Source organism: Bidens hawaiensis, unplaced genomic scaffold (assembly GCF_021521415.1).
Source record: "Bidens hawaiensis isolate Kalapana, Puna unplaced genomic scaffold, B.hawaiensis_p1.1 tig00011614_1, whole genome shotgun sequence".
NCBI lineage: Eukaryota > Viridiplantae > Streptophyta > Magnoliopsida > Asterales > Asteraceae > Bidens > Bidens hawaiensis.
The window spans coordinates 422,938-495,026 of NW_027491907.1; the positions used below are offsets into that span (position 1 = coordinate 422,938).

At 36.6% G+C, this 72,089-nt stretch overlaps 1 protein-coding gene across 1 annotated transcript; it reads left to right on the plus strand.

Annotated features, from left to right (window-relative positions):
- Window positions 1-22,936: 22,936 nt before the first annotated feature.
- Window positions 22,937-25,819, plus strand: LOC143538382 (uncharacterized). The gene has a single exon (XM_077031954.1). It carries the CDS (start codon window positions 22,937-22,939, stop codon window positions 25,817-25,819), a length of 2,883 nt encoding a protein of 960 aa, XP_076888069.1.
- Window positions 25,820-72,089: the final 46,270 nt, after the last annotated feature.

Here is a 72,089-nt window from a genome sequence, read left to right on the forward strand (position 1 = left end):
CACTCATTTAAAAAGTTCAACTTAAAGTTAAAATCAACTTTAATGTTTGACCAGACAATTTAAAAATGTTTGACCAACTTAAACGTTTGACCAACAATTAAATAAAAAATCAACTTAAATTTAAATTTGGAAATTTAAACTTTTTTAATCAAATAGTTTTAGAAAATAATAAACTGTAATGATGGTAAGTTTAGACGTTATGGAATATTGACCAACCATTTAAAAATTTCAACTTAAACTTAAATTTGGAATTTAAAATTCGAAATTGTAATCGTTTCAGAAATAAAAAAAAGTGAAAGAAAAAAACAAATATAATTAATGCAATTATGGCGTCAATCAATTAATGTTCCTAATTAATAATAAACTCAATTAATGCAAAATCAATTTTCTGTTTAATTAAATAAATATTTAACCATAAATAAATGGTAGAATTAACAAATATAATTTTAGTTTTTCCTTTTTCTTCCAGAATTCGTAATTATGGCGTCAATCAATTGGATTTTTGAAAACCGTAATTACAGGGCCAATTAATTGAATTTATACAAATATAAAATTTTCTTTAATACATCGGTTCTGATTAAAATATATTAAATGAACAAAACCAACAACTATATATGATTGATTATATAAAAATCAAATAAATTACTTGAATTGTGAAAAATACATAAATACATGAATAATAACAAAAATATACATCAATATTAAACAAAAAAAATAGGATATCTTATCAACAAATCTTCAACCCATGAAATTAGCTATATCAACTTGGGAACATAACATGAAATAAGAAAATTAAAAATTAATATTCGTTTTACAAATAATAAATTTTAATCGTGATAATGTTACATGTTATGAAAAATTTACCCAATAATTCATAAAATTCAACTTTAATTTAAATTTGAAAATTTATAAATTTTAAATTGCATCGTTTTAGAAATAATAAAATTTAGTGATGGTAATTTTAGAAATTATGAATGTTTGTTTAATCACCCATTTAAAAAGTTCAACTTAAAGTTAAAATTAACTTTAATGTTTGACCAGACAATTTAAAAATGTTTGACCAACTTAAACGTTTGACCAACAATTAAATAAAAAAATCAACTTAAATTTAAATTTGAAAATTTAAACTTTTTTAATCACATAGTTTTAGAAAATAATAAATTGTAATGATGGTAAGTTTAGACGTTACGGAATATTGACCAATCATTTACAAATTTCAACTTTAACTTAAATTTGGAATTTAAAATTCTAAATTGTAATCGTTTTAGAAATAAAAAAAATGAAAGAAAGAAACAAATATAATTAATGCAATTATGGCGTCAATCAATTAATGTTTCTAATTAATAATAAACTCAATTAATGCAAAATCAATTGTTTTGTTTAATTAAATAAATTTTTAACCATAAATAAATGGTAGAATTAACAAATATAATTTTAGCTTTTCCTTTTTCTTCCAGAATTCGTAATTATGGCGTAAATCAATTGGATTTTTGGAAACCGTAATTACAGGGCCAATTAATTGAATTTATAAAAACGTCGTAACCTTCCAAATTCTTACTCCAAATTGGCGTTCACGGTTTCAACTGAATCAGATCGTGGTTCAAAACGTAGAAACTTACCGGAATAATGTAAAAACGTAGAAATATTAGCTTCATCGCCGTTTTTGATTTAGAACCTAAACTGATTTTAAAAAAATCAGTTAACAATGAAAACAAAGATAAAAATGTTAGATCTACAATAACCGGAAGAAAATATGATGTTGCCGGAAAAATATATAACATTGCCAGAAAATCATATAACATTGTTGGCCATTAGAGTATAATATATAACCTTACCAGAAAACGATTAATCTCGATCTGCATTTTCGGAATATAGAAGATGGTGGATGGTGGAGTTAGTAAGCCGAGAGAGGTAGGGAGAGAGAGATAGAGTTTAAATACAAACAAAAATGGAAAACAAAAATCTTACCGGAAAACCTTACCGGAAAACCGTAATAACTTCAAAATATCAATTCAATCTTGGATTTTGATATACAACCTAAAGAGATTATTACAAAATCATATAAAAATTAAAATAAATATAAAATCATATCGGAAAACCTTACCAGAAAAAGATATTACATTGCCGGAAAATCAAATAACATTGTTGGCTATTAGAGTATAATATATAACCTTACCGGAAAACGATTAATCCCGATCTACATTACCGGAATATAGAAGATGGGGGATGGTGGGGTTAGTAAGTCGAGAGAGAGAGAGAGAGAGAGATTAAAATGATTTTGGTGGAAAATATTAAGCTTTAAATAGGTTTTTTGGTGTTTGGTCAACATGACACAATATTAAAGCTTCTGAAAATGGTAATTTGATGGCTGGATGCACATGTGGACAGCCTAGTTGAAGGCCATGTGTCCACATTGTATTGATTTAATAGTATTTAAAGATACGAAGGAAACATAATACTTATTAGAACTTAAAAACATATTTATGCAAACCACCTATACAAAAATATGTTATGGGCCCACAGTTAGAAGAAGTTGAACCTAAATAAATAAAACATACAACTTTCTTTATTACTTTTTTCCCAAACTTCATCTTCTTCCTGTATCACTACAATTTCTTTCTATTTCACCTTCAAAATTATGAAACCTGCAACTCTCATATAATTATTTTCTCATAAAATACACAAACTATAGACTTCTAATGATAAAAACAGGGGGGGGGGGGGGGGGACCATGACCTCTCCCCTCCCTTAATAAGGTCCGCCCATGTGTGAGTTCATGCATGTCAAAAAAATGAACTTTAAACGAGCTTTTACCAAAATTTAAGCATGCATAAGTTAACTATCATATAAAATCGACATGCAAGTAATATTCTGTCAAATTTCAAGTAGTAACACCATAAATATATGCTTCATACCATCAATTCGTCTTGATCTACACATGCATGAAAGTATATACTCATAAACAAGTCCTAAACGAACGAAGACGCCATTGAAATCTGAAATACATTGCCGGTGTCGGGGATGCTGGAAATGGTGTTGCATGCGTATATCTAAACAAAACATTATTGAAGAAGTTAGATAATAGCATGGATAAGTAATTGGATCGAATTCACATCTAGGTAAAACAATCATACAAAATTTGATGGGCGTGATAAGATCAGAAATGGTGATGAAGTTAATTGTGTTGGTGCTTATGCTTAGTGGTGACATTTATCTTTGTTTAGTCTGATCGATTGGTGTTGTGTTATTGTTTTACTTGCACAGCGAAAAATTCCAAGTTTAATGCCGTCCTTTTGATTTAGCTATTACTTGTATAGTACATGCTTGCTTCCAAAACCTACATGAATTCACTCGCACGGTTGCATAAGTGAGTAAAGTTCTTTTTTGATGAACTAACACTATTGTCAAATTATTTTCAACACAACAATAAGTCCTAAACGATAGAGTAATGCATAAAATAATATAACATACATGAGGAATGAAACCAAGATTAAAAGAAAGAAACTTGAGACTTGATTCGGTTTGACTTTAATATTTGTTGTTTTGTTGGTAGTTGTCGCCTCTTTGATTTTGGTTTGGTTGAACATATTGGTTCTATGGTAGATGAAACCCAGTTTATTCAAACAACTAAACAGACTAGCAAACGCAAAAACTGCTACATACAATTAACTGAAACATTACTGAAAACTTTTTTTTTTTTGAGTTTTCTGAATTTTCAACGTTTCTTTCTTTCTTTTTCATCGTGTTTCTCGTTCCTTCTTAGCATAGTTGTTCATTAATTCCCTGAGCTGAAGGAAGTTTCATTTAACACCTTATGGGGCCATTTTTATCATCTCCACAACCAGGCTGCATTTAATCCTAAATGGGTTTGTAACGTGAATGGGGAAATGAAAGCCCTAATGCATAATGGCACATGAGTTCTTACTGATTTACCTCTTGGTAGAAAACCTACTAGAAGAAAATGAATTTACAAAATTGAACACAAGTTTGATGAAAAATTTTTATAAATAGGAAATACTAATGGCGTGTTATGGTTTATAGGAGAGAGAATTTTTTTTTGGGTTTCTAGGTGTTCCGCCATTTCAATTGACGGAACCGACCATGGTAGCATAACCTGTCAGAAGTTGTCTGGTGACATGGACGTTAATTTGGTGTTCCGCCATTTCAAATGGCGGAAGCCAAATAAAAATCCCATGTTCCGCCATTTCAAATGACGGAACACAATTTTCACCACTTCTAGGTTACCCCTATTTATTTTTATCACTTCCGCCATTTGAAATGACGGATGTGAACAGTACCGACAATTATGACACATGAAATAACTTTCTGCAACCTTTTTGACCACATATTCACTTCCACCATTTCAAATTGCGGAAGTGAACAGTGTTATTATGACATCTTTTTGTCTGCATGTTTTTTGACCACACATTTTACTTACCCTCACTATTCACTTTTGTCATTTCAAATGGCATAAGTGAACAATAGAATATAATAAAAAATATCATAGGTTTAAAAAAAGTATATTTTAAATAGCTAATTTATTTTTTTCACTTTCTCTACATATATAATATTATTTTGAAAATGACAAATAGGTGTTTTATTTTTAACGGGTTTTATCTCATCGCACTCTCGTGTCTTCGGGCGAGTCTTTACGGTCGAACAATACCTATAATTTGTTTAGTAACCATACCTATAATTGAAATACTTTATAATAAAAATACCATATAATATAGAATTTTTATGACACTTTTGACAAGACTGTCCTGGTTTTTTAAGACACTATTTACTCATGCTATTTCAAAATTATGTATTATATGGTATTTTTATTATAAAGTATTTCAATTATAGGTATGGTTACTAAACAAATTTTAGGTATGGTTCGACCGTAAAGACTCGCCCGAAGACACGAGAGTGCGATGAGATAAAACCCGTTAACAATAAAACACCTGTTTGTCATTTTCAAAAAAATATTATATGTGTAGAGAAAATGAAAAAAATAAATTAGCTATTTAAAATATACTTTTTTTAAACCTATGATATTTTTCTATTATATTCTACACAATTATGCCATTTGAAATGGCAAGAGTGAATAGTTAGGGTAAGTAAAATGTGCGGTCAAAAAACATGCAGACAAAAAGGTGTCATAATAACGCTGTTCACTTCCGCCATTTGAAATGGCGGAAGTGAATATGTGGTCAAAAAGGTGGAGAAAGTTATGTCATGTGTCATAATTGTCGATACTGTTTACATCCGCCATTTCAAATGGCGGAAGTGAATAGTGTTGGTCAACACCCCTCGTCAGATGTGTCAGGATTTACACTATTCACTCACGTCATTTCAAATGGCGGAAGTGATAAAAATAAATAAGGGTAGCCTAGAAGGGGTGAAAATTGTGTTCCACCATTTGAAATGGCGGAACATGTGGTTTTTATTTGGCTTCCGCCATTTGAAATGGCGGAACACCAAATTAATGTCCATGTCACCAGACAACTTCTGAGGTTATGATACCATGGTCGGTTCCGCCATTTGAAATGGCGGAACACCTAGAAACCCAAAAAAAAAAAATTCTCTCTCCTATAAACCATTACACCTCATTAGTATTTACTAATTATAAAAACTTTTCCAAGTCTGATGGTAGTGTCAAAAGGTTTGACGCTAGGCTAGTGGCTAAGGGTTCTAGCTAAAAAGAGAGGCTTGATTTTGAAAAAACATTTTTCCCATGTTGTAAAGATGTTTATTGTAAGAACGATTCTATTAATGGCTATTTACAACAAATGGGAAATGTTTAAATTCCGGATGTTGACTGAAGAAACACAAATCCACTCCTCAAGGTCTAACACGTTAGTCTGAGGGTAATGGTTAAGTATTTCCCACGAATGGTTATTGAAGGAACATGAGATCTCACCCCTCCTGGGTCAGATGGATGTTCTCTTCGGTTTTGGTACACATGTGAACCCGCATCTCGATCTTCTTCTCCGGTTGCTTGAGACCTGCCATGGAAAGACCGGGGAGAGTTGAGGTGACTGCTAAGAGTAAACTCTTTTTTACAGACACAAAAATATTGGTGGTGGCCATGAGAGTCCCAGAAAGGATCCTTTCAAATGAGATATGAAGGTCCTTTATATAGAAGACTCATGGCAACCATCATGAACCCTAACCTTAATGGGCTAAGCTCGGTTAGGGGTTACCTCCACAACCCCCCGGCCCATTGGGCCTTAGTTAGTAACCAAATAATAACATAACAAATATAAATGTAATAAGTAAACGGTTGTACCGGGGGTTCGGGACCCTGCCTCTATAAGTTCCCCAAGTCCGTAGTTGCCATTTTAAAGAAAGGGGAGCTATGGACTTATTTGGAGTGCTTGAGGGTTAAAATTAACGGGTTTTTAGAGGTTTTAAAATCATGATGGTGAATTATGGTGGAGCGTGTCCGGGGCGCGTGGGACGAATCGTCTCCGTCTTAAACATGACATGTTCGGGGCATGTGGAACGAATCGTGTCCGACTTGGGTTATTATCAGGTTCCCCAACCTTTATGTTTGGCGCGTGGCCGTTTGAGATGTTATTTGGTTCCCAACCTTTATGTTTGGCGCGTGGCCGTTTGGGTCGGAACGTGTTCGACGCGGTGGACCGGAGCATGTCTGTTTCGATCGGAACATGCCCGACGCGGTGGACCGGAGCGTGTCCAACGCGGTGGAACCGGAGTATTTCCGGCGTGCGTTAAAATAAGTATCATTTAATTAATGTCAATTTAGATTGTCAACAATGGAGCATCGTTTTTATTAATTTTGCAGCTCTTTGCCTGCTTTTATATAAAATGAAATCGATTTACGCATAACACTTCGCAGCTACGTCGTGTTATAAACGGGCTTGCCATAGAGTTTGTTCAACGCATACATGTTGTACGTCTCGTTGTTGCGAATGTCGTAATCTCCTTGTCAATCTTAACTTTGGCGTTTTGGGCGGAGCGTGCCCGTTTTTGGCGGATCTTGCCCGTCCTTATATTTGGCGTGTAGCCGAATGTTTTTGCATTAATATGCTTTAAAAAATTTTATTTTGTTTGTTATATAAACAAAATCAATATAACCAAAAAAAGTTTGTGGTTTTTTGCGAAAAATAATTCACTTACTTGAATTATACGTAGCCATCCGTGCTTTGTTTATACCACACGTTCCGCATCCGTCATTCACAGTCGCGGTCTGCGGCCTTTTCTTGTACATGCAAAACTCATGTTTTGAGTTATTTGTAGACCATAACAAATAACCTGCCATACTTGAGGGGCTGTATGGAAATTTGAAAATTAATTTCCTTTCACTTTCTTCAGTTAACACCACCACCTTCACTTGCCATTTGCTCCTCGACTCTGTTATACTTTCGCCATGTCATCGGAGATGTCGCGATTCTGTATACTGTGTTGATCCACAATCACATGCACGTGGCCCGCTGTGATGGAGTTTGAATCGACGATGCGGGTATATTTTCCGCGGTGACAGGATTTGTACCGCGCCACTCCGCGGTGACTAAAGTTATTCTTACTTGTGGTTGGTTTGCGAGTTGGCGTATGGTGTGACGCCGGTGGCGCTGGAGCATGTTTGCTCGCGGCAACCAGGTTGGAACTGTGAACTCGCGGTGGCGGAGTTTTACTCGCCGGATCAAGGTGGCGGAATGTTGGTCCGTGACAGCGGCGCGCATGAATGGTGGCAGTGTATTGAACCGCGGTGGCGCATGCGTGGTGGTGGAGTGTTGATCGCGGCGCATGCATGATTGTGACTCGTCAAAAGCGCCAACGTCCATCGGCGGAGCTGAATCGCAGAAAGAGGCGCGCCTGTTTTTTTTTCGATGATATTTGTACAAGAAAATCTTTGAGGAAGACAAGATAGTTGGAGATGGGACCCACATGTCCTGTCAGTGTTTCCTCTTCTGTTGACCTTTATGTCTTCTTTGTACAGAAAACAAACGTGAACCACTTCCTTTCTTTGTTTTTTTTTTGCAACAGAGCTGATCTGAAAATTTTTTTCCGGATGAGATTCTGAACCGGATCTTTGCTGTATTGTCGGAAAAAATACAGATCTTGCACCGTGAGAATTTTTGGCCATCAAAAGAAAGTAGATCTGGACGTCATAGTCAGATGAAGAGGTAGGTCCCAGCAGAGCCCAGTTGGACCCGCAGGACTCACCTTGAAGAGAGACGACTGCGCAGAAACCAACTGGATCCGCAGGACCCACCATGCTCAGAGACGTGACGTCCTTACACGCAGTACGCAAGCTGTTCCCGCAGGAAATGCCTCCCAATGGCGAAGTACTCCGCCTGTTCCCGCAGCTGCGGATACAAGCCATCAGGGAAGGCCACCCGCGCAGCAAGGCTACACGCACAAGGCACTTAGCTCTCAAAATAATTCAGTAGTCACCTGAAGGAATGAGCAAAGCCGGGAACAATCCCGCACAAAGGCGGGAGGGGGAATACTCCCGCCCAAATGAGCCAGTCCGTACGATACTGGAGGATCTTTTGTACTGTACCTGACGAGGTATGGGCAAAAGATCTGACCAGAGATACGACAGCTCATTGACAACAGTATGGCGAGCAGCATGCTCTTGTACTGTATGTCACTATTAGCCGCTGCCTACTCACCAACTCCTGTCATACCACGTGCATAGCCTGCAGTTGGTGGAAAAGGAATAGTACACAACAGGCCTGGTCACTGTCAGCCGCTGCCTACCCACCAACTACCAGCATGGCACGTGCGTAGGCCACAGTTGGTAGAACAGGAATACTATTCAGCCGGCTATACCCTCTTGGAAACCTACATTCGGCTATAAATACCCCAAATGGTATAATCATCTCATCTTATCTTGTATCTTACATCTTATACCTGATATCTGCTCTAGCAATCTCTTAATATACACTTATATTCAAGAGCAATCTAGTCTGATTCTCACGCCGGAGGGTGGTCACAAGGAGGTACCCCCCCTTCTCAGTGACGAGCTCACGGTGTCTGTTTTGCAGGTTATCAGAAGAACCATCTTTGCCGGATCTAACCCCTCGTGGGAAACATCTATTTAACCCCCAGATTATCCGTAATCTGCCCGGGGTCGATTAGTGTTTCTTCATTGGCGCCATCCGTGCATAAAAGCTAGAACTTAATCTTTTTCAGTTTTCTCAAAACTTCTGAAAAGATGGTTAAAGAAACTCCGGTAACCACAACCCCAGCTACTGGGGGGAATACCGGCGACTACACAGTTTTTACGAACACTACCCCGGTTACCCAAGCCGGGGCAAGTGCAGTAAATTTTACGAACACTACCCCAGTTACCCAAGCTGGGGCATGTGCAGTAAATAATCGCTCACTGGGATTCACCGATACCCAGTTTGAGAGACAACGAACGAGGCTCCCCCGCCAAACACTCGATGAAGTTAAAACGTGGGTGGAAGCACGTCAAAAAGAATTCCAAGCTGAGTTGGATGAACGCTTACGTTTACTCCAACAGGCTGATGAATTCGTAGAGTACTTTGACGATGATTCGGAGGAATCCGATAATGACGCAAACCCTCGTCATAGGGCGAAAGGGAAGCGTAAGGAAACGGACTCCCAACCGAGAAGGCATTTTGGAGAAACCTTCAAACCAAAAAACGCGGGTGGAAACCCACGTGACTTCTCCAAAGCATTTAGACCAACTGCGGCAAATGCGGGAACGTCCAAATTTGCAAGGGACATTGCGGAAGCAATCGCCCCGAAAAGTGCCAAACAGATGTCCAACATCGGCACTTACGATGGTATATCTGATCCAGACGATCATTTAAACAGATTCATAGCGGGGGCAACCGTCAGTAATTGGACGGAACCTACGTGGTGTTACATGTTCCAAATGACGCTTGTTGGGCCAGCTAGAGCGTGGTTCGATCGTCTACCGGTTAACCACATCTACGATTGCGCAGACTTCCAACAGAAGTTTAGCCAACACTTCAGCCAACAAAGAAAGTATACCGAAGAGCAATGGATAATCCTCAAATGCATTCGAGAGGAAGATGAATCTTTGCCAGACTTCATCACTCGCTTCAACTCAAAGAAGCTAAGTCTGGGCAATATTAGCGAAGATCTTGTTCGCACTGCTTTTATCCAGGGCGCGAACGACCCAGAGCTCATCCGCACCTTAACGGGAAAAGATGGCATGCCATCCACATGGGATGCCATCATGACAGCAGCTAAACGCTTTGCGGAAACGGAAAAGCAACTGGGTAGAGATCTCCCCCAGAGCACAAACCTCTACACCCAGAAAACAAGAGAAGAAAACGTCCTTACAGCCCGACTAAACAAAAAGCGGAAGCTAGGCATTTGGCAGTCAACGGTAAACTTTGACACCTCATCCGGCTTGCAACATCGGTTAGGCGGAAGGGATAACGTACAGTCGAACCAGAACTCCAGATGGACGCCACTCACCAAAAGCGTAACCGAGATATTCGCCACTGAGGAGCTCCCATGGCCAAAGGCTCCAATAATCCGACATCGTCACAATGCTGATCGGAGCAAATACTGTGACTTTCACAGGACAAAAGGCCACAACACTGAAGAATGCACAGACGTGAAGGACATTGTCGAAGCATTTGTTAGAGATGGGACGCTCGCGCACCTCGTGGCGTAACGAACGCTGAGCGATGCGTGTAGAACCCCAGTTGGGGAAAACACGAATAAAACTGCAGCTTCAATGTTGGAGACTACATACTGCGTAAACAACGAGATCCCGAACCAGGTGCATATCGGCTCGATGGCACTCCCATCCCAACAACATGGAAGGGAGCTCAATTACACAGTTTTCATGTAGATCAATTCCAAATTTGTAAAGAAAAGGCCCAGAGCCACTTCTAATGGAAATGATTCTCCTTAGAACATTGATGCTGATGATCTTACGTTTATACTTATGAACTTTCCACACGGATATGCCGGTCTTCACCGCATACATAAGTGTGAAAGAAAGTCGTTGCGTGGGGAAAGCGGCAAAACCCGCATAAACCCAAAAAACGGCAAACCTTCACGCAGGTCAGTTAAAGGTAAAGTTCAGTCATCCCACTAAATGAAAGTGCCGGTCTATCCGCACGAATCATGATAGAGGAAACTGAACACTAACCTATTAACCGCGCGTCGAACGGTTAATTTATTCAACACTGATATGCCGGTATTCACCGCATAATTACGTGGAAAGTCGTTGCGTGGGGAAGGCGGCAAAACCCGCATAAACCCAAAAAACGGCAAACCTTCACGCAGGTCAGTCATAGGTAAACTTTGGTCATCCCACTAAATGAAAGTGCCGGTCCTAACCGCACAAATCATGATAGAGGAAACCGAACTAACCTATTGACAACCGCGCGTCGAACGGTTAACTTATTCAAAATACTTAGAAAATTTCTAACAGAAGGATGAGGAAAACCTCCACGCAGGTCAGATGTAGGCAAAGTTTAGCCATCCTACTAAGTGCAAGTGACGGTCTTACCCGCACAATCACGAACGAGGAAGCAAAACTTCAACCTATTATCTACCACGTTCAAAGGTTAACTTATTCTAAACACTTAGAAAATTTCAAAGGAAAAGATGAGGAAAACTTCCACGCAGGTCAGATATAGGTAAAGTTTAGCCATCCTACTAAGTGCAAGTGACGGTCTTATCCGCACAATCATGAAAGAGGACGCAAAACTTTAACTTATTATCTACCACGTTGAAAAGTTAACTTATCTAAGTACTAAAGAAATTAAGTTAAATCAGAATATGCGTGAAATAAACAAGGCAACGGATTGGCAAATAATCTTTATTCCATCGAAATTCAAATATTACAAAGATTGCTGGGTACATACCCGCATACAAAAGAAGCTATACAAAAATAAAAATCTACTCTAATGGTGGAAAGGGATCTTCAGGATCAAGCTTCAGGACCACTTCCACTTGGACCAGCACCATCAGTAGAGTGTGGCGGTTCAAGGAAGGTCTTTAGAATGGCTAGCCCATCATCAGCAGCAGCAACTTCGTTCACCTTCTCCACCACCGGATGCGGGAAGGCGGCATACTGATTCACTGCTTGGTCATATACAGCTTCAGTATCAACATCATATAAAGGGAAGTTGGAAGGCGGGATGCCTTTCTCAACGAACCCTAGACCAAGCAGGAAGCCAGCCTTTTCCCCATCCTCGTGAGAAGCGTTGAGGGCTGCGCTCATGGCATCGTCGTATGATGTGTCCGTGAAGACTCGATGCACAACCTACAAGAAAAATACAAGTATCAAAACCTTTTCTATTTACAAAGAAAAGCGTGAAGACATTAGGAAGCTAAGCTTACCTGCGACAACGCTTCTCGAAAAAGCCATTCCTTGGTAACCAGAGCCTCCTGGAGGGCAGCTTGAGCTTGGTTACGGGCGAGTTCGGCTTCACTTTTGTTGAGGTTGGCAAGCAACACTTCTTTAGCCGCAGCCTCTTCAACGCCCTTTAGCTTCCGCTCAGTGTGGTCAAGCACCCCCCTCTGGTCCAAGATCTCTTGGAGCTTCTTGGCGTCTTCCATCGCCAAGGCATCATGAGCCTGTTGGAGCGCCTCTAGTTTGGCTTTAAGTTCCTCATTCTCGAGGCGTAGAGGCTCAGCAACAGCTTCAGCCTTAGTGGCCCTCTCAGTTGCGTTCCGTGCAGTTTCCTTAGCCAGCCGAAGCTGTTCGTTAACAGCTTGGGCAGCCTTGGAACGGGCCTCGAGCCGGGCCTGAACTTCAACCTCGAGGGCCTTGAAGGCCTTCTCCTTTTCCGCAGCCACTGCGGTAAGCCTCTTGTTCTCCTCCCGGACAGCCCGCGCCTCAGCTACTTCTTGAATACGAGCTGCTTTTAACTTGTCGTTTTCACGACAGAGCAGCTCGACGCGCGGCTGCATCCGGGCCAGGAGAATCCGAAGCTCGTTGGTTAGCCTACCCTCCTGGTAGCTAGCCATTGCTTCCCCCAACGCACCACTGGGAGCTGCGTGACGAGCCCACTCCACGCACTCCACAGGCGTGCGAAGGGTTGTTCCTCGGCGGATGTTCCATCGTGGAACATACACTTCATTGGAATCCGACACTGCAAAAAACAAAAAGCAGTTAGGAAAAGATGATAAAAAAAGGCCAAAAGAACCCTACGCACCTGTAGGGTCGACAACAGGCCGATAGCCGCCAAACCCATCACCTGAACCCAAGGGAAATCCATCCAAGAGGTCAGGCAGATGGGAAGGAGGCAGAGGTTGGCGAGAAGCCCCAAGCATACCTGAAGGATCGGCCGTAGCTGCCGACGTCGGAGGAGGCATAGAGGCCGCCGTGGTAGAAACCAACGGAGGCGAACTCACCGGAGGTGAACTCACAACCGTGGTCGCCGCTGCGGAAGTACCCGCAGAAATAGTCACCGTCGGCTCAGTGAAAGATTCAGTAAATATGGCACTGACAGCCGGCGGAGATGTCATCACAGTTGGAACAGTTGGCTCAACTGGGTGAGCAACTGAACCAACAACTGAAGCAGGCGCAGCCACCTGGGTCATCGCCTCAGGTAGGTTGACCAAGCCTACCGTCATGGATCCGGAGGTGCTCCTCCCCGCTCCACCCTGGAATGCGGTAGCATCCACGCCTGCACAAAGAAGATATAAGTATAATGGCGGAAAGATATGAAGTTAAAAAGTAAAGGAAGTTTGTACTTACGGGTTTTCTTGAGCCTAAAAGTGCGAACAGGCGGGGACGAACCCGATGGAGCCGGCCTCTTCACGCCGCTCACCGTCGTTGTCCTGGGCTGCTCGGAGGTGACGGTCGTCTCAGCCTCCGGAGCAGTGGTCTTATCACCACCAGGGTTCCCCGCCACCTCCTCGCTCTCGGTCTCTGAATCAGACTGAGGCACCGGATCGGCAGTGGAGGCAACCTTCGCCTTCCCCTTCCCGCCGGCAGCCTTCTTCTTCCGCACCAACGGAGGACCATCTGCGGATTCCTCATCAGAAGATGACAAGATTAGAGGAATTCCAGCAGAGGTTTCAGCATTGAGAGGTCGAGGGTTGAATAACGCCTTACCTGGCCGTGTGGCGCTCAGAATAGGGTGGCCTGGCGGGTAGACCTCCACAAACCGATCCCTCGTTTGCTCCAAGATGGGCAGCTCGTTCTCATCGAGAGCACGAGTACCCATCCGAGCGGGACCATCACTCTCCCGCGGCTGCAGGAGAGACTGCAAGTCGTTCCCCTCTGAAATAAAAGAAACAAACAGTTAGAAGACAAACCTATATAAACAAAGAAGACAGAGCATACCGTAAGGGACAGAGTTCAAACCGTATTCAAGGACGATGGGAACCTGTGACGCCTCCTTCCATACCCAGCTCATCCCAAGCATCACCATCCCAGACTCCGCAAAGCGTAATACCGGAGTCTGGACCCGGGAGATCTTGGCGAACCACTCCGCCTCCTGGTAGTTGAGGGCGTGAAAGGGCGGGGAGTGCTCTCCCATTCTTAAAGGTCATCGCAAGGGGGACGACGCGAGCGGAGATATAAAAAAACTCACGCTTCCACGACCGAAGACTGCGCTCGGTAGCGCAGATCTTCAACCCCTTGATCCGATTGACCAAGGTGTACCACCCCTGGATGCACCTCCAAGAATAGAAGGTCATCAACCGGTCAACATGGGGCTCCACGCCCAGAATGAGGCACACCCACTCAAAGTGGCGGATCTTGGCGATCGCCATCGGGTGTACCTCCGTCAGATGCACACCGTGCCTCTCCAAGACACGGTATACAAACTTCGTCAATGGGAACCTGAGATTCCCATAAACGAAGAATGCAGCGTACACCCCTATCTTGCCCTTGGGGGCATCGTACACCGTCTGGTGTGGCTCCGGAAACTCAGGCTCGAACGGCTCGAGCATGAACTTCCGGACGATGTACTGAAAAAGCCCGGCAGGAAGAGCGCACTGGCACTCGCCAGCAGTGCTCTTGTCGTCCTTATCAGATGTGGACGACGGATTCTCGACGAACACGTCAGACTCCTCTGCAAAAGAAGACATGTTTGGATGTACAGAAAAACGATTTCAGAAGAATGCTCGACGGAATAGTGAGTATTCGCCGGAAATCGTTTAGAAGATGAAGAGAAGTGAAAGTGTGGATTGCAAAGGACCCTCTCCCCCTTTATATACTCATCGCAATTAATGCGATGAATTTAATGCGGAAGAGAGAGAAATCGCAGGTGCAATGAAACTATGACACGTGGCAATGAGCAAGCTGGCAACAGCTGTTGAAAGGACGCGTGCCATTAATTTCGCGGCCACGCGCCCGAAAAATCGCGCCCACGCGCCTGAAAAAGCGCCTGGAATGACCATATACTGTCACGTCGCCATAACTTCCTTCACGTCCTGACACTGTCGGAAGAAACCGTCGGACGACGTTTCAACAGTTTGGACTGTTCTTATCCTTTCACCAACTCTTCGAATTTCAAAATTTCAAAAAGATTCAAAAGTAAGCGGGAAAATACCCCTTACCTTGGCAACCAAGTAACTATAAGACAGGTGCGAGTACAGTGTTAAGGCAAAACCCTTCACATACTTAGCACCTGCAGGGAATTGAAGCCAAGATTACCTCGGCGACCAAGTAACTATAAGACGGGTGCGGGTACAGTGTTAAGGCAAAACCCTTCACATACTTAGCACCCGCAGGGAATTGACGCCAGGAATACCTTGGAAGTAAAGTAACCGTAAGACAAGTGCGGGTACAGTGTCAAGGCAAAACCCTTCACATACCTAGCGCTCCGCAGGGAATTGAAACCAAGAAGGATCTTCTGGGCCATGCTTGCGGAAACGGGAATAACATCCCCGCATAGCGGGAACGTCGAGAACTATATTGTTTGAAACTCCAAGATGGAATTGGTGGTTTTAACATAATTGATCACTATGTTCAAAACTACCAAAACCTCATGGAGAATCCACACAAGTGGGACTCAACGCTCCTGACTTGCGAGAAGGTTACAGACCTACCCGCATCATACCCAAAGATCAAGCAGGAAAGTCGGGAATTTCTGCAAGTGACATTAGGACTTCCGCGGGAAGAATCCCCATGGAAAACCTTAAAACTAAACCCTTTTCAAAAACCCTTTGCTTAAGTCCAAAAGTTCACCTCACTTATTAAACATTCATGAGAAGAACATTGGACTGGGGGGACTTGAAGAGGTAGGTCCCAGCAGAGCCCAGTTGGACCCGCAGGACTCACCTTGAAGAGAGACGTCTGCGCAGAAACCAACTGGATCCGCATGACCCACCATGCTCAGAGACGTGACGTCCTTACGCGCAGTACGCAAGCTGTTCCCGCAGGAAATGCCTCCCAATGGCGAAGTACTCCGCCTATTCCCGCAGCTGCGGATACAAGCCATCAGGGAAGGCCACCCGCGCAGCAAGGCTACACGCACAAGGCACTTAGCTCTCAAAATAATTCAGTAGTCACCTGAAGGAATGAGCAAAGCCGGGAACAATCCCGCACAAAGGCGGAAGGGGGAATACTCCCGCCCAAATGAGCCAGTCCGTACGATACTGGAGGATCTTTTGTAGTGTACCTGACGAGGTATGGGCAAAAGATCTGACCAGAGATACGACAGCTCATTGACAACAGTATGGCGAGCAGCATGCTCTTGTACTGTATGTCACTATTAGCCGCTGCCTACTCTCCAACTCCTGTCATACCACGTGCATAGCCTGCAGTTGGTGGAAAAGGAATAGTACACAGCAGGCCTGGTCACTGTCAGCCGCTGCCTACCCACCAACTACCAGCATGGCACGTGCGTAGGCCACAGTTGGTAGAACAGGAATACTATTCAGCCGGCTATACCCTCTTGGAAACCTACCTTCGGCTATAAGTACCCCAAATGGTATAATCATCTCATCTTATCTTGTATCTTACATCTTATACCTGATATCTGCTCTAGCAATCTCTTAATATACACTTATATTCAAGAGCAATCTAGTCTGATTCTCACGCCGGAGGGTGGTCACAAGGAGGTACCCCCCTACTCAGTGACGAGCTCACGGTGTCTGTTTTGCAGGTTATCAGAAGAACCATCTTTGCCGGATCTAACCCCTCGTGGGAAACATCTATTTAACCCCCAGATTATCCGTAATCTGCCCGGGGTCGATTAGTGTTTCTTCATCAGATCTAGTTAACACCATCATAGACCCGGTGGTTTACCGTCCGAATCTGTTTTTTTTTTTTTTTATCAAATCTGAAGGGTTTTCAGATTTATTTCACCCTCTTGTTCTTCCAAAAAACAGATCTAGAAGTCAAAGAGAGAGAGAGACAGTCGAAGATGAGGTTCGTTTTCGTGTCCCACGGATGGCGCCAATGAAGAAACACAAATCCACCCCTCAAGGTCTAACACGTTAGTCTGAGGGTAATGGTTAAGTATTTCCCACGAAGGATTATTGAAGGAACATGAGATCTCACCCCTCCTGGGTCAGATGGATGTTCTCTTCGGATTTTGTTACACATGTGAACCCGCATCTCGATCTTCTTCTCCGGTTGCTTGAGACCTGCCTTGGAAAGACCGGGGGGAGGGGATGTGACTGCTAAGAGTAAACTCTTTTTTACAGACACAAAAATATTGGTGGTGGCCATGAGAGTCCCAGAAAGGATCCTTTCAAATGAGATATGAAGGTCCTTTATATAGAAGACTCATGGCAACCATCATGAACCCTAACCTTATTGGGCCAAGCCCGGTTAAGGGTTACCTCCACAACCCCCTGGCCCATTGGGCCTTAGTTAGTAACCAAATAATAACATAACAAATATAAATGTAATAAGTAAATGGTCGTACCGGGGGTTCGGGACCCTACCTCTACATTGACAATGCCGATCTCTATGGTTCTTTAGTTACGGAAGTGTACATGACTCCTCCATAAGGTTATCATGATCCTTTTGATAAACATGTGTGTAAACTTGTATGGACTTAAAAAAGCATCACGTATGTGAAATTGAAAAATTGACCAACACTTTAATTAGTGCTAGTTTTAATCAAACCAAAAGTGATTATTCACTTTTTATTAAATCTAGTAAGGACACGATATCTTGTAGTGTATGTTGATTATATAGTGTTAATCGTAAATTATGTAAAGGAATTTGCTAGAGTTAAATCTTGGCTAAGTTGAATCTTTAAATTAAAAGGTCTGGTCAAACTTACATATTTTTTTTTGAGAACTGAAATTTTTTTATAAATCTAATGGCTTAGTTATGTCCCAAAGAAAGTTTTGTCTTGATTTATTAGATGAGTTTGGTAGGATCAAAACCATTTGGTAATCCGATATAACAAAATTTTGTGGCCACTAACAAGGTTAATTCATTTAATTCAGATGACGAATTAGAGGACATAACCTCTCATCAAAATTTAAGTGGCAAGCTTACATGTAATATCTTTATTTTTTCATTTTTTTACCCGAACCGTATTATAATTCGGGCTTTGGTATCATTAATAAAATTTATGGTATTCATTTTTCATGTGTTTATATCACCACAACTTGTCTATGTATTTTAATTACCAAGTTATAGCAACTATGATCAATTTTTACAAACTATAGGGGTGATTGTTGTCAAGGAATGAAACTGGCAGGCCAACCTCGCCACGTCACGTGACGAGGAAGGTGGTTCATGGCCGCGCGACGCGACCTGACTTTTGCAACAGACCAGTTCGTCTTTTTTCAAGTTCAGCTCGTTTTTGGCCCATGTAATCCGATTTTTGGACTTTCTTCACGAATATACTTCTATCTGATAATTATAGTTCTATATCATAGTTTTAATTATAATCTTTATCTCTAAACTCAAGTATTATCCATTGATTCATTTAAACACTCGTGATGGGCTTGGTTTGATGATAAAACTCTATCTTTTGATTTTAAATGATTCCGTGTTCTTTAAGCTGATTCATTCCTTTATATAGACGTATTAGCTTCTGCAAAACACTTACCCAACTCATTTCACTCTCAAAATTTGTCCCTAGTGTTTTAATCTCAAGTTCAAGCAATTTTGACCTTTGGAAGTCAACAAACTTCTTTTTCTCAATCAATTATCGGTTAAGTTTGTATTTTTATGATTTGTTATCAACCTTGAACGAAAGCCCTCAAACAATTTCAATGGATTTAGGGAATTTCATGTTCAACTGAGCCAATCTAAATCTAGGGTTTGTGTTGGAAACTAAATTAGGGCTTTTCAATTTCACCATGAATTGACCCGCTTCTGGATTTTCAATGTTTTGTGTTTGTATATATGTTTGTGACATTTTGGACCCGAATTCCATCTCACACCGGCACTCTGACCAACTACGAACAGAACACTCACGTAAAGTTCGTTTTCTTTTTATGTTAAATCTCATATTTTATTGTTAATTTTCGTTTTATTTTTATTTTAAATTGGTAATATTTATTTGAATTTTAGGGTTTCCTCAAGTTCGGTTTTGTCAGCTCGCTTAAGAGGATTTTCTTCTAATCGTTATTATCTTCCATTCGCCAACTCTTAACGTGAGTAAATCATAACCCCGTTTTAATTTTTCTTTCTTTTGGGAACATTATGTATAAACTCAATATTATTATTTCACAACCTTAAATACAATTCTATTATATGCGTTTACATGTAATTCTCAACTACTTGTTAGCATGTAAAGTGTTTATTTGTTTAATGTTTTATTGTTAGTAGCCTCATCCTCATCCTCATCCTCATTAGTAAGACTTACATCATCCTAGTAGCTTGACCTAGAGTCATGATGAACGGAACTATAATTTGTTATTGTTGCAATTTTATTGTTGTAGTTACGTTTCCGCATAAGAATTGGTTTTTATTATTATATTTATTAAATTGTGTTTTGCTCACCAACCTTGTGTTGATATATTATTTTCATAAATGTTGTAGGTACTTACTTGAGATAGGTGAAGACAAGCAAGTAGATGATACCTTTAGGATATCAACAAACTATTTTCATGATTTTTATTTTGAAGTTTGGTTATTTGGATAATGTTATTGTTTTGAATTTTGTGATGTGCTTTGATTATTTTAAATTTGATATATAGATATTGTCAAATTAACGTTGATAGTGTCTTACAAGCTATTGTGCAACCAAATTGAGTCCCAACATTTCTGCCATAGGTTGTGGTGTGACATTATATACCTAACACTTACTACACCCGATATCTTTTAAATAGTAGGATGTCTTAGTCAGTTTATGCATTCAACTTCATTTCACATGTGAAGGTTGCAATAAGATTGCTTAGATATCTCAAAAAGTGTCGTGCAAAAGGAAATTACTTAGTTCTAGTGGTAGTTTTGACTTAAAGGCATTCACTGATGTTGGGTTAACCTTGATGTTTCATGTCGAGTTACGGGTCAGAAAAATGGACTCTTAATATCTTGCATGGGTTTAATAGTTTGTAAAAGACTATGTCATGGGTTTGACCGAGTTCAGAGGAGAACATGGCTGAAAATGGATGTTGAATAGCTGCACGTTGAAAGTTAGTTGCTGTAAAGTAGGAGATTTATTTATACATGTGTTTAGTTTCTTTTATAAATAGGATGGCATAGTACGTAGTTTCTTCTTGTACTATCATTTTCTATATAATAGTTTGAGCATCTCAGAGAGTTCCAAAGTTTATTTTGTTTCTATGTACATACATACATACATACGTGAGTGTGTGTTGAGTTAATTTGGGGCCTGAACCAACATTTGGTATCAGAGCGAAAGGTTGAAGAAGGTGTTGCCGGTTTGAGAGTCGGTTTCGAGAAAGAACGTAGCCCTTGGCTGCGGGATGAATGCAGCAGCGGAAACCGAGCAAACAAAAGGTGAAAAAGGTTCGGAACAGTAGGTGTTGTTTCGGGTTGTTTAATTGCAGAAGACGGAGGCGTGAAGGTGTTTCTGTCAGACGTCGTTATGGTGGAAGTACCATTTGAGATGACGGCGTTGACCTGTTATAAAAATTTGTGTTACGTGGCTGTTAAGGTTGATTAAAGGAGTATGAAGATTGACTGCTACAACAGAAGAAAGAGACTGACGAAGAAGAAGAACCGGTGAAACACCGTAGGTGTGAGCCAAAGACTGATAGCTCACATCATAGAGGAAGACCGCTACCGGAAAGTGACTTCCGGTGGGAAAAAGAAAAGACCGCCGCCGAAAAGTGAGTTCCGGTGGGAAAAGGACAAGACTGTTAACCATATATGAAGAACTGAAGCTGTGAAGACCGAACAGTGTGACCGAGACCAAACCAGTTCATCTTGCCGGAATGAAAGACCGTAGACCGAAATTGTGAACCGAAGACCGAGGTGTTCACGTTAGAAAGGGAAAGGACTCATTCTGTATCTCACAAATGATCAGAAAGAGAAGATCGACGCCTCAACAATGAAACGAAAGGAAAGAAGCTTGTGCAGATAGGCAATAATAAAAGATATTAGAAAGAAGGTCGTGAAAGAATGAATTGTTTGTTTCTCATCCTGTTTAGAGGAAGAGAGAAATTAAGAAGGTAGCAAGCCACAAGAAAGAAAGAACGGAAGTCGATCAGTAAGAAAAAAATCGACAACCCAAAGAAAGAAAAACGAAAGTTAGCAAGTGATCGGACCAATGTGGTTCGGGTAGCTAGAACCATACGGGTGTGGCTCATAGCATGTAGCAAGACGGAACCTTTGTGGCTCAAATAACAAGTCAGCAAGGACAATATTTGAACTAAAGTAAGCAAGTGAGTTCGGATCAAGAAAGAATCGAGCAGCAACATTAGCAAGAACAAGCAAGTTCGGTACGATTTCATTGGAAAAAATAGCTAGCAAGTCCGCATCAAGATTATGGGGGTGAATGTTGGGTTAACCTTGATGTTTCAGGTCGAGTTACAGGTCAGAAAAATGGGCTCTTAATATCTTGCATGGGTTGAATAGTTTGTAGAAGACTATGTCATGGGTTTGACCGAGTTCAGAGGAGAACATGGCTGAAAATGGATGTTGAATAGCTGCACGTTGAAAGTTAGTTGCTATAAAGTAGGAGATTTATTTATGCATGTGTTTAGTTTCTTTTATAAATAGGATGGCATAGTACGTAGTTTCTTCTTGTACTATCATTTTCTATATAATAGTTTGAGCATCTCAGAGAGTTCCAAAGTTTATTTTGTTTCTACATACATACATACATACATACATACATACGTGAGTGTGTGTGTGTTGAGTTAATTTGGGGCCGGAACCAACAACTGATGCAAATTTGGGTAAGTTTTTAGCAACTATGTATTTCAGGATATAATTGTGTGTTCCGTTCCTTGATAATTCATTAATATCCTAGAAAAGTAAAAACAACCAACAATATCTAGGTCATCAGCTAAAGATGAGTATAGATCTCTCCTTAACCCGAAATGAATGGGGAGAGCAAACATTCCTTTTTTCATGCTTGGTACGATCATGAAAAACAGGATTAGAAGAAATAAGCATTGCGGTATTAGTATCACAGTCCAATTCCACTGGCAGTTTCGCATTAACTTGCAAATCCTTTAACAACTTTAACCACACAACATCACAACATGTGTACGAGATAAAGTTTTATATTGTGTGATAAAAGTTGTAAAGGTTGATTCTCTTGATCAACCGGTTGATAATTTTACCAAGGGGTGTTGCACTGTTAAAACAATGTTTGGAAAGGATTGGGATCAGCAAGATTGGTGGACAATCACATCATATCCCTGTTATTCAGCAAAGCAAATATCCGGTTTCCATTTCTCAATATTCACAGCCATCTATATAGTTTTTTCCTTTTTTGGGTTCATAGAAGCTGTGTATAAATTGGTGATTGTTTCCTCATTGTAAAATATAACTTTTGAATAACAATTCTCAATCAATTCTCTCTGAATATCATGGTATCAGAGCAGGATTGCTCATCATATACCCGTTAATTTCCAGCCTCGTCTCTGATAAATCCAAAACCGAGTCATCATGTCCGGAGACGGCAACTCAGGCTCGGATTTATCACTACAGCTTGCCAGTTTGTTACAAAATAGCCTCAATACCCAGCCTCAAAATCCAAAGCTTTCTGATAACCTCCAAATCAACCTCAAGCTCAACAGCCAGAACTACGGGCTATGGACCCGGATGATCCGAGTCGCTATAGGCGGAAGATCAAAAACTCTGTTATCACATCTGACCTCAGATCCACCTGATCAAAGCGATGAAAAATATGATAAATGGGAACAAGAAGACCTAATCGTTTTTTCATGGCTCATCCAAAACATTGAACCAGTACTCGCAGGCAACCTAACCGAGTACCGCACCGCAAAAACTTTGTGGGACGCTCTGGTGGTTACCTACAACAGTGGAAGAGACAAGATGCAAACCTTCAACCTTCATGTGAAGGCGAACGATATCAAGCAAAATAACAGTTCTCTTGAAGATTTCTGGATCGCGTTACAGGGGGTATGGGGAGAAATCGATAGAATCGATCCAAACCCCATGAAATGCCCAGAAGATATAAAAACATACTCAAAAATCAGGTCAGAACAAAAACTCTTTCAATTCTTAAACGCCCTAGACCGGAGATATGAACATATTAAAAGGGAAATACTCCGGTTGGAACCTCTTCCGTCGGCAGAAGCAGCATACGCCGCTGTTCGTAAGGAAGCTGCTCACCAGAATATTCTGGGAGCAACTAACGAAACACACGGCATTGCGGCGGGGTTGGTTGCCACCGAAACAGAAGGGTTAGGGCTCATAACCAAAGGGAACCGCCGGGGTGAAGGGAAGAGAACCGGACCGTCAGGTAAGGACAACAAAACCCACTTAAAATGTGACCATTGCGGTATGTCTAGACATACCAAAGATCAATGTTTTCGGATTGTCGGTTACCCGGAGTGGTGGTCCGACGGTCACAAGAAGCTCGCCAAAAACTCCGGATCAGAAAAAAGCAAGAGCCTCACCGCCGGTAACAAAGAAACTGTAGCTACTGGTTCTGGTGCTGATAAAGGAGCTGATCAGAAAATCACCACTGGTTTTGGTGGGATGGCGGCAGCTGCTCAAAGAGAAAGTGGGGAGGATATGTTTTCGATGTGCACAGGTACAAGGGATAAGAGAGAAGGTGTCTCAAAACCCTTCACTTATCCCTCACATAATTACATTTCCACCCTTAAAAAATCAAGTTCCACCGAAAACACAACCTTCATTTCTTTTATAGAGAAAAGTTTTAGAAATTGCAAAAAAGAACATAACATTAATGGTTATGCAAACATGGCTCAAAATTATAATATGATACCCGAACAATCATGGATATTTGATTGTGGAGCCACGGACACCATGACTTATGATTCAACAGATTTTGTCACATCGACAAACCCTACAAAATCATTTATAAACACGGCAAATGGGGAAAAAATGAGTTTCCAAAGCGGGGGAACTATTGAGATTTTACCAACACTTAAGCTCTCTAATTGTCTTTATGTTCCTGCCTTATCACATAAGCTCCTTTCGATAAGCCATGTAACAAAGGAGTTGAATTGCTCGGTTCTCATGCAACCCACATTTTGTATCCTACAGGATATCAGGACGGGAACGATCATTGGGCGTGGCACTGAAAGACAAGGGCTGTATTACGTGGATGAAGTGACTCAAAGTGGTACTGTAATGCTTTCCCATGGAACAGCTGAGCGTGAAGCCTGGCTATGGCATAGGAGATTGGGTCATCCATCCACTAGTTATTTACATGCCTTATTTCCTAAGTTATTTCCTTCAAATTGTAAGTCACATTGCGAAACTTGCGTATTAGCCAAGAGTCATCGAAAAACATTTAAACCAAATAATACAAGGGCCGACTTACCCTTTTCATTGATTCATTCAGATGTATGGGGTCCTGCCCCAATTATTGGGGGACAGAACTTTCGTTTTTTTGTGATATTTGTGGATGATTGCACACGCATGACCTGGGTGTATTTGTTAAAAAATAAATCCGAAGTTCTTGATAAATTTATCATCTTTTACACCTTGGTCCAAACCCAGTTTAAAAAAAATATTCAGATCTTTAGATCTGATAACGGAGGAGAATTTGTTAACTCTGAGATGAAATTTTTTTTTCAAACAAAAGGGATCATCCATCAAACCACTTGTCCCTATACTCCAGAACAAAATGGGGTTGCGGAGAGAAAAAACCGCATCCTACTAGAAATAACTCGGGCTCTTTTGATAGAATCCCAAACTCCAAAATTTTTTTGGCCCGACGCCCTTGCCACCGCTGCATATCTTATTAACCGACTTCCAACTCAAATTTTAAAAACAAAAACTCCATTGCAAGTCCTTACAGAATACACCAAACCTCCTTCCATTCTTACTCTTGAACCCCGAATCTTTGGGTGCACTGTCTTTGTTCACATACCAAAATCCAACAGAGATAAACTTGATCCGTGTGCTGAGAAATGTGTCTTTGTTGGATATGGAATAAACCAAAAAGGATATCGATGCTACAATCCAAAAACCCAACACATGTTCACCACTATGAACTGTGATTTCCTTGAAACCAAGTACTATTTTGCCACCCAAAACAGTGGTCAGGGGGAGAGAGAATGTCTAGACACACTGAGGTGGTTGAGGTATACTACATATGAGGAAGGAAAGAGTCAAAGTGCCACACAGCCTGGAGAAAGTATCAGTGCCCCCCAAGGAGCGTCTCCCAACCCGATACCCGAGGTAAGTACTCACTCTTCTATGGAAACCACTAATGATGCACCGAGACAGGGGGAGAATGAAGCACCGAGACAGGGGGAGAATGAACAAGAGGAGGTGGTTGCTCAAGAAGATGTATTAGTAGAGCAAATTGAACAGGTGCAAGAACCATAAAATCTTCCCACACAAGAAGACACGACTGCTAGATATGTACTACCACCAAGAGCAAATAGAGGTGTTCCACCAAAAAGGTATTCTCCTGAAAAGAAGCCCAGAGAATGTAGATATCCGATGGCTAACATAGCCAAAGGAAAGCTATCTCAGGAAGCTGAGGCATTTACTTCATCTCTATACTCTGAGGAAATCCCTACTAATGTAGTACAAGCCTTGAAATCAAAACAGTGGAAATATGCAATGGAAGAAGAAATGAAAGCTCTAATAAAAAATAATACATGGGAAAAATGTGTTTTGCCTTCGGGAAAGAAAACTGTTGGGTGCAGATGGATCTTCACAATTAAATACAAGCCGGATGGATCAATCGAAAGATACAAAGCAAGATTAGTAGCTAAAGGCTATACACAAACATATGGAATAGATTATTCTGAAACTTTTTCTCCTGTTGCAAAGATCAATACAATTAGGGTTCTTTTCTCCATTGCAGCAAATAAAGGATGGCCCCTACACCAATTTGATGTAAAAAATGCTTTTTTACACGGGGAACTGAAGGAAGAAGTCTATATGGAAGCTCCACATGGTTTCTCCGATCAGTTTGGAGAAAAGGAAGTATGTCTTCTCAAGAAATCCCTTTATGGATTAAAACAGTCTCCCAGAGCGTGGTTTGGTAGGTTCACCTTAGCTATGAAGAATTATGGATTCGTGCAAAGTAACTCAGACCACACTTTGTTTCTCAAACGTAGAGGTAACCTCATAACATGCCTTATAATCTACGTTGATGACATGATCATTTCGGGAAATGATGAAGAGGAAATAACGAAGCTGAAGAAGAACTTGTTCACAGAATTTGAAATGAAAGACCTAGGGAGACTTAAATACTTCCTTGGTATTGAAGTTCTAAGATCCAAACAAGGGATCTTCATGCACCAGAAAAAGTATGTCCTCGATTTACTAGCAGAAATTGGTATGGTCGACTGTAAACCAACAGACACTCCAATGATTGTAAATCAAAAGCTCTACATGGAGGAAAAAGCAGACTTAGCCGATAAAGAAAGATACCAACGAATGGTAGGAAAACTGATATACCTCTCACACACCCGACCTGATATAGCATACGCTGTGGGGGTGGTAAGTCAGTTTATGCATCAACCTCAAAAGATTCACTTGGAAGCAGTCTTGAGAATTATAAAATACCTCAAGGGAACGGCAGGGCATGGAGTCTTATTCAAACCAAATGGGCATCTAGAAACTCAGTTATATACAGATGCAGATTGGGCAGGAGATAAAGGCGACCGAAAATCCACGTCAGGTTACTTTACTCTAGTCGGTGGAAATCTTGTTACATGGAGAAGCAAGAAACAAAAAGTGGTGGCCCTTTCAAGTGCAGAAGCTGAATTTCGAGGAATTGCTAGAGGGGTACCTGAAATTTTGTGGATACGAAGACTTCTAACAGAAATAGGATATCCACCACAAGAAACTAGCAAGGTCATGAGTGATAATAAAGCTGCTATTCAGATTTCAGAGAATCCAGTACAACATGATCGAACAAAACACATAGAAGTAGATCGACACTTCATCAAAGAAAAGCTAGAAGCTGAAGTTATCATACTTCCATTTGTTCGGTCAGAAGACCAACTTGCTGATATTCTAACCAAAGCTGTTAATGAAGGTGTCCTACGCAAGTGTCTGAGCAAGTTGAATTTTGGAAATCCCACTATTCAACTTGAGGGGGAGTGTTAAAACAATGTTTGGAAAGGATTGGGATCAGCAAGATTGGTGGACAATCACATCATATCCCTGTTATTCAGCAAAGCAAATATCCGGTTTCCATTTCTCAATATTCACAGCCATCTATATAGTTTTTTCCTTTTTTGGGTTCATAGAAGCTGTGTATAAATTGGTGATTGTTTCCTCATTGTAAAATATAACTTTTGAATAACAATTCTCAATCAATTCTCTCTGAATATCATGCACAACATGACTATCCGTGTGATAAGCTTGGTTCGGTAGATGCTTGTGCGAGTTGAACCGAAAGGGGGTGTTGAAAGGTTAGTAATAAAAATTTGGTTCAGCCTCTGCTACAAAAGATTAAGTTCTGTTTTATTTGTTATGGTTTAGTTAAGTATGTTTATTAATTCTGATTTGTGTTTTTTAAATGCATATTCTTCTAAATTGGAGGGAGCAAGAGTCTTTTATAAAATTTGGGAAGGGATTTGCTGCAAATAATAGAGGGACTAGGAGAGGCGATTTACTAAAGACGAATGGCTAGAAGTATCAAGCGATGTATGTTATGAAGAAGATGAAAGTAGATGCTATAGTAGATAAGTTCTTAAAAAAATTTGAAATCCATGGATTTAGATAAAAGAAGGTCTGTATAAATAACTTTATACTTCAAAATTAGTAGAATATTAATCGTTCTTGTATGGTGAACTGGATGATGAGATATATATGAAGCAACAAAAGCATACGCTACTTTCATGCATGACCTAAATTAATTTCACCAAATTCTGTCATGTGTGATAGTGTTGCTACATTGGCAAATGCCTATATCCAAGTGTACAATGGTAATCATCAAGACCTTGAGTGTTAGACATAACAAGATCAACGAATTCATTGTGCATAGTGTGACATATGTTGAGTTTCATTGTGCATAGTGTGACATATGTTGAGTTTTGCACACAAAACATAATCTAGTCAATGATATAACTTAAAGGATATGGGGAGACACGCAGTGTACAAGTCGGTTGTTAGGATGGGATAAAAGGTTCATATAACCAAATGAAAATCTCGGTTCACACGACAATGAAAAGCCTAGCATAACACGATACTTGGTTTGAATTGTAGAATCTCGTGAACCATCATGTTTGTAACGCAAGTTGTGCTTAAAGTCAACGTATGAAGATTTAAAATTTAAATAGTTTTATTTAAAGTTTGAAAATCAATCTATTCATTTAAGTGCCATAGAAATAAATTTATTCATTCTTCGTAACAGATATTTTGTATGTTTCATCACCTTTATATTAAATTTGCTCGTTAAGATTTTGGTCCTCCCAAGTGTTGATATGGTTTTGTTGAGTTCGATCTTCAAATAAAAGTTGAAGTACATAAACCAGAAACCAAGAATATTCATTTCAATAAATGCGTGATTTATCTATCAAACAAAAAGCTCATAAGACGCAAATAGAGTTTTGGACCACAAGATATTCTTGATAATTATTACCATGAAAGATCAACATGAATAAAAGCTAGATTATTCCGTTTTGTCCTTTGTACTCAACTTATGAAGATATAGTAAATACAAACGTTTTTGGTTACCATTTATTTTATACATTTTATATAATTTACTATAAAACGATTACAATAAAGTGGCAGGTAAACGGGCAACAAGCTGCGCCGCAACCCCCTTTTGAATAGCAAAGTCAATCCTGCTAAAAACGAAGCTTTGGGACCTAGAAGCTGAAGAAGTTCCGTGTATGACGCGCTGAACCCTGCTCAAAAATTTCACAGCCTCTGGAGCCAGAAAACCAAATGTATCAAAGGCAAATGGTAGAAAGACATGTTGATTATCTAAACAAGTTTTCTCGTGTTTAACAACTTTGTCCGACTCAGCCTTCAACGCAGCCTGACCCACAACAAACCTACGGTCCCTAAGCCCAAAATTTGATACATTTGGTTTAACTTTGTAAACAATTATATGTCCAAAGAACTGGCCACTTGTAGAGATTCGAAGCGTGAATTATCATTAGATAGAATATCCTCCATTCCTCCGGCTTTACAGGCTTAGCTGAGTAATCTGCTCGAATCTTACATGATTGCTTTCGAAACACGCTAGCCAAGTAAGGACACATGTAAGAAACAATCATGCGTCTAGACCAACTATACCGTTCACTTACAAAATTTTGATATGTATCATGTGAAACACACTTTAATAGTTAAAATTGCGAAACAAGTATATAGTTATTTGAGATTTTCTATATTAAAAACACACTTTCTTCATGCAAACATGCATACTGTCATATTGAAGAGAGAAAATCATCAGTGTTCAATTTATGTGCCAAAAACCAGGTTTTATTAGGTTAACTATAAAAAAAATCTAATAGCATCCGATTTATACTTGCTAACAAACCATATGTTAAGTGTCCAACTTTTGGTTGAAGATTATATATGGACCCCCGTCAGTACCCTCACTTGTTTTTTTTCTCAGTAGTGTAAATTTGTGTGTTTTCGTCCAAAATTTTTATATGTAGTATGAATTTACCCTTTTTTTCGTCCAAATCATGTCAAACAAGTCTAAACAATGCATGTACATCCGAGTTATATATATTTAGTTGTTGAACAAAGTAGTCTTCTCCACATACATTAACGCCGCCATTGTATGCAATGTTGAGTTTAAAATATGTTTGATACATACAATATTCTCATGCATTCATAAAATATATGTGAAGCAGCCAACACTGCATATAATTTTAACACTTGTTTATTTTACCACATATCCTGAAAATCATATGCAACATTAATCCCATGTAATGCAAGATTTACACCGTATTTCATTAATTTTTATATTTTGGATATAAACATATCTCGTGTAACATAAAACAATGTACGAAGGGAAACATGAACGAACACCTTATTCCAATATCAGTACGAATAATCCAGCCAAAGTTGGGAGTTAAAGTTAAAAGGGATACTTTAGTATATTTGATAAATTCTTCTTTCGTATAGTCACATTCATAAGGGTTCTTCAACTTTTAGTTCGATGAGCATCCAACTCTTCTTTGATTGGAACGCATCAAGGTAATATGCACTTTAAATCTTAAGTAATATACGGTCTTACATGTGAGAACAAAGTATGTTCTAAATTAAATTGTAGATAATTAGTGTTTTACCCAGCGCAACGCGCCGAATAGGTCGGAAAAACACAAGCGTTGTCAGTCCCGAGTGTTGAGGCGTTAATTTTACGTGAATTCGATCGATTTCAATTACATGCGTTAAATTATAATGCCGGAACTAAAACAAAAAAAAAATATGAAAATTGAGATGGACCAAACGGGTGACATTGGTTGGTAAAACTTGGGAGTTGGTAAAACCCGAGCACTGTCAATCCCAGACGTTGAGGCGGTGAGTCTAGGTAAATCCTATAAAACATAGTCGTTACATTTGGTCGGTATCATCTATGTTTGTTAAGCTTCGTCATATTTAAAAAAATAAACAAATAAAACATGATTAAAAAAACCTAATACAACAATCAATACATGGATAACTAAAAAAGAAAAGAAAAGAAAAGAAAAGAGTAGAAAAGTTGCTACATAAAGGAGACTTGAACTTGGGCTTACAATGGGGACAAGACTTAGTAAGCTTTCCATCAACCATCAAACCGACTTAACAATTTAAAATATTCTTGAAAATAATTATATAAATAGTCTAAGTCATAACCTTAAAGCTTTGTGACACCAAAGTTCTCAATTATACTAATTTATAATTGGGTCATGCGCTTGTGCGCTATATACTTTTTAGGAATTACCAGCCTTCTATTATACACCATAGAGACATAGAGATGTTTATTTTTTCAGAGGTAAAATGTATGCAATCTGCGAACCACATCTGCAGACATCTGTAGCAGAAAGAAGACTGTTTGTTTTTAATGTTTGCAGAATGCTAAAATCAAACATAAAATTTTTTAAATAAGCTGAAATTTAAATAAAAAAGTCCTTCAACATCGAAATTTAAATAATAGTCAAATAACACTGAAATAATATTTGTAAAACCACAATAACAATTTTTTTAAATCACTTGTTCCGTACTTTGCATAAACAATGTTATTTGATAGATGTTGTGTTAGTGCACGGCTTTGGTGTCCGTAGCAATCGAATAAGTTATAGATAATCTAATATGTGTATTTAATGAATATTTATTGTGAATGAGCTTCGGCCTATAAATAGGTAGCTCATGTCATAATTTAGAGGGTGTGAGAGATGTAGATCTAAGTTTTTATTCTCTTCATAAGTTATTTCTCTCCATATTGTATTTATTCTATTTATTAATAAAATAATATTTAACGTAATCGTATGATTGATGTATCGTATTTGCGGCTAGATCCGAGCTCTATGACGTTTCAATAATTGGTATCAGAGCAAGTTGCTGCTCTGGATGCACCAATAATTAGGTATTGAATCTGGTCAAAATCGTGTTCTTCGTGTTCATCGGGTTTTGGTCAGATCAGGATTAATTTACTGTGTTATTGGCGGATTTGTTGGTGAATTCGTGTTTATTAATGGAAAACGAAGCTTCCTGTGTAATTTGGTGTAAGTTATGGTGTATTGAAGGATCTGCCATGGAAGAGCATGGTCACGGATTGATCAGATTTGGATCAATTCAGTGATTGTTAAGTTAAATGATTATGATTCGTGATCGGTATGAAAATCCGAGTGTTCGGGTAGGGCTGTCTCGCGATACCTTCTACAGCTTGACCCGCAGCAGTACATTGACCAACTCCAGGTCCAATAGAAGCAAGCCCTACAGCCAATCCAGCAGCAATAACGGAAGCGGCAGAAATCAATGGTTTTTCGTGATATATTATGGTGTTTTGATGAATCTGCCATGGATGAAGTTCAAAAATGCAGATTCCGGCCAGATCTATGTTTTTCCGGCGAGATAACTGATTTTTCCGGTGAGATGCGTTTTTCCGGCGAACAATTCAGATCCAACAACCTGATTTGTTATGTTACTGTAGCTAATTCGTTAAGGGAGTTTAACGAATCTGCTGTAGCTATTTCGTTACGAGAATTTAACGAATTAAGTTAATTCGTTAAGGTAATTCGTTAAGGTAAATGTAACGATTAAGGTAATTCGTGAAGCTAATTCGTTAAATTAAAGATAACGAATTAAGGCAATTCGTTAAGTTAAGAGTATAACGAATTAAGGTATGACGAAGTGGAAATCTTAACGAATTGAAGGCCATTATAACGAATGAGGATTGTTATGACGAATTAGAGTTGGTAATTTATAACGAACTGATTGGTTAACGAATGGAGAGCACGAACTAAGTTAACGAATGGAGTGGATATATATAACGAATGGAGTGGATATTTATAACGAATGGAGGGGTGATTCGTTAAAAAAAAGAGTTATTTGGTGGGAAAAATTATTTTGCGTGAATTTTTTCCTGAATACTCCTCGTAAGTGAGATTTCATTCTTAAAAATTTTGGCGAAAATATTTATTTTTCGATAATTTTCGGTGAATTTTTAGCGGGAAAATCGGAAAAATTTTTCTTAACCGAAATTTTTTGGGATATTCCTAATATATTGGGTACTCATCTCTCAAATTTTGATAATATATTTTCCGGCTGACTGTTTACGAGTTTCGGCTGGCCGAGGGGGAGACCAAGTGTAATTTAAGGAGGAGTTTGTTTTGTGAACTTTGAAGATTATTCAAGACCTTGCTGAATTTGTCAAGAAAAGGGGGAGATAAAACTTTCATAGAGTTTATTTAGCTTGCATCTTCCTAGATTTGCAAGGTTTCTTGAAAAATTACTGCAATTCGGGTGATAATTCATGCTTGCAAAGCTATGGTTGACTAAGTTCAAGACTCCAGTTGTTCTTCGATTGGTAATTGATTTGTTCAAGATTGAAACCTGACTATGTGTGATACGAGTGTCTGTTCGTTTACTTCTTTCTGAGGGACTTTGATCCTGACTATGTTGGCTACGAGTATACGACGGATTACTTCTGTTGAGGGAGACGATTCTCGAACGGGTTGATCTTATTGAAGAATATACGAGTCGTGTCATTAGATTGAAGAATTTGATCGTTCTGAATTTATTAGTGGAGGTTGGAACTCTGAATCATATGGCCAAACATTAGTGCATCTTTGCAAATGAGATGTGGAAGAGCTTCAAAGAGTATATTTGGGATACACATTATCAAGAGAGGGAAAACTGAAGTGAAAGATGTTTAATGATCGGGTTTTTCATGAAGACGTGTGATGAGGTTAAACGTAAAGATATGTTTTTCTTTACCGGTGCTGACGGATAGCTGATGACTTGTTGCCGATTGTTGAAAGATTGAACCATATCATACGTTAATGGATGATCAGGATGATCTCCAAGAGTTGCTCACTTTGAGGGGGTGATCTGATATGAGAAGCTACAAGTTGTTGGTTTGCTGAAAAGATTTAAAGATTGTCTGTCTGCACAAGCCCGAGAATCATCAGTCTAGGGGAGTCTGTTAGTGCACAGTTTTTGACTGGTGATTTGCAGTTAAAGTATTCAAGAGTAAAGTATTCGATAGCTACGGAAAAGGGGGTGTCTGTTAGTGCACGGTTTTGGTGTTCGTAGCAATCGAATTAGTTATAGATAGTCTAGTCTGTGTATTTAATGTATATTTATTGTGAATGAGCTTCGAGCGATAAATAGGTAGCTTATGTCATAATTTAGAGCGTGTGAGAGATGCAGATCTAAGTTATTATTCTCTCCATAAGTTATTTCTCTCCATACTATATTTAGTCTATTTATCAATAAAATAATATTTAAAGTAATCATAGGATTGATGTATCGTATTTGCTGCTAGATCCGAGCTCTATGACGTTTCAATATGTTGTGATTAAAACAATGTTAAAGGTGAATTGTGAAAGTTGAGAATAATTCCTATTATGTATTTATTCTTTCTTTTGCTAACATAAAAAATATACAACAAAGATAAAAATACAAAGAAACTTGCTTTAGGGTGAAATATTATATTTAAAAAGATTATTAGATGTCAACAAAACCCAGCCCAATTCATCATATTTTAAAGCCTAACGCCTTGTTCTTGAGTTTTTTAACCAACGAAAGAAAAGGAAAGGAGAGGGAAGGATAAGAAAGGGAAGGAAATTTTTTTTAATTAGGTGTGTTCTTGAGTTGGAAGGAAATTAAAGGGAATGAAAGGATAACTATGTTAAAAAATAGTTATCCTTAGTAATCATCCCATTTTTTGGAGGATAACTTATTGGAAAAATACATTAATATAATCCCTTCTAACTTCTCCTACTCCTTTCCTTTCCATCCTAAAATAAACTCAAGAACACCTATTTTTTAACTATCCTTACTTTTCCTTTCCTTTCTCTCCTTTAAAAAAACTCAAGAACAGAGCGTAATTGTCTAATCCTATAATCCGATGTTCATTCTTGTTAAATCTCATAACATTATTTCTTTAGAAGAAACATACATAACCATTTGTAATATGGAGAGACCACATCTATAGATTGCTAAAATAAATGCTAGCATCTGTAATTTGCTAAAATAAACTGGTGATGATGTACGAACTGTGATAGTGGGTGGTGGTGGGTGTTGCGTGGTGGTGGTGGATGGTGGCGGCGGAGGTTGGTGGACGATGGTGGTATACGGTGGTGTCAGCAGACAGTGGTTGTGGGTGGTGGACGGTGGTGATGGCGGACGTTGGGTGATGGTGGTGCTGATAATGATAGTGGTGGTGGATGGTGGAAATGGAAGAAGACGGTGGTGGTTGGTAGTGGTGGTAGAAGGCGGTGGTGGACAGTGGTGTTGGACGATGGTAGCGGCGGACTGTGGTGGTGGCAGACGGTGGGTGGTGGGGTGGGAGGTGGTGGTGGCGAACAATGGGTGGCGGCGGTGGTGGTAACCGATGGAGGATGGTGGTGGAGGTGAAAGGTGGGTGGTGGTGATGGTGGACAGTGGGTGTTGGTAGGGTGTGGTGTTTTAACCTTATGAAGACCTTATAAGATCTTAGAAGTGGATGGAACAAGGCTGTACTAAGAAGAGCTTACGCATACGTTTTTTAATGAAACGCATTCAAGAAAACAAACAGTCTGCAGATGGTAATGTCTGCGCGTGATCTGCATGGCACAGACAAAAGAGGTTGCGTAGACCTTTTTTAGAAAAACAAACAGCACCATAGAGCATGTTTGAGATTGAGTTTTAAAACAACAAAATTTTAACTTATTGGCTTTTTCAAAAAGTCATTTTAAAAAGTTAAGATTTGTGCCTTTTAGAAAGCATCTTTTTAACTCTTTCAAAAAACTAAAATAAAAAAGAGTTTTGTGATTGCCAAACACTTTTTGAACTTCGTGTAAAAAAAACCCAATAAATTAATAAATTGGTTTCAAACTCAATCCCAAAGCCTTTCATAGACTAAACTTTTCTTGCTATACACCTTAAAAGCTCATTTTATGTGGTGTACACATGAAACATTTAAAAAGTATATATAATATTTTCATTAATTTCAACATTAATTATTATATATAATTAATGTTATTAATGTAATTATATATATGGTTTTTTAGCGGGAAATGTTCAAGCCAAACTCTGAAGTTAATGTAGATCATGTTAATACAATACAGACTAGTCAGAGTTGTGCAACGGGGCTCTCCAAATTTTGTGATTACAGTGACATAACACATTAACACACAAGAAAGTTGTCGTTCCAAAAAGAAAAGTAATTAGTTTATGATAATTTTGAAGAGATCGAGCTTCATAAAAGCTTAGAAGTTTCTAAAATAAAGCGAAGGAGGTTTTTTCTATGTAGGGATGACAAAATAAACCCGCAACTGGTGGGTATATTCGAAAACTAAAACATACGAGACGGATATATTTGAAATCCGACATGTATGGGATGAGGTTTAAACATTTTCACGGGCATGAGACGAGTATGGGGTTAGGTGACGCCAAACCAATTACCCAAAACCACATACCCGTTTACTCGATCCATAAACTAGAATGATATATCCAAAAGTAGTTGGTTCCTAAAATGGATTTCACAACTTGTTCGGATCAATCTGTATAACTAGTGAGCGAAAACACTAGAAATACTCGGATCTCGGTTCTTAGTTTTAAAAGTCAAAAGCAGAGAAAAGGATAAAGTTAGAGAGAGAAAGTATTAAAAGTGACTGGTGGAGCACGAGGTGAATAGTGTTCTTTTTATAGGGACCCCATGCTCCCTAGGGTTTATTTCACGGGCCTAACTTCGGCTTGCCCAATGGGCTTACAAGATAAAATAAACGTACCGAGTATGAAATAAAACGATTACATGCAAACCAAAATACATACACAATCCTAACAGTATTATTAGCTCTACAACCTCCCTCTAGGATTAAGTATGTCGAGGCACTTTCATCAAGTTATTTGCTTCTTTCTTACGAACTGAAGTGAAATAGTTACCTTAGTCCAAATGTCTGAACGAGCAGCCCTTAATGAACCAACGATTTCTCAAGGCTTTATTTATGAAGTCAGTGAATGCTATGATGGTTTCTTCAAATATTTCCAGAGGATTAACTCTTAAAAGGGTGGAGGATCCTGATACGTCTTGATAAGGTCCCCTTTGTTGAACCAGATCAACTTAATCTTCTCGAAGAATGATATTCCATTTCATCGCCTTTATCACAACTTCAGCTATTGGTGTGTCAAATACCTAATCTCTGAATTCTTTTAGAATGTTGTTTAGAAAACTTCATATTAAGATTAGAACTTTGTAATTTGTAACATGGCTTCTAGTTCAACTGCTCCTAATTAGTTCTTTGCGAAAAGCGACACTTGATTTTCTTTTGTAATCTTTCTCTTATCATCTTCCATCTCGAATTCTAAAGGTTTTTTAAAATCTGATGGATCCACAGTTTCAGTGGACTTGAACAATTCTTCATTTTCTTGACTAGAAGGGCCAGTTACTTCGATCATATTTTCTTTATTTCTGCGTAGGATCGACATCAGTAGATCTAGGAACATCAGATGCGGGAGTGTTGACATCTAATATTCCATTTGTTGACTCACTTGAGCGGAATGATTTCGTTCCTATGCGTCTCGACGGATCTTCAGATATAATAAAATCATCTTTAGATTCAACCATCAACTTTTCTCGACTTCTCGTTCTCATTTTCTTTTGCATGTTCCACCATATGCAATATCAGTCTTTTCACATAGAGGTTTGTTCTTTATTTAACTAAAGGGGAAAATGAATATGGGGTTGTTAAGCATATAACCTTACATGCGAAACCATCAAAACTACGTAGTTTTGATTAAGAGTTTCCAAAAAAATTGATTCTAATCTTCTATTGTTTATAATTCATTACATCCATTAATATTACATCCCTAATTCTGAATAATCATCCTCAAAAGAATTATCTCCGACATCATTGATCATAAAAATCAACATGTTTTTTCAGAAAATATATATATATATATATATATGTACCGTAATTCAAAAGTTTAAATCATGGTTGTTACTGAGCTAATGGAACTAAATTTTCTATATTAATCAAAGCACACTATTAATTTGTTTTTGCATTTTTATGCTTTCAGTAAATTGATATTAAAAGAATTCATCTTAAAAACTAACTGTGAAGATATGACTTTAGCATTTTCTTTTCCTCTTGTTAAAAGTAATTAATAAACAAAAAAACATAATCTAAATCGATGAATTCTAGTCCAAATAATTCATAACTTAAAAAGGAAAAACATAGTTTAATCTTTCATGGCAGTATTAATAACAAAAACAACATTTTCGGATATGAAGACATGATGGGATGTAATATTAATGGAAGGAAACACGCATTTAAAATAATAGAATCAATATTTTTGGAAACTCTTAATCAAAACTACGTAATTTTGATGGTTTAGCATGTAAGGTTAAAACTACGTAATTTTGATGGTTTAGCATGTAAGGTTATATGCTTAACAGCTCCATATTCACTTTCCCACTAACTAAATGGTCAACTACACAATACTTGAAAAGAAATAACATGCGTTTGTAGACCCTCCTTTTAGGTCAAAGAAATGTTATGTTTTCAAAAACACAATTGGATTCAAAAAATTGCACTTCAGGTTTTTGAACTTTGAAAAATTAGCATCACTGATATCTCAAGATCATAAAGTCTTTAAAATCCTAGTATTAATATTTAAAAGTAAAATAAAGTTAAAAATATTTACAAATTTTATTAAAAGAATATTAAAAATAGATTCTTTTTACATTTTAAAACCTTTTCATTCAAAGAAAGTATTAGGACACAATATTTTTTGAGTTTTCTTTATAAGGATATAATAATAAACGTATACCATACATATACTTGCGAGACAGATCGCAACATAAGATCATATTGATTGAAATGCCATTCGCATCATATCTTTTTCAGCTGTTATTACCACTCTAAGACGAATATATATTGATCCACTTTTAAAACATAATATATGATTTCAGAACCTTATGATACTAATTAAGTTAAAAGAGTTAAGTGTCATTTTAGTACCTATGTTTTGAACAACCACGCAACTTTAGTACCTTTTTTGATTTTTTCGCAACTGGCTACCTCACTTTTCTAGAATTTGCTATTTTAGTAATTTTTTCTAACTCCGTCTATGTTTGTCCGTTAAGTCAAGGGCACTTTAGTAACTATGTTTTTTCCTTTTAATAAAATTCCACCTTAAGGGGTTTCCTTTCAAAAAGTCAAAATCACAAAGCAAGTTTGAAGCTTTGATCAAACCCTAAACCTAAATCCCAATCAATCCAATCCTTGCAAATCCTCTAAATTCATCAACAACCATCCACCCTTCGCCCGTAAACTACCATTAATGACCATCCTTGCATGCTCCGCTGCTCTCCAGCCACCAGGGATGGACGCCGTTGTAAACGAAGCACCAGAAGAAATACGCTTACAACTTTGTCGGAATTTGCAATATTGAAGCTTCCAATGCCGGCGTGTCTCAGAAAACAAGATTGTACGCCGGTGTAAAGAAGTTGCATACATTTTCCGGTGAAAACTTGTGAGGCTTTGAGAGCATTTGGATCTAAGTTCAACTGCTGATTTCTTGCCGGACTGGGAAAAGAGGGAAGACGGTAACGACGGCAGGCGACGATGGTGACTGGTGGCGGTTCAGGACGGAGATAGGGTGAAAATGGTGGCTGGTAGCGGTGTAGAGAGATGGGGTTGGTGGCTGGTGGCGGTGTAGAGATGTAAGGCCCCGTTTCCGGTGCCTCACTTTAACGTTGGATTTACTCATAAACACAATTCTAAATATCAGAGTTAATTAAAAACTTTCACGGAAACGTTAACTTTAATCATTCGGTACAAAACATTAATATTTTCTTTAAAACCATAATATAAAACATTATATTTAAAACATCATTTCTTTCATCTTTAGATGCCAGCCGTTCAAACCATGCACGTGCCATCCTCATGCTACCTCTTCAGCCTGATCATCTGCATGCATACTAAAAGTCAGCTACGCTGAGTGAGTTCTAGTTAATCAGGCGACATACAACACATACGTATATCACACGTACATACATATCCGAAGATACATACCCATACTTAATCAATTACCCTACATACATACATACATACATACATACATACATACATATCACTAACCTCAGTCTACCGAGAGTACGTTCATAGTCCGCCGTCTATACCTGTACTCAAGGTCATGAACACGTAAAAGGTCCGCAGTCCTTACCTATGTTCACCAAATTATGGTACGTGCAAGGTCCGCAGTCCTTCCCTATACCATCGTATATTAACAACACGTGCAAGGTCCTCAGTCCTTTCGTATGTTGCAACCTAAACCATAGCACGTACGAAGTTTGCAGTCCTCCCCTATGCTACCACAACACAAATACAGCACGTATAAGGTCCACAGTCCTTTCATATGCTGGAGCCTATTTACAATACGTATAAGGTCCACAATCCTTATCTACTTTGACGTCTATTATTTATAATACGTATAAGGCCCACCGTCCTTATATACGTTCACATCTATCATCGATATCACGTATAAGGCCCGCAGTCCTTAACTACGTTCCCATCTAACATCTATAACACGTATAAGGCCCGAAGTCCTTAACTACGTTCCCATCTAACATCTATAACACGTATAAGGCCCGCAGTCCTTAACTACGCCACCACATGCCAAGTCTATGTCTAACGGAAGTTAGAGGGATTTGCCGTCCTAACTTACTATGTCGGACGTAGGACTTACATACCATTCATGCACCTGTATACATGTACAATAAGTACACTGTAGCATAAGAACACGCTAGGCGTTCTTCACATCCTTCGTTTAACAGTCATACCCCTTGTCGGTACGTACAATATCCGAAGATCGTTCACGCCCCGACAAGTGTTCATGTATAATATTCATACATCATCCATATATTACATATGACATTTATATCTTTATTTATAAACTGACAGTACGCGCAATATCCGAAGATTGTTCACGTACGGCGATCAATCATTCATATATTAAATTTATTTATGTAGTCATATCTTTTACTATCACCTAGCAGTACATGTAATATCCGAAGATCGTTCATGTACTAACATCATAACATACATACATCTTTCACTTATCATATATACACATCAATCATGCCTTTAACTATCACTTGACGGTACATGCAATATCCGAAGATCGTTCATGCACCGTCAAACAATCATCATACATAAATCATACAAGGCATACACTTACCACTTAAGGTAAGTGTATTAACTATCACATCGAGTATGCACACAGCCCCAAAAACATAACAAGGAAGTGGGGATAGAAACTCACCTGAACTTCGTTACTTCTTCTTCCACTGGCTATTCCTTCTCGAGTTGTGCGCGTCTATCTGTTTAATAATTGAATATCAAATACTACTCTGGCCATTCTCATTGCTACTTAATTAGTCTTACGCGTCTAAGCCGGTTTTACTTCATTGAATCATTACTCGGTTAGTTAATCGTTACTCGTTAGCCTTTAAAGGTACATTTCATAAATTAACAAAGTCCAAGGGCTAATATGTAAATATATCATTCTATCACAAGTCCAGGGACCATTCTGTAATTATGTCAAGCTTCTAGTTCGTTATCTGGTCCTTAACGAATTGGGGTTCATTCGCTACTTCAGTCTCCCATGACTAGTTCGTTACTTTATAACGAATCGACCTTCATAGCGAACTGAACCCTATAACGAATTGGACCTTTAACAAACCGGTCCTCTTCACGAACTGGCCCTTCTGTAGCGAATTGAACCTTAACGAACTACTTAACAAATTAGGTTTAATTCGTTATTAATTCCTTAACGAACCAGAGCTAGTTCGTCATTCCCCCATTAACGAATCAGCAAACGAATTAAGGCTAGTTCGTCAACCCTCCGTTAACGAATTACCTTTGATTCGTTTGTTTCCCATAGCGAATTAGGGTTAGGTCAGAATGTTAGAACAATCTCTGACATCCTCGTACCCATATTCCCCGGCGCCGTCGTTGTCGGAATAGCGGGATCTCGCCTGAAAAGAGAGATCTCGCTTATTTCACCACCACTTTCACCGTTTTTCGTCCCGATCAATCCAGATCTGAGCTAGGGTGACCCCTAAGCTCATCTTAGGTTCGGTTTATACCCGATTCCACCTGGATCTCGTGACTTCAACGGTTTAACGGTGTCAGCTCATCGTTTCGCAACTAGATCTAACGGTTTTGGACCTCTACAATATCATACTATCATTACCTCGGGTTGGAAACCGATTCTCCTTCTTCTTCTTCTTGGTTTCGGCTTAGAGAGAGAGTAGGATGAGAGATAGGTAAGTGTGTGTTTTGGGTGGTGTATGGAATATGTGTGAAATGAATGGAAAATGGGAATTTAAGGTTTATATAATTATGGATCATGGGCTTAAGCCCATGGTCTCTTCCTTCTTTCACAAGTCCATAACCCATACCATTACCCAACACTAGCTCGACTCGTATTAACTCCTACTTATTTAATTATTTCCCCACCAATATTAAATAATATAATTAATATTACTTCAGAAATTTTGGGATGTTACAAGAGAGATGGGGGTGAAAATGTTGGCCGGTGGTGACGACCTCAGCCGCATGAGCAAACCACCATGGCAAGTAAGCTTGTTTAAAATGTTCTTGAGGTGAAAGAATGAGATTAGGGTTTGAATGATATTAAACGGGAAGAGAAGGAGTTTAAAAGAAAAAAATAAAATAAATAAAATAACTAAAGTTACTATTATGCCCTTGACTTAATAGAAAAATTAAACGGGGTTATAAAAAAGTACTAAAATGGCCAGCTTTTGAGAAGTGAGTTAGCCAGTTGCGAAAAATTCAAAAAAAGTATTAAAGTTGCGTAGTTGTTCAAACCACATGTACTAAATGACACTTAACTCAAGTTAAAAATTGGGCATAAATTATGTGTGGTCCCTTGCCTATCAGAATAGTGATGCGTCATATCTATAACACCCCGGCTTTAAACGGAATATGCGCGGGTGCAACGTATAGAACACTCATAAGCTCGTAATACTATTAATATTAATAGTGACAATATATATAGGATTATGATCATGTTAGAACCATTGTGAAATTGAGAACTTTGAGAACCATTTTGGACCACAAAAAAAATTATATTTAAGAAAAAATTAAAAATATATAAAACAATAAAAAATCGTGAAATAAAAAAAGTAAAAAAACCAAAATTTTTTATTTTTCATCCCGGTTTCATAAAAAAATAAAAAAATATATCGGTATAGCAAAATTATACATATATGTATAATACATATTTTTTAATTTTATACAAGTTATTCTTTACACATATATGTACAATTAAGATAAATGATGATGTACATATGTGTACATTATATTAATCGAGATTATATAAAATATACATATGTTTAACTAGGGCTTTTTTATGAAATCTGGATGAAAAATAAAAATTTTCTGGTTTTTGTACTTTTTTTAAAATTTTCGTTTTTTTTTTATAATTTTTTAAAGGGTTTTTTTGTGACCCAAAATGCTTCTCAAAGTTCACTTAGGATCTTCACCATATATATATATATATATATATATATATATATATATATATATATATATATATATATATAATTCCATAAACTTTTGCAAGTACACAAATAGGTCGATAATATGAAAAATTACATTTACATCGAAATGAGACAATTATTATTAATTTAAAACCTAAGATCAATCTAGTTGGTCACTTGCACTTCATCGTATCAATCTGTAGCACGTTTAAAATAATAACATTTTCCAACAAAATCTTTCGGTGAACTTTCATAAGTTTGTGTGTGTGTGTGTATATATATATATAGGTTATACTAAAAAACCAATGTGTCTAAAATTAATGTGTCAGGATCGATTAATCTCACTATCAACCTCGTAACCAACAAATTAATGTTGACAAGACGGTTACGAATAAGCTAATGCAAAGACCCAATGATTATTAGAGGCAAAATCAATAGTAACCAAGATTTTTCTATGATAACATAATGATAACAAACACACAAGAGACTCCAAAGATTTCTGTTGATATTAATCAATAATACAAAGGAATAATTTTGGGTTTATAGGAAGAATGTCAAGTGTGGCTACTTTCTGTACGAAAATATTATGTCTGCTTGGAAAGTGTGTAATCTGCCGTTTTTCACCGTTGTCATAAATATGACGTAGTATTTCCTTAAATAGCCACACCGGTGACCTTCTAGAAACCCTAATCATTGCTAAAACATATTCAAACATATTCAAAATTATTACAAGTGCCAGATAGGTCTTCGAGTAAGCTTTTCTCTTTATCGAGCAAACCTTGTAATCCATAAGTGTGCCAGAACAGTTCTCCGAGCAAGCTTTTACTTATGAATATTTTCCTTAGAAAATATTCTTCAAGCAGACTTCAATCTTCATGATATAATCAAACTTTGCTCGAGAATATCCTACGAGCAATCTTGTTCTTCTTGATCTCTTCAACCTTTTGTCAACGACTTATTCTAGAAAACTAAGTGTGCTGGGTACTTTAGCTTCTTCAAGGTTGAACCTTGCTCGTAGAAGTTTTAATAAATCCATTAACTTCCTTCAAGTTTGCTTGAGTTCAACAGTATTGAAACCTTGCTCGATTAACCCAATTACTTGGTTTAAGCTTGGCTAAGTCAAGGGTTTGCTCTGAAACAAACCTTGTTTGACAGAAGAACAACCTTTCTTGATGAAGTGTAGTTTCCTCTAACTAAACACTTACAAGAATTTTAGAAGATAACCTTGCTCGATGTAAGATACCTTTCTTGAATAAGTATTAGGCTTGCTCGAAGTGCCTAGTTTGCTCGTATTCCATACTTAGAGTATTTCTTGAGGAGCTTGAGAAGATTCCAATCTTCCTTGATTATTTTTATCCCAACAATCTGACCCTATATTAGAACAAACTCAGATGCACCAAAAACCTCCAGATTACATACACTTGTTTAAAACACGCATCGAATTCTTAAAACCAGTAAATTACATTACTTAAAATAAAGGAATATTACACAGATAGAATTTTGTCACAAGGGAATTATACATCAAATAAGATAAAGATCAATGACTAATAAACCAAACCAACCATCATGAGAAGTTCAAGAAATTCCTTGTTGTTCAACATTTTCTCTTGTTTCTCAGTTGGTTGATTAGGGGACATGGTACTTTTGCTGCATTTTGTTGGAGCATAAAAATTTTAGAGTAAAAGGGATGGTCACAAGGTAGGTTCCATCTCTTTATGTCGATAAGATCCTCCAAGTGCAGAGATTTCAGTTCATTGTCTTGTGAGATTGTATGAAATATCATCCATTCAGAGTTTCTCACCAAGAACTTTTCATTTATGTCATCATACAGAATGTTTGTAATTCGTTCATTTCTCTGGACTTGTGAGATTGGTACATTCATTACCCTTCCAATGTTGTTAAACTCTTTCATAACAGTACATGGTTTGCTTGATGAGGCTGCAACTTTGGGTTTTATCTCTTTCTGCCTTAGTGTCATCCAATCTTTTCTTTTTGTTCAGAAAGGGAAAACCGAACTTTGCTTGTTCCCTCAAATATCTTAATAATTCATTTTGCTGTGCAATAGTAGACCTGTGTCTTTTCTGATAGTCAGACAAGTGCAATGCTGCCATTTCAGTCAGTTGTTCTAGACTAAAGTCATCCTTGAGGATTATTGACCTTATTTCTCCATTTTTCATCAGAACTTTCAGATCATCTGCTCTAGAATCATAAAATAATCTGTTAGGTAAGTTTCCATCATTGACTGAATGACTTTCTTCTGCAACTTTTGCTTGTTGTAGGTTCAGACACCTTGGAAGTTGTAGGTTCAGGCACCTTGGAAGTTGTTTGTCTTTTACAAGATGGGTTTGGTTTTCTTGGGGTACGTTCTGACCTTTTTCTTTCCTTTTCACTATTTGATTTAGAGGGTGAAGAATTTAACTTTTCTAGAGATATTTTCTTTTCAGATATCTCATGCTTTGATTGATAAGTCTTATTTTGGGACACCCTCTTGATCTTTTCATTGATGGGTTGAGAAGTTGCTTTTTCTTCTTTAGAGAGTTTTATTTTGATGATTTTGATTTTACACATGATTTCTTTCTTTCTCATGGATTTCACAGTGTCAAAGGGAACTCCATTATCCACAAGATATTTCAGTTTACCACCATATCTGCACATATTTTCATTGTCTATCTTCTCATACTGTTCATCTTGTTCACTTATTTTTTCACTTGTTGACTCAACATTCTTGAGAGTCTTTTGATCACTCTTATCATTCAAAGCCTTGATGACCTTTTTAAGCACACTGTCTACCTTTTCTTTTGCAACCTTTTCTGTTTCTTCATATTGAATCAACTTGAGTAGTGACATAAGCACATGTGGAATTTCTCCATCATTTAATAATGCTTCAATCACTTCTTGTGGGATCTCCTTATCTTCTTCATTGTTGGTTTCATCCCTTGATTTCTTTTCAAACTCAATTTATTCCATTATTATTCTTTGCTCTTCAATCTCTCCCTCAGACAATGACAATATTTGATTATGGAATATATTGTCTTGAATTTTTGTCCTTCTTTACTAAAATACTAGTCTAGCCTTTAGCTCAGATTCATCAATGTACAAAATTTCTCCACTACTCCTTAGAGTTTTTATGAGATGCATTTGATCATATTCTGTTGCAATCCCCTTTCCCTCGTACTTATTTTCCTCCTCTGTATTATTAACATTTTCATTAAACACTATATTTTATTTTTTTTTTGCTGGAAACTCCTCACTTTCAATCCTAGTTTCATTTGAGACTGGGGTCTCTGATGCATTGTCATAACGTTTCAGCAGATGTAAAGCATTTTCTTTTTCATCAATCATCTCATGATCTGAATCATCATTTTCATACATTGATAGAAGATTTAATGCATTCCACCCTATTTTGGTGCATCCGAGGTCTTCTCAAGCTCAGATTTCAGGGCTTGAATTTTCTTCAATGCCTTATTTAGATCATCTTCAAATTCTGTTAGACAATTCATGTATGAGTCATGGAAAATTGAGTTGCAATCCATTTTGTTTTGCATAATTACAAACTAAAACACAATTAGAGTATGGATTAATCACTTTAAAGCCAAAATGTGATAAATAATCGAGAATAATGAAATTTGGACCTGTTCTTAAAATAATGTGAATACCTACAAATAAAAATAGAGATTTGAGTGAAACTTGAAATTGAAACCCTTCACCTGGTTAAGCGACGTCGGAAATCAAAAGTAAGACAGTCACATAGTATGAATGTTTAAAAGCAACAACAGATTAAGCAAATATGTGTACGATGACGATTTGGTTTTAGGGTACCAGTATGAAATAGGTGAAGAAAAAAGTTACTGAAAAATTTCTGTCAATTTGTTACTTTAAGGTAAGGGTTAATAGCTTTTGCCGTGTAGTACATGAATACTGACAACAACCCTATTTTCAAATCTTCAAACACAAGGATTGCTCGAATATATTATAATTTGAAGTTTGCTCAAAGGAATAATAATCAATACTATCAAGTATACTCTAAGAACAAAGTTTACTTGAAAATTACTTCAAAACATCAAGTATGCTTGAGGACACTTATAACGTCATAGTTTAACATAGAAGTGTGCTATAAGCATAAAGTGTACTCGAGAAACAAAGTTTGCTCGAAAACACTTAAATTTCAAAACAAAGTAATCAGACATTATACAAAATATAATCACATCAAGAGTTTATCAAGTATGCTCGAATGTGACAAAATTGTCATATAAACATCCAAGTTTGCTCGAAAACACATATTCATGAAAAAATTACATAAGTACACTCAAAGATACTTAGTAATCACACAAAATATTCACAAACAAATAAATCTTCAATAAATATTTCATTCTAGAGTAGATTTGCTATTAAATGCAACACTTTTGACTTAAACCTTACTTTAACAAGTTTTTTTGTTTTTTTTAGTTCAAAGTTTAAGAGAAAATGGTACATTATGAGATCAAATTTCAGTTTATCATTTCAAATTATTTTCATTTATGAAAAGATCTAAACATGGGATTAAATTGATTAAGTAACCATTCTGTAAAAACACTACAGAGCTTTAGTTTTTTTAATTAATTCATAGTGATTAATCAATTAGATCTAGTTATCTGATATGTGTATGTAAATAATAGATTATTGAACGAAGTGTGTGAGTAAACAATTTGGCCGAGTAACGGTTAGAGATAAATACTTTAAACACACTCGTTAAATTACTTAGGCATGAACAAACTATTTGTAGATAACTAATGCCATTCGTTACACATGCCATAACAAATGGCCTTCATTCTTCTTCATTACAATAAGTAACATAATGGTATAGTGAATGACTCATTCGATATACCCCATTCGTCAACATTCCATGACGAATGGGCACATAACAATAATGATTAAGGTCCCTTCGTTAAATATACTTAACGAATGGACACGTATAATAACTTAAACTCTCATTCGTTAAACATGATTAATGAATGAGCATACATAACTTAACGAATGACATGGTAATTACCAAAATACTCTTACATTATAATAATAATAATTTACAAACGATTACAAAGACTCGAGACGACCAAAACTGTTTTGCAAAAAGTATTTTGTTCTTGAACAAAACGTCATTGTCGGTCTCTGATAAACTAACAAGCCACATAGGATCTATGACTCGTATAAAGTTAGTCTTCAGACCTTTACCCAAAACAATGACCACCTCCCCTGTTCAGTTGTCGTAGTACTACCGATTGAATGACAGGTGAAGATCTTGCGGAAATATCTTCACCGACACTCGCTTCATCCTTTTTGGCGGCTTAAACTTCAACACGAGATTTCTCCAACCAGTTGAGGATCAATTTCATCAATATATTTTCTGGTTGGCACCTGCGGTTTAATAAATTTAAACCCGTGGTTGACCTCAAAAAGCAGATTTTGGTGAAACCATCCTACTAATTGATTTCCACCACGGTTAATGAAAGGCCGATTTGCGAGTGTCCCCACATCCCACCTCGGCAGTGAGAGAACATCAGTTTTATATTGATAGTACTGAATGCCGTTCTCCCACTTAATAATACATACCTACAACTCTGAATCATATAACCAAGAGACGATGTCACCTTTGATGGTTTGCACGGATTTGAAAGTAGTTTTCTGATTTGTTTTGGCATGTGCACTGACATCCAACTTGTGCTCTTGATCAACATATCTATAAGCTTCATTGATCTTCGAAGTTAGGGATTTGTTGTGATCCCAAACCATCCCTCAGCATCAGGATCCAACAAACTCGACCTCTTTGCTGATACTTTATCCTTCTTCTTAGTTGTATTCTCAAGGTGATCTTCTGCAGCCTTGACATGTTCTTCAGTAAATAAAGGAACACCCTGATCAACATTTGAATGTGTATAAAGATCAGGGTACTCCTCTGCCATCACATCTTCAATCTTAATTTCCACGTACACATAAATAAATGACATATTCCCATGTGGAATACTCGTATCAAACTGGACTTCCTCAACGTCCTCCTCCGCCTCCAACGTGTCCAACTCTTCATCATTCAAACCCAACAATAAAGATATTTGATCACGAGTCAGGGCATGATAAACGAACTCACCCTCTGCGATATCATCGGCATTAGCAGTAATTATCACCATTCCAACCTCATAATTCATAAATAATATGGTGTTGGCTTTGATTGACTCGATGGGTGTGGCATTAGTAGGATCTTGATAAACAACCATCTGTCGATCATGTAAGGCCCTGATCCTAGTGCCTTAGTATAGCGTCAGATTTACTCATAAACACAGTTCTACGAACCAGAGTTACTTAAAACTTTCGCGGAAAATAAAACGTCAATCATTCAATACAAAACATTTAATTCTTATCTTTAACCATAACATAACACATTGTATTTAATCGTCATAACAATATTCTTCTGATGCCAGTCCCCTCAAATCATGCCACGTGTCCCCCTCTCATGCCAGCTTCTTCAATCCATTTACCTGCGTGCATATTAAAAGTCACCTACGCTGAGTGAGTTCTGTTGGAATACCGTATGCCCGAGACACATAATTAGGTTAATGTGGCTAGCCGTGTTTGATCCAAGTCGGGTCATACCCAATAACGAGTTAGACACACACCAATTATGTATTTGTTGAGATATGATCTATAAAACAAATACAGAACACAACACATTCAGAAATCGGGTTTCTGAAAAATTACTTGAAAGTGTTAAATAAATTAATTGGTTAATTTATTTATTCAAATAATTATTATTGGAATGATTATTTAAACATGTGTTCTTTTATAAAATGGTTTATAAAAGATGGGATGTTTATATATTTTATAAGGTATAAAATATATATTATTTAGACATGTATGCCTTACACCCCATACACTTGGTCAAAGTTGGTAAGGACTTGATGGAGGTTGAGTAACTTTTACTTGACCAAAAACCTAACTTAAGATATGAATGAGATATGATCTCATTTATATAAAGATCAACATACTTTCAAGATATAATAAGGAACCACAACTCTCTCTTTCCCTCTAGCTTTTGGTTCGGCCGAAGTCAAGAAACAAAAGAGGTTCGAGTCTCGGTTTCTCGTGTTCAAGCTTCCTAACATAGCTCGGTGTGTGTTAGAGGCTCGGGGTATCTTCCGTTTGAGGATTTTCCCTTTGAAAGTCTAGCATCAACATCATCATCTTCTTCAACCATCAACTACATCTCTTAAGGAGTTAAGAATGTAAGTTTTACAAGCTTTGATAGTTTAGTTTTTCCGTATTATTTGATCATTGCCTCGGGTTTCTAATATATAGATTATTGGTAATCTTATGACATGAATAAACTAGGTTGTTCATGAACACATATCATATAAACTTGTAATACATATATATATATATATATATATATATATACACACACATATGGATACATATGTTTAAGTTTGTGATTTACACGCTTCCGCTTTAATTAATGACTAGTTAAATGGTTAACTAAGTTTAAAATATCCATAGAAACCCAACAAATGGCATCAAGAGCCGGGATACGGGAAACTAAGCTTCGGGTTTTCGGTTTTATATTTTCCCTTTGAAAGATTTTATACAAAAAATTAACATGCATGATTTTTTGTATTTAATCTTGTTATATTTTTTGCTTTGTTCAAAAAAAAAATAAAATAAATAAAACCGAGCAAATGGGCCGAAGCCCAATTCAGGAGTTATTGGGCCGAAGCCCACCTCATTTGGTTAATGGGTTAACCGGTAAAGGGGAAGAAAGTTAAGTGGGCCGAAGCCCATGAGATTTTCTTATGGGCCGAAGCCCAAGAACAAGTTATTGGGTCAAGCCCAAATGGGTTGGGCTAGGCCCGATAAGGTCAAAGGGTTTTGGAACGGGATCCTAAAACATAACGGGTTATGTTTGTTATTTATTAAAACTAGACCGAGCCGTAGACCAAAATGGATGTTTGTTTGTGGTTGATGATTGTAATTGTAATTAATTATTCAAGTTTCGGTTTGTAATAATTAATTAGGGGCAGTTTTGTAATTTTGTAATTATTTATTCATATGGGTATGTAATAAATAGATTATTTGTAATATCTTTATTTTATAGAATAAAAAATGTATTAGGACATTTGGTTTTGTAAAATTAAAGAAGATTGCAAAATTGGAAGTTTGGGCCTTATTGGGCCGGGTATGGTGATAATGGGCCTCACAAGCCCATTAAGGGGATTCAAGCCCAAAAGGACCTAAGCCCACCAATTAAGCCTAAATGGAAGCTTATGGAAGCTAAGGCCCAAGTTCAAGCCCAATGGATTACAACGGGGTTTAAGAAGATGCTTGACGCATTTGGATGCGGGATCAAGTGGGAGCTACAACATCCATGTGTCGTGTGTCCCTTAGGATCGGACCTAAGACACACACTTGTTTCGGCTAACAAGTGTGGTCTAACTTAGTGGCTCGTGTCTAGTATAATTGTGTATGCTTGTTAATTGATTGTTTGATTATGTGGTTGTTAGATATTAGGATATCAACTTCGTCACATAGAATTAATTAACAAAGCATAAAACGGGTTCTAACAATTATCGGTAATCACGTGACACGTAGTTTAATAAAATGGATTTATTAACTAGCCGTCTCACGCCCATAATAAAATGGTTTTATTATAAATTAGAATTTTGAAAAAGGTTTCAAAATAATCATGTTACTAAATGCATGTTAGAACATGATTTAAAGTTTTACAACTAGAATTATTAAAACTAAAAATCCCTTTTAAAATTAAGGATAACAAGTTAAACACCATCCTTTTGTATAACGCTTAACATATTAGTAAGCTCTTAGTGGGAAAAAGGTCACCTAACCGCGTAGAGTAAATTAATATGTTGAGGTAATATTGGCATATAAATGGGAAAAAGGTCACCTAACCATTTGTATGTTGATATTACAAGTTGATACAAGTAGGACGACTTAAATTAGAACCATGTGAAGAGGGTCACCCAAGCATGGGGTCTAATAGGTGTTGATGGGATAAACATGCCGACACGAAATATGATTTCGAACCGGTCCCATAAACTCTAGAAGTTGCAAAAGGGTTTGCAATTGTTATGAATAACTACCTTGATAAACCGACAATGGGAAAAAGGTCACCTAACCGGAGTCGGGTTTATCGTTGGATTCTAGATTTTAATTATTAATTATATTTGGTATATATAAAAGGGTATTAATAATTAAAATAAGTAAAACACTAAAATGAACTTAATTAAAATTCTGCAGATGGCCGCACACGTCGACGAAAACATAATCCCTAACGTCCAAAATGTATCTCTCCGATCTATTCTCGCTAAAGACCGTCTTAATCACAATAACTTTTCGGATTGGTTCCGAAATTTAAGGATTTTTCTAAAACAAGAAAAATTATATCATGTTTTGGAAACACCTATCCCCAACGAACCGGAAGAGGGAAGTGAGGTCGAATACATGAATTGGGTCCAACACACGGAAGATTCCATTCAAGTGTCATGCCTCATGTTGGCGACTATGGTTCCCGAAATCCAAAAGGATTTCGAAAACCATAATGCGTACGACATGATTACTCAACTTAAGGAAATGTTCCTTAAGCAATCGAGGGTTGAAAGGTTCGAAATGGTTCGAGCCTTGCATGCATGTAGAATGGATGATAATCAACCAGTTTCAACTTATGTACTTAAGATGAAAAGTTACATTGATCGCCTCGCCAAGCTCAATTGTCCCATCTCAAAAGAGTTAGCAATGGATTTGATCCTTAACTCTTTGTCGAAAAGGTTCGACACTTTCGTGTTAAATTATAACATGAACGGGTGGGACAAAAACATTGGAGAACTTCACTCAATGCTTAAAACAGCCGAGGCGAGCATGGGTAAAAGGGTTTTACCCGTGTTTGCGATCAATGAAGGTGGATCCAAGAATCGATCTCAGCCCAATCCTAAGGCTAAGGTAGCAAAAAGAAAGGGTCCTCCTGTGCATCTTAAGGGTAAGGGCAAGGCACTGGTTATGACAAATAAACAAAAGGTTGTGGAACCGAGGGGTCATAAGGATGATCCTTGTTTTGGTTGTGGGGAGACCGGACATTGGAAACGCAATTGCCCGGTCTACCTAAAGGAGCTAAGAGACAAGAGGAATGCGGGGCATGCCTCGGGTAATGTCTTTATGATTAATATTGAGCTAAATCTTATTTCTTCTAACACATGGGTATTGGATACCGGATGTGGAACTCACATTTGCAATTGGTTGCAGGGGTTCAAAAGGAATGAAGACTTAAAGAAGGACGGAGTGAGTCTTTTCATGGGCAACGGTGCAAGGGTGCACGTGGTCGCTAGAGGAGACTTCACTTTATCGCTTCCAAGTGGTTTGGAAGTTGTTTTGAGGAATGTTTTGTATGCTCCTAGTTTGACTAGGAACATTATTTCCGTGCACCTTCTTAGACAATGTAATTTTGACTTTAAATTTGTAAAATCAGAAATGCATGTATCATCTAATGGTATCTTTTATTTTAAAGCTGTACCAAACAACGGTATTTATGAATTGGTTCATGATAATACCTCAAATAGCTCATTATATCAAACTTCCACCAAAAGACTCAAAAAGGATTTGAGTGATTTCTACATTTGGCATTGTCGCCTTGGACACATAAACAAGAATCGTGTAAATACTCTCCAAAAGAATGGTCTTTTGAAAACAAACGAGTTAGGTTCGTTTGATGAGTGTGAATCTTGTATTCAAGGCAAGATTACCAAAGAGCCTTTCAAAGGTACAAATGAAAGGGCTAAGGACTTGTTAGGTATCATACATACGGATGTATGCGGACCTCTCAAGCCCACTAGTAGGAATAGTGAAAGGTACTTCATTACCTTTACCGACGATTTTAGTCGATATGGGTATGTGTATCTAATGAAACACAAACATGAAGCCTTTGAAATGTTCAAGGAATTTCAAAATGAAGTACAAAATCAGCTCGACCGAACAATCAAGGTACTCCGCTCCGATAGAGGAGGCGAATACCTAAGTGATGCTTTTCAAAGTCATCTTAGAGATTGTGGAATTGTTTCACAGCTCACTCCTCCTGGTACTCCTCAACATAACGGAGTATCCGAGAGGAGGAATCGAACACTGTTGGACATGGTTCGATCAATGATGGCACGAAGCTCACTACCACCATCATTTTGGGGATATGCACTACTTACAGCAGCTCGTATTTTGAATATGGCCCCGACCAAAAAGGTGGATCGAACACCCTATGAAGTGTGGCATGGAAAGGTTCCATCCCTTTCATATTTAAGGGTATGGGGATGCAAAGTTTATGTTAAACGTGACACCCCAAATAAGCTTGAGGCTCGATCCATCAAGTGTATCTTCATAGGATACCCAAAGGATGATATAGGATATATATTCTATGATCCTAGTGAACAAAGAGTGTTTGTTTCACGCAAAGGATACTTCTTAGAAACTAAGTTTCTTATGGAAGGACCTAGTGAAAAGAGAGTGGAACTTAATCACTGGATGATACACAGTTGGTCGATACTAGCTTTCAACACGACGATGTTGAAGGTGATCAAATGGTTGATCATACACACGTTTCTCGCAGATCTAGTAGGGTTAGTCAACCTCCCGAGAGATATGGATTTCTCGTGGATGGTTGCTACTTGGTCGATTCGGATGAACCGATCTCCTACAAAGATGCTATGTCACAACCTGATTGTGAAAAATGGCTTGAAGCCATGAGCGTCGAGATGCAATCCATGCACGATAACCAAGTTTGGGAATTGGTTGATCGTCCACTTAACTCCAAACTGGTTGGATGTAAGTGGGTCTTCAAGAAGAAGACCGATATGCATGGAAATCTAGATACTTACAAAGCACGACTTGTAGCAAAAGGTTTCACACAAACTCAAGGGATTGATTATGATGAAACCTTCTCGCCGGTCGCGATGCTTAAGTCGATCAGGATATTATTTGCCATTGCAGCTCATTTTGATTATGAAATATGGCAGATGGATGTCAAGACCGCTTTTCTTAATGGATATCTTGAGGAAGATGTCCATATGGTTCAGCCTGAAGGTTTTGTCGATCCATCTAATCCTGACAAAGTATGTAAGTTAAGGAAATCAATCTACGGGTTGAAACAAGCATCACGGATGTGGAATCATCGTTTTAATGAAGAAATCAAAGCGTTTGGTTTCGTCCAAAACGGTGATGAGGCGTGTGTGTATAAATGGGCTAGTGGGAGTATAGTCATGTTCCTTATTTTGTATGTCGATGATATACTTTTATTTGGAAATGATATACCAAGTATGGAAAACGTTAAAGCGTGGTTAAGTAGTCGTTTCTCAATTAAGGATCTTGGAGAAGCGACATATATCTTGGGAATAAAAGTCTATAGGGATAGACAAAGGAAATTGATCGGACTCAATCAAAGTGCGTACATTGATAAAATCCTGAAAAGGTTCAGGATGGAAAACTCTAAGAAAGGTTTGGTACCTATTCCTAGAGGAACCGTGTTAAGCTCATCCCAAAGTCCTAGCTCTAAGGAAGAGCAGGATAGGATGAAGCATGTTCCTTATGCTTCGGCAATAGGATCTATTATGTATGCAATGATGTGCACTAGACCGGACGTCTCGTATGCTTTAAGCATAACGAGTAGATACCAGCACAACCCAGGTGACAGTCATTGGATGGCTGTCAAGAATATATTAAAATACCTTAGAAGGACTAAGGATATGTTTTTAATATATGGGTCTTGTGAGGAGGAACTCGTCGTAAAGGGTTACGTGGATGCGAGTTTCCAAACTGACCGAGATGATTCTCGGTCACAGTCGGGATATGTCTTCATTTTGAATGGAGGCGCTGTCTCTTGGAAGAGTTCGAAGCAGGATGTTGTCGCGTTATCCACTACAGAATCTGAGTACATCGCCGCTTCAATGGCAGCCCAAGAGGCTGCATGGATGAAAAAGTTCATCATGGATCTAGGGATTATCTCTACCATTCAGGAGCCCCTAGAGATATTCCGTGACAATGAGGGTGCTATTGCACAGATCAAGGAGCCTCGTGCTCATCAGAAAACGAGGCACATTGAGCGCAGATTCAACTACATAAGGGATGAAGTTGAAAAGGGAAAGATATGTATTCATAAAGTTCATACCGATCAAAATATTGCGGACCCACTCACGAAGCTCCTCGATAGGCCAAAGCATGAGGGTCATGTTTGTGCATTAGGACTTCGGTATTCTAGTGAGTGGATTTAATCTGTGTTTAGTGTTTGTATAAGAACGAATGTAATGGGTATCTCATGAAAATTAATTATGTTTTAATTATTCAATGAGTTATGTTCTATATTTGCATGTTTAATCCATGAATGACTTATGTTGTTCTAAACGTCCGTAGTCGATCATACTTGTGGGAACAAGTATGAAGGTAAGACTATTATGAACCCGGATTGGTTGATATTCATGTGATGAATATAGGGCATAGGTTTGCCACCAAAGTTCATAGATATTTGTGGGATACAAATATTGGACTGACCCGCTCTCAAGGATCACTGCATGGAGTTAGTGTAACTGATCATAAGTAATCCTTGAGTAAAGGCGAGTATCATTGTGTCCTTTGACCTGAGATGCATATTGGATCTGGTTTTTCATCAAGTCTGATAACTTAACTCTCTTCTTTGTTATTTCGGTAACACGATAACGTGTAAGAAAGAGCTCAGATATCATACGAGATGTCAACAAGGGTGTATGCAGTCAAGATGGGATTTGTTCCTCTTATGTGTTGAGAGTTTAGATGTCTAAGGCCTGTTAAGTTAAATCATTGAGAGAATGATCACTCTGTGTCTCTTCGATTTGACAGGACATCTAGTAACAAAGGGATGTAATGATAAGACTTACCTATATCATATCAAGTATGGACTTGAAGGGGATGATGTTATTGAATGGCACTTAGTCAAACACACTAGGGATGGTGACCTGTTGTTAGGCGGTATTCACCATTAGCATTAACTTCCTATGAGTCACGTGCAAGTGGGAGATTGTTGGAATACCGTATGCCCGAGACACATAATTAGGTTAATGTGGCTAGCCGTGTTTGATCCAAGTCGGGTCATACCCAATAACGAGTTAGACACACACCAATTATGTATTTGTTGAGATATGATCTATAAAACAAATACAGAACACAACACATTCAGAAATCGGGTTTCTGAAAAATTACTTGAAAGTGTTAAATAAATTAATTGGTTAATTTATTTATTCAAATAATTATTATTGGAATGATTATTTAAACATGTGTTCTTTTATAAAATGGTTTATAAAAGATGGGATGTTTATATATTTTATAAGGTATAAAATATATATTATTTAGACATGTATGCCTTACACCCCATACACTTGGTCAAAGTTGGTAAGGACTTGATGGAGGTTGAGTAACTTTTACTTGACCAAAAACCTAACTTAAGATATGAATGAGATATGATCTCATTTATATAAAGATCAACATACTTTCAAGATATAATAAGGAACCACAACTCTCTCTTTCCCTCTAGCTTTTGGTTCGGCCGAAGTCAAGAAACAAAAGAGGTTCGAGTCTCGGTTTCTCGTGTTCAAGCTTTCTAACATAGCTCGGTGTGTGTTGGAGGCTCGGGGTATCTTCCGTTTGAGGATTTTCCCTTTGAAAGTCTAGCATCAACATCATCATCTTCTTCAACCATCAACTACATCTCTTAAGGAGTTAAGAATGTAAGTTTTACAAGCTTTGATAGTTTAGTTTTTCCGTATTATTTGATCCTTGCCTCGGGTTTCTAATATATAGATTATTGGTAATCTTATGACATGAATAAACTAGGTTGTTCATGAACACATATCATATAAACTTGTAATACATATATATATATATACATATGGATACATATGTTTAAGTTTGTGATTTACACGCTTCCGCCTTAATTAATGACTAGTTAAATGGTTAACTAAGTTTAAAATATCCATAGAAACCCAACAAGTTCTAGTTTATCAGGTAACATACAATTCATCCTCATATATACATACATACGTATGCGAAGATATATATTCATACTTAACCGGAGTCCCGGCTTTCTTAGCACTTAGCAATCTTTATAATTATCCATAAGAGGAAGGTTACATAATATTTACAAGAGAACATTTACTATTGTCCATACGAGGAACACTATATACTTTTCATAGAAGGAACCATCTATATATTATCCATAGAATGAACGATATATATATATATATATTATATATATATATTATCCATAGAAAGAACACTATAGTGCTATGCTGTCCACAGAAGGAACAATCTATGTATTATCCATAGAAGGAACTCTATACTATCCATAGAAGAAACAATATATATTTTCCATAGAAGGAAAACCATAATATATTATTTAATATCCATTTAAGGAACAGTAATAAGGTCCATAGTCCTTATCTACACTAACACTTCCCACATTTATGTCCAATAGAAGTTAGAGGGATTTGCCATCCTATTTGAGCAATACGATCGGTTGTCTATTGAACTAAGTCCAGACCAGTGATTTGAAATTCCCCAACTTCGTTCTAACAAATCAGGCAATAACATTTACGATCATAGAGTGCTTGAAAAGGTGACATACAAATACTAGAGTGTAAACCGTTATTATACGAGAACTCAATGAGCGGTAGATGAATATCCCAATTGCCCCCAAAATATAGGACACAAGAGCGGAGCATATCTTCTAAAATTTGAATCGTATGCTCGGACTGACCATCGGATTGCGGGGGATAGGCAGTACTAAGATCCAAACGAGTTCCCAAAGCAGATTGGAGAGACTTCCAAAAGCGAGAGGTAAAACGACCGTCACGATCAGAAATAATAGTTAATGGGTTTTAAAGACCATATAAATTGTTTGTAGCCCAATTATTTGTAGCCCAATACCCCAATTATATGCAGGCCATAAGGCCCATAACCCATTACAATATAGAAGATCCAGAAGTTTGAAGGTTTGAAAAAAAAATACAACACCATATTCCAAATTGGCGATTACCGTACGTACCACAAAAAGGAAGCCACAAACCACCGCCATGACCGCCGGCGCTGACCACCAGTCCACCACCCGACCACCGCCGCAGCCGGCTCTGCTGGCTCCAGCCCTGCTCCTTCAGTCAGTCCCGTCCAGCAGCAGGGGTTAGTTCTAACTTCTTGTTTAGTTGTTTACTACTTTATTTGTTTACTTAGTTTAGTTTTATACTTTTATTATAAAAGTTAGTGTCTTAGTGAGTTAGGGAGTTAATCAGTTAGTGTCAGTAACAATTTTATTATAAAGGTTGTTGAATTGTTGTTTTATCAGTTTATGTTTATTGAATTAATAGTTTTATTATATTAACAGTTAGTGTTACTTTGTTTTTGTTTAATGAATTAACACATATATATATTATTTTTTAGGAAAATGCCTCCTAAATACAAATACGTATCCGGTAATGAAAAATGCAAAAAGAGGAAACGTGACGAAGAAATAAGAAAGTCTCAAGCTGGGGATATATTTAAGTTTTTTACAAAAGAACCAGAAATTTCTAATATTAATGAAGAACAAGAACGTGTTTATGTTGATAAATATAATGTGATTAATGTCGAAGCTAATGTTGATGTGGATGTTCGTGTTGATAAAGATGATATTGATGTGGATAAAGATGATGATGATGATGTGGATGAAGATGATGATCATGATGTTGATGCTAATGTGGATGGAGCTAATGTGGATGGAGGTAATATAAATACAAAAATTGATATCTTTGATCCTAGAAATTGGGATGGCCTTAATCCGTACATGATTAATATTTTGGTTGAGAAAGGTCCAAAACGAGATCATATTGATAAGGGTTCGGTGAATTCAACGGGAATTCAACGGCGAGCATCGCGTTTCGTTTAGGTATGTAAATTAGATTATTTTGGTACAATATTTATGTTTTCAACGGCGAGCATCGTGTTTCGTGTATTGAAATTAATATTATCATCGTATGATTTAACTTTTTATTTGAGTTATCGAGTTTATATTTTAGTTAAGTCTTAAGGCCCAAATTTAGATTCGCCTTCGGCCCAAATTTTTTTTTTTGTGTTTCTCGGAGCCGGGCCTGCCATGATGACAAACAATCTTCTCAACACAAATACGCGCCAATTGATCAGCTGAATACGTTTCTATAATGGGGATGAAAAGAGAAGAATTGGTTAAGCGATCGACAATTACCCAAATACTACCATGTTGCTTACGAGTATGAGGAAGCTTAGAGATGAAATCCATATCAATACTTTCCCAATTCCACTCAGGGACAGGAGGTTGCTCGAGTAAGCCAAAAGGTAGATGATGTTCAGCTTTCACTTTGGAGCACGTGAGGCATTAAGAAACATAGAGAGCAATGTCTTTCTTCATTCTGGGCCACCAATAGATGGAACGAACATCAGCGTACATCTTATCCGCACCGGGATGTACGAAATATCGTGACTTGTGAGCTTCGTCCATGATAAATGTGCGAAGATCATCACGATCGGGAATCCATAGATGGTTAAGAAAGCAAAGCAGATCATTGGGTTTGGTGTTAAGTTGGGTTTCAGCACCACACGACATCTCGTCATACATATTGCCTTTGGTGACGGATTCGTGTTGAGCATCGAGAACACGTTTTTCGAGATAACTTTGGACGAACACAAGTAAGAAGTATGGATTTAACTAGCTTCTTACGACAGAGAGCGTCAGCCACTAAAGTCTCCTATCCCGGATGATAGCGAATTTCGCATTCGTAGTCGCTAAGGAACTCGGCCCATCGACGTTGTCTCATACTGAGTTCTTTTTTATCAAAGATGTGTTGGAGACTTTTAAGATCGGTAAACACCACACACTTCGTACCATAGAGGTAATGTCTCCAAATTTTCAAGGAAAATACAACAGCACCAAGCTCGAGAACATGTAGAAGATTTGTCTTAATTATATATGGTCTTTAAAAGTAAATATTGTTGAAATTGAACTGAACTTTATTATGGTTTGTATTAATTATTGTTTATATTAGTATAGAAATGCTTATTACAAAAAAAAAGTCCTTGTTCTGAATATATATATATATATATATGTTTAAGTTCAAGAAAAAAATCAAATTATTGCAAGAAATGAGAGAAATAAATATGAGCTACTAGTTTTATTTTAGGTTTTAAATATTTAAAAATAAATAAAAAACATGTAAATGCAACAATAAATGCACACTCTCTCTCCAATTAATACAACTAATATAACCATAATAAATATCTCTAATTAATATATCTAACTAATTTAACTATAATAGTTAAAAAGATAAAAATACTACTTTAGTTTTATTTTTTATTTACACATTCTTCATTTTATTCAACATAAATACAATTTATTCATATAATACTATTTCTTTATATTAAAAAAATAATTTCCACTCAATATATTAGCATATATCAACGTATTTAAGTTCAATAAATATACAACCTACACTTGCTTTGAGCAATAAAAACGTACAACATACAAAAAACATATAACTTACATATGTAATTCGACATCAACAATTATATAAACTACACAAAGATACACATACCCTACACATGCGTAGGTCATATGTTTTTCATATGTAAACTATATGTTTTCTTATTCTTAGAACAAGTGTAGGTTATATGTTTTTGTGTAGGTTGTATATTTTTTATTTATATTTAATGCAACCATGTGTAAGATAGTTTTTTGTATTATTCATCACAATATAAATACGTGTTGATGGATATTGGTATGTTGAATGTGAAGAAATTGGTTTTGAAAAGAAATTAACGTATGAATAAGTTGTATTTGTGTAAGATAAAATTTTCGTGTGTAGGTTATATATTTTTTGTGTGTAGGTTATATGTTTTCGTGTGCGTGTATATTTTATTGATGATGAATTTTGCGTGTAGGTTAAATGTTTTTCGTGTGTAGCTTATATGTTGTCTTAATTTTAGAATAAGTGTAGATTATACGCTTTTCTGTAGGTTGTATGTTTTTTGTTGATATCTAATGCAAACACATGTAAAATTGTTTTTTGGTATTATTCATCGTAATGTAACTATATGTTGATGGATATTAATATATTGAGTTGGAAGAAATTAGTTTTGGATCGAAAGAAATTTTAATGTATAAATAAATTATACTTGTGTAGGATAAAAATTCAAGAAATAAAAGTAAGTTATAAAAATAAATGAGTTCTTAATATTTTCTAATTATAATAATTTAATTAGTTATATTAATTAAATAAATAAGTATCATGGTTTATTAGTTATATTAATTGAAGAAATAGAATAATTAATAGTTTCTTTATTTAGCTTTAAGCATTTAAAACTTAAAACAAAACTAGTGGTCCATATTCATTTCTTACATTTCTTACAATAATATCATTTCTCTATTGAACCATCCATATATATATATATATATTTATATATAGGGTGAGGTTAAAATAAAAAGTAGAGTGTGTCTAAGAAGTGTAAGAAGTAATCTGGTGCGTTAGATATGTTAATCTGATGGTGGATTTGAAAAGTGTATTTATTATGCGGTGTGTTTTATTAGATATAGTGGTGAAAACACATTTTTTACACTTTTTAGGTAAAATCTACTTCTTATTAAGTTATTATAACCTTATTATATATATATATATATATATATATATATATATATATAGGGGTGAGATCTAGAGAGAACTTCTCTTAAAGAGAGAACTAGAGAACTAGTAAAAAATTATTTTTAACTATTTTTAAAAAATTATTTTGTGATTATTTTTCCTTTCCTCCTTCTAATAAGATGATATTGTTCCTAAAAAAATAAAAAAATAAAAAAAAATAAACTGTCGATGTAATGCGTATGTTTATTAATGTGTATTGTATATATAAAATAGTGTTTTATTGCATATAATTCAACACAAATACGTTATCTAATACACACTATTGAATATATGCAAATACGACACTAATAATTGTATGCAAAATACATTATTGCATATATGTAATACAACACTAATGCAGATATGCACTATATCGATTTTTTTTAATTTTTGTATGTATACGCTTTATAAAAACCGTTTAAAGAAAAGTCTTATCACTCACCTTTTACACGTAATTCAAGCATAAGAGTTTAATCACAATTTGTAGGCATACGCTTTACTAAAAACCGTTTAGAGAGTTATTTGAGTACGCTTCACAAAACGAGTTGTTAACGTGAACGAGGAGGTTAGTTTAGTTTATATTATCTCTATTATATTCCAATCAAGGGAGAGTTGGATGCCCGTCCAACTAAAAGTCGGAGGACTACGATGAATGAGACTTTAGCTCTTCGTGTATACAAAAGAAGGATTAAGCAAATATACTAAAGTTATCCCAATCAACTGCAACCCCATCCCAACTTTAATTGGATTGGGTGGGTCCACCTTTACATGAAGTTCTGTGTTCTTTTTTCCTTCACTTTTCTTTCTTTGTTTTAGTTGAGGTCCACTTTAACTAACTATAAAGAAAATGTGATGCAATAAAAATGAAATGTAATTAAAAAACAGGAGATGATGTACAAGCCTCTTGGCACAATGTTAAAAGTTTGGCAAGCACTAATTACAGCCTTCTCCTGGTTATCGTTTTTACTTTCAAGTTTAAACACGGGTCTCAGAAGAATATGATTACAAGCATGAAGATCTTCAACAACCATATCAAAGCGGTCAAAACAAGTTTTGGCATGCCCCCAAGTTAAAATGAGAAGTTTTTATATTATCATCTTCATTCGTGTTGAAATGAATTCTGATTAAAATGGGTCTTTGCATTCTTTAGATTGTCGGGTTATTTATATTCACTTATTATTTTTATTTTGAGAGGGGGGGGGGGGGGTGTATTTAAATAGCTTCACATGTGTGTATTCTCTTTTATAGTAGCTAGCAGGCCCGACCCATAGAGTGGGTAGAGAGGGCGACAACCCAAGGCCCAACATCTTTTAAGACCATATTTTATTTTATTTTTTACACTTATTATATAATATACAAACAAACCAATATATGTTAATAAACTAAAGTTGGTTTAACTGGTTGGACGCTTTTCCGTCACATTGGCTGTTCAGGTTCAACATTTGCATCTATCGGTTTTTTCAGTTTGTTTGTTGGAAATCATAGGCCTTGCTAAAATTTTGGGGTCTTAATTACCAAAACTTGTTAGTCTATTTAAATTTTGGAGTCTTAATAGGCCTCCCTAAAAGTTTGTTTGTTAGTTTATTTAATATGGGTCTTAAAATTTTGGTAATCATTATGTATTATGTTTTGTTAATGCTTTTTTTTATATTATTTTATATTTTTAAAATTAAAGACCAAAATAACCTTTCATTTAAAATAAAAAACTGTTAGAAGAGGCTCACGATTTGTTTAGTTATACACATTATAATTAAATAATTGTTACAATAACTATAACAATTCGGGTTTTCCATATTCTATTTTGTAACCGTTACCCAACCCACTTATATGTTCGGGTTATCCTATTAATAAAAATACCGCATTTATCATGTCAATTAATTATTATAATATTAGTGTTTAATTAGTTATTTATTTTATATTTATAACTTACAATATATTGCAAATTTAACCCAAACTAAAACTGTTATCTCATTATGTTTTCACCTTCCATCTCCTAGGACTAAAATGCAATTATTATTATTATTATTATTATTATTATTATTATTATTATTATCTGCAATCCGTTTACTCAGATCCAACCCAAACCCCCTAGACCCGATTTTACCTTACCCGTTCATACTAAATCATGTCTTGGATCTCAATTCTCGTAACTATTATAGAAATTGAATCAATATACGCGTTAAGCATACCATCTTCGGCCTAACCGACGTTTTAATTAAGATAATTCGATCATTTTGATATGTTCTTCCTAAATATCATAGCCGACAATAATACGATCGTGATATACAAGATATTGATTGTTATAATCAAATTAAACTCACATAATTAATCCCCTAACCCTCGCCGTCATAACCTATATGCTTAATTGGATTATAATCACTGTTTTCTGTGTGTTCATCAACCTCGTTTTGGTTGACACTGTTCTTCTTAATTAACCACTATTAAACCATCATACGAGGTAATTAAGTTATGAATTTTATTCGTCATTGTTCGATTTACGAAAACCCTAATATATAATCGATTAACATCAACTGATAAATTCAATTGTGATTTTTAGGGTTTATATTAATTTGGGAATTGACTCTGTTAGTTTATATTAGTCTGGTTTGAAAGTATAATCAGGTTAGCCACCAGCCCAGTTGGTTGTACACCCCTGGTTAGACTTTGGAGTGGCTGGTCGCGGGTTTGAACCCCTGCCACCCCCTTTTTGTTTATTTTTGTGTTATAATCCATTTTTAATATATAATAACACCAAAAATCAATAAATAAATTATATTTTATTAAAAACCAACAAGGTTACATGTGTTTTTTTATATCTTTATTAAAAATCTTATGTGTGTGTGTATATATATATATATAAATATATATATAGAAAATGGTTTAAATAAAAATAAGAAGTTTTCTAAGAATAGTAAGAGTTATTTTAAATTTTCATTAAAGGATAGTCAGGTAATTTTATATTTTCACTTAATTCAATTAAAAAATCATAGACAACAGTTTTAGTTCCTACAGTTGTGGAATATGAATGTGATCTTTGTTTTCTAAAATTCCAAAAGTCAATTTATTAGAAACTGTGTCTTCAACCTTATGAGTTTTTGCTAGGGAACGTGATTTTTTTCCAAACCCTAACAAACATGAATTATGTGATGGACGACGAGAACTAGAAATGATCAATTGATTACTAATAGTGTTTATTATTATTAATGTCGTATTATGTTCGATTCAGTCGTTTTTTCTAGCAATAGTGTTTTAGTTCATATAAAATATCATGCATAGTTTTCTACAAAAAATTGTCCAGTGTATGACACAATTCCATTTACAGTCGGTTAGAAATTGAAAGAATAATTTAGTACCTTACAATGGTTTAAATTTAAATTATTATTGTTTAGATTAAAGATGCTATGCATATAAGTGTCAAGTTATTCTACAAAGGGTAACAAAAATAAGAAGTATAAGAAGCCATAAATAATTGACGTGTCAAGTGGGGACCAAAAGAAAAAGGGTATAGAGGTAATTCTACACATTTTCTCTCTCCACATGCAAAGAAAATGTTAATACCCCCATCATTTTATAACGTTTATAACTTTTTCATATGATTTTTTTTTAAAAGAAAATTCATCATAATAACAAACGTTTTTTTATCTTTAATATGAGTATGATTTTTGTTATATAAAATTTAAAACAAAAATCACGTCATTGTGTCTTTTCGCACATCATTGTGTCTTTTCACTTATCATTGTGTCTTTTTTCGTCATTTTGTCTTTTTGCACACCATTATATTTTTTCGCACATCATTATGTCTTTTCGCCTATCATTGTGTCTTTTTTTGTCATTGTGTATTTTCGCACACCATTGTGTCTTTTCGCACATCATTGTGTCTTTTCGCTTTTCATTGGGTCTTTTTCCGCCATTGTGTCTTTTTTCGTCATTGTATCTTTTCGCACACCATTGCGTCTTTTCGCTTATCATTGTGTCTTTTTTCGTCATCGTGTCTTTTCGCTTATCATTGTGTCTTCTTTCGTCATTGTGTCTTTTCGCACACCATTGTGTCTTTTCGTCTATCATTGTGTCTTTCTTCGTCATTGTGTCTTTTCGCACACCATGTGCCTTTTCGCTTATCATTGTGTCTTTTTTCGTCATTATGTCTTTTCGCACACCATTGTGTCTTTTTTCGTCATTGTCTTTTCGCACACCATTGTGTCTTTTCGCTTATCATTGTGTCTTTTTTCGTCATTGTGTCTTTCAACTCATATTATGTTTTTTTTAAATACTAATAACACCGTTATGTAATAATAATATGTAAAAATAATGATAATAACAACTTATCTAATACATAAAACACAATGTTTAATACATGTTACGCAATAACTTGAACCGTAAAACACAATGGTGAATACGTATAACACAATGACCTAAAACGTAAGACACAATGGTGAATACGTATAACACAATGACCTAAAACGTAAGACACAATGGTGAATATATATAACACAATGGATTGAAACGTAAAACACAATGGAAACAACATATTTCACAATAACACAATGAACAACAAAAAAACACAACTAAAAAACCCATTAATTTTTTTTATATAATGATATGATACTTATATTAAAGATAAAAAAACACTTACTATTATGGTGATTTTTTGTTTTAAAAAAAATAATGTCGTACGAAAACGTTATGGACATTTTAAAATGATGGGGGGAATTGACATGTGCCCTCCATGTGGAGAGAGAAAGTCAACAAAGGTGAGTTATTACCTTCATGCTCTTTCCATTAATGTGTATTTATTAAATTAATCCCAACCATTAAATCTAAGATCAATGGACTAGATTCATTATCACCCTTCTCATTTTTATTGTCCTTTGTACTTTAACTTTACCCTACATATAAATGCATGTTACAAGCTACGGAGCATTGTAGTCTTTAAATATTATAATTATAAGTGTTTGATCACTACCACACAATTGAAAGTATATCATATGGTGTTCGTATTGCTTGAACACCCGCTCCATGAAGACACAAAGTTTGCTCCAATCAATGATTTCAAGAAGAATTTTAAAAGATAATATGTTTGATTGTTGGTAGAATTATGAGTATAGTGTGTTGAAAATAATCGAAAACCCTATATTTTAGCATAATAAGCGCACCTTTGTAATGAGGGCAAATTAAGACACATTAGTTTTAAGGGATTTACAAATCAATCAACACATGATACAACCTTAAATGCATTTAGGGTAAGGGCAAACTTGTCAACTAAAAAATAGTTACAAGATTAATCCATTCACTTTGCTTAACTTTCGTAAATTTTAAAAATAGTTACAACTATGATCCTTGATCTTTCACTCATATGCGATTTTTATTTTCATTTTTAACTCAACTTCCCTCATGATTTTTAAACGTTAATAACTTTTTCATACGTTAATATTTTTTTACATAAATTACACAATAAAAACGAGCATGTTTTTCTTTTTAATTTGAGTATCATATTGTTATAGTTTTTTTCATTTAAAAAAATAACATTTTACGTATGAGTGTTTGTAGTCTGGTTTTGATGGTTTTTACATTAAACCGTGGGTCAACCGTCAGTAACCGATTTTTGTCATCGAAAACCAAAACGAACATTTGAAAATTGAAAATGACCGGCCAAAAGTTAATAAAAAAATCAACGATGAAATCAAACCAAAGACCCGTTTGAACAATTTTCAGTTTCATATTGAACAACAAACACCATAAACTTGTTACATGGTTACAAAGTTTTGTGTTTCCCGCTGCATCGCGCGGGTACCCGTCTAGTCTTATTTTGACTAACAAAATTTGCGATTCCATATTTTAATAAATATATGGACGATTTTACCCCCTTAAAACTACACGGGTAAAGTTAGCTTAAGAAACACCATGCTTTTTACACAATTTCTAATCTCAGCCATTAGATTAGTTGATCTAATTGCCTATATTTGTTCCTACCATTCCTATAAAACAATATGTTTTTATTATAACTTTACCCTATGTATATATGTATATATATATACTAGTACGAAACCCTTGCGATGCGGCAGGATTCAAAAATAACTCGCAATAGATATATGTGTATTTACAAGAAACATTTTATATGATGGCATTAACGTAGGGTAAGGTGAAACTAAATATGCAAGTGAACAACTATTGATGTACATCAAATATTTTAAGAGATTAATTAAACAAGAGTCTCACTCAATAAATGAACCATGCTACATTCTACACCAAAAATAAAGTTTACAACTTATATAAAGATGCAGAAAAGAATAAACAAAGTGCAACTCGCTTACCCTAATGTAATTCTACAAATGATCAAAGTGTAATTGTGTTGAACGTGCCTCAAATTGATGGAATTTTGGTGTAGTAGACCAGCAACGTGGCCGTTTGAACATGTCTTAGGTACTGTGGTACTTATTTACAGTTGGCACGCCCCCATCCAAGTTTTGTTGCTATTGTTGATTGTGTTGTGGTTGATTATGATATCCAGGTATTGTGGTAGACATCCTTCCCATAAATTTTGCTAAGCTATCAATTAAAGAAACACACAAATTTACTAACAAATTATTATAAACATTAGTAGACTTAGAAAAAACAATAATGATTTCGTAAATAATCTTACCCATTGGTCCGATGTTGCTTTCTCTATTGTAATCGATCAAATCTTTCATACTATTAACCACTTATGATATTTGCACAGATAGCTAGTAATGACCCAATTATCAAAATTCAAAATCTGAGTTGATTTGGGAAAACAAAGTTGCATATAGGTTCATTTGGGTCAACTTATATTAGACAATAGTGAAAATGGGCTAACTAAAGTTATACAACAGGTAAACATGGATCCTTATAAACTTGTTATTAAATGGGTCCAAATGGGTCATAATGCAAGATGGGCGTGTTCTCACCCAAACTCATTTAGGGGTGTACCTGAGTTAAATCGGAAACACCAATATGAAACCGAATTAGCCAAACCCAAACAAAAACCAGCAATTTTGTCTTATGTCTTTGTAAAAATTAAACCAAATTTTCTGTACGGTTTTGGTTTTACATGTTATTTAAACTGAAAAATCAGACAAAATATGGTTTTCATTTTCTATTTGAATTTTATGTAATTTATAAGAATTTAATATATAATATAACCTAAATATTAAAGCCAAGCTGTATAATATCATGAAGTCATCAAATAAAACCACACTAAGATCAAAATCCACATTATCAATAAAACTTAATCAACTATTAATATTGTTACTTTATTGATCTTAAACTGTGTATAGGAAAAAAAATCATACTTGTTATAAAGTTTAGACCTGCTTATACTAAGATGGCTTGATTAAATTAACGGTTACCTAAAAATTTGGCCAAAATAAAAGCAAGGAACTTTTCAAAAACGTAGTAGTAGTAATAATAATAATAATAATAATATTAAAACGAGAAAAGTATATACCATTAGGAAGCTCTGTATTAAAAAAAAAAAACCTTCCATTTCAATAGTCCAACACCTAGCAACAACCTTTTTGGCACATACACACCTCTAGTTACATGAACAGTTTAAAACCTATATCTTAGTTTCTAATCGACACAGCTCATAATACAAACAAAACTAACGCAAAAATAATAATAAAGACCTACCAGCAGGGGCGATGCTATGAGTGTTTCAATTTTTAAGGAAATTGCAAATACCCTTAACATGAAACCTCAACATGCAGACTGCTACAGTAGCCGCTGCACCACCACTGAACCACCCCTCGGACCACCAGCCTTGAGCCGCTCTGGAGCAGTCCCAAAGAGCAATTCAACTGTCAAGTTGAATGAAAATAGTATTAATATAGTAGTATGTTCTAATTTTTTATAACATAAAATAGTAATAAGTTGAAGCATTCATCTTGTTAATTTGACAAACACGAACATGGTATGCATATTTGCAGGTTTATCCAAACAAGAATAGTATGACCCGAAAGTTTTTATTTTTTTTTCTTGTTTTCTCATATTAATACTTTAAAATTATGATTTTACAGCAATTAGAATTTTATGTAAAACAATTGCATATAAATTATAGATTTTTTTTTGTTAATTTCCTTTTAGTTTAAAAATTTGGTATAAGATGCCAACCAATTGAGTTTATTACATAAAACACTTCTTAAAAAAATAAAAAAAATTAATGGGTTATACGGTCAACTTGCGATGACCCAAACAAAATCCGTTTAGATAAACGAATTTACAAGTTTAATTTCCTCTTATGCCCTTTTTCACATAGGCTGCCAAGGTGTAAGCCTTGAGACGCGCCTTGGAACAACTTTTTAGACGATGAACAAAAGTAAAATAATTAACAAAGAGTAATATTGGCAATCACCTCACTCTTTGACAACCCATGAACATTGGATTTCCCCACATCTGAATCATCTATGATAATAGCTAGTAAGGCCTGTTTGAGAAGCATCTATGCATCCAGAACCTATGGTGTATGTCATGCCTGAATTAGTTTGTGAAAGTCAAAATGTCAAATAATAATGGGGGGTTTTAAATATACCAAAAGTTTTTATTTGGTATACCAAGTCAACCCTATTAATCTACTACTAATCATTCAATCAACTACTAATCATATCAATCATCATTTTTATTCTATTTTATTTAAATATAACTACTAATCATTACATAATAATTATTTAAACTACTAATATCTATTTTTTAATTAGGTTTTTTTAAAGACTATTGTAATTAGTTTTTTGCAATACTAGTA

Excerpts from the sequence above, each read along its gene's own strand:
- LOC143538382 (XM_077031954.1), top strand. The coding sequence starts at position 22,937 with ATGTCCGGAGACGGCAACTCAGGCTCGGATTTATCACTACAGCTTGCC.